The 60948-nt window shown below is 39.9% G+C and overlaps 1 protein-coding gene across 1 annotated transcript; it reads left to right on the forward strand.

The window, feature by feature from the left end:
• The first annotated feature begins 9620 nt into the window (after positions 1-9620).
• Positions 9621-58628, forward strand: COL3A1 (collagen type III alpha 1 chain). Its single transcript, XM_036387075.2, has 51 exons — positions 9621-9780; positions 27357-27562; positions 29113-29151; positions 29721-29837; positions 31412-31483; positions 34650-34715; positions 35321-35374; positions 35592-35645; positions 36382-36435; positions 36593-36646; positions 36985-37038; positions 37512-37556; positions 37730-37783; positions 38728-38772; positions 39500-39553; positions 39845-39943; positions 40059-40103; positions 40225-40323; positions 41089-41142; positions 41274-41381; positions 42531-42584; positions 42703-42801; positions 43882-43935; positions 44284-44382; positions 44547-44600; positions 44712-44765; positions 45281-45334; positions 45600-45653; positions 45861-45905; positions 45994-46092; positions 46179-46286; positions 46795-46848; positions 47786-47839; positions 47946-47999; positions 48607-48660; positions 48878-48985; positions 49149-49202; positions 49686-49739; positions 50356-50517; positions 50643-50750; positions 51581-51688; positions 52053-52106; positions 52281-52388; positions 53009-53062; positions 53169-53276; positions 54442-54495; positions 54713-54820; positions 55440-55722; positions 56205-56392; positions 56562-56804; positions 57471-58628. Exons 1-51 carry the CDS (start codon positions 9702-9704, stop codon positions 57615-57617), a joined length of 4383 nt encoding a protein of 1460 aa, XP_036242968.1. The 5' UTR covers positions 9621-9701; the 3' UTR covers positions 57618-58628.
• The last annotated feature ends 2320 nt before the right edge of the window (positions 58629-60948 follow it).

Raw genomic sequence — 60948 nt, forward strand, 5'->3', positions numbered from 1 at the left:
CCAAAATAGAAAAGCACTGGGTCCAAAGAAAAAGTAGGGCACATTGTTAGGTTGATAACTATAAGTTATTCAAGGTCAAATTCTCTGAATTCTTATGGTTTGAATTATTTTTTACTCTTTGCTTAGAAGAAATTGCAGTCCACCCTTCTTGTGTACTTTCACGGGTATCACATTAAAAGCATCTTATGAATATTTAAGTATTGCTGCTGACAGTTTTGTAGCTTTTCAAAGATACTGATGAGGTGAATTTTCCTGAAGGTCGTTTGTTTGAAAACAGTGTTTCAATAAGGATTTAAAGATGAACTCTGAAAGGACAGCTTATCACAACTTTGAAAAGTTTTTTTAACAAAATTAATAAAAAATACCCCATTCTTACCCCCCCCCCTCCCCATATTAGCACATAGGAAAAGTTTGATTTAAATATATGTTGTTTTTTCACCTATATGACATTTTATTCTCAAGTTAATCAAAGCATAATATGACCAAAATCCATTGCTGAAATTTTGCATGCTCTATGTTCATCTATCTTTATTAGAGATCTAAGGTGAAGTTCACAAATATACTAAAATGATGGTGCCATAAATTTGCCCTGAACACACATATCTTGTACTAATGTTTTCTTTCTATCACAATATCATCTGCACTGAGGGGTAGGGAAACTCAGGCCTTCCCATGACATAATTTGTGAGACTTTATTTTAAATGGAGGTCCTGACACTCAAAACTTTTTTGGTGATATCATCACATGGCACCAATTTTTATTTCATACACTGTAAGTGTTGCAAATTCTCACCAAATATATTGTGCAGCTTTCATTCTCTTGATGTTTCTTGAGGATGTATGTCCTTGCTCTTTGTTTTGTTGAAGAGCATGATACCTGTTCCAGGCAGGTGTGGCAGGAGGGGGTATCTGCTTAAGCAGCAGCTGCTTACACAGAAAGCAGCTCTGACTTTGAGGACAGTGAGATCTATCCCACTCAAAGTTCATCAACCTTTGCATGATCTTCCCCGTCCTTAATTTCAACAGTGGCATACCACACACAGGCTTTTCACCATTTTACAGCAGGAGGTGACTATTAAATATCACAAACTATATCATGTGGCAACCTGTTGCAACATGTGGCAAACTTGGTGATCCTTTTCCCACTAAATTTCAAGATGCTGCTGTGCCTTCCTGCACAGACACAGCAGCCCTGAGTCCCCAGAGCCAGGCACTGCTCAACTCTGCCAGCAAAGGGTGTGTAAGAGGGAGCTTCAGGGCGATTCAAAGGAAAGCATCTTTTATTCTCTTTTGCAATGTGAAACCAAGTAAATACTCCTGTCAGTATGTTTTTCATACTTAACTTACAGGGCCCCTGGTTTGTATCACACCCAGGCTAACATGCATGCACACACCTGCAGAAGGCTACTGTAAAACTTTGCCCTGAGGTTGCCCCAGGTTAAAAAGCACTAGAGCAGACACTGATGGAAAGCATCATGTATCTTCTGGCTTTTTCTGTTGTTTCCCTAGAACAATCTTTGCAAATCAGAAAACGGAAGGAATTGCACTTACTGACAAGAACAGGAATGGGGCAGAAAGCCATTTATCATTTGTATTGATATTTTTCATATCAGTTAATAAAATTGGTAAGTTCATTGATATATTTTGTACTGCAATGCCCAATTTAACTTGGAAGATGAACCTCAACAGCAATGCAGTTCTCTGTAGCTTTTGCACGTGCAAGATTTTAGAAATGTTAACAGTGATTAAATACATCCTCAGAAATTTCTTCTATGCTGTGCCTGTATTTAAGAAATGCCTTTCTTTTCCTTCAGAAGTTCAGCCAAAAGTATAGAAGAGCTGAATCTGGGGATCTGCACTACCTGAACAGTAGCATAGGACTAAAAAATTTGCAGTGTAATACTGCAGAATGTTGTGCTGTTTCATTCCCTGATTTCACAGTTCTGTTTCCAAAAGTACCAAGAATTTGATGGGAATGCCTGTTATATTTCTGAAGAATAATGGTGAGTGTTATCTGGCTGGTGAGTATAGAGTTTGAAGTACCTGACAGTCTCCATAAACAGTAATTCACTAAATGTGGCACTGGATCAGGACCAGTGCTCATGCTTATTCTGCTCATGTATGTATTTTTAGAAAATATTCTCTCATCCTTATGTTGTAGTTTCCTGCTGATTAACATAAGAATAGTACTTGATAAAGTTCTCTGACCTCTATAGATGGTTAATGTGTGAAGTAGTTAGTTATTTGAAATTTCATTACTCTTCCAAAGGAAAATCTTTCCTTTCTGAGTAGTTAAAATGGTCATGGGTGACACCTTGGGAACTGGAAAATTCTTGGAATGCAGTGGTTTAGTCCAAAATGGCAAAACATGGAGACACGCAGGACGGCAGCTTATGGGAAACATAGTACAATAACAACCCTGACCTCCTGGCCTCTAGAAATTAGGAAGTGCAATTCCTAAATCAAAACCAGCACTAGAAGTTCTGGGAATGGAAACAGGCTTAATTCTCTGTAGTGCAAAGAACCTGAGATCTCTGTAGCAACGGGTCAGACATTCAGTGCATGCTCTTGCTTCATGCATTCCCAAGAGCTGTGTGTTCTCCTGGCCTTGGGAAGGAGCAGAAACCAGTGGGCAGATGCAGGGTGGGTGGCAGGGGACTGGCACTCTTTCCATGCTGCTGGGATGCAGAGTTGCCCTGGAGAGGGGGGATTTATATAGTCCTCTCTTCCCACAACCTCTTTGCAATCAAGACTCTGCTTCTCTCCTGTGATGCCAGCTGAACTGGCTGAATATTGCCACTGCTGTAAACATCAGGAAAGAGTCATCCACACCACATCTCTAACCTTGCAATAATTATTCATTGGGCATAGTGGCATCCACCAAGAAATTCTTTCTACTGCTCCTTCTGTTTATTTTCTGCACGTGAGATTTCTTCACTGGTGTGGGTCCTGGAGCTTGAGTGATCTCTAGCAAGAGTTTGGTGGAGTTCCCTTAGAGGACAGGGGTTCAGCTGGTCTGGAAATGTGGGATGGGATGTGTCTTCATTTAAGGCATGCTCTCAATTCTTTGCTCGCTGCAGTATTCTTCCGTAATCACAATGCTGACCTAATAGTGTTGTTTTTCGTTGTAATCATAGCAGCCTATTCACTCTTCTGTCACTTGAAAAAAAAAAGACATTTAATACCACTCAAATAAGGATTTAATTAATTGGAGGAGGCACTTTTCTGAATTTTCCATGTGTGTAGAAAATGATGTGTTGAGAAGAGTACATTCTTATATTAGGAGTAAGAAGATTTCACACCTCAAAGCTGTTTATTGGAAAAAAGTTGTATTGTTCCAATTTAAAAGCATGTTTTTCCTATTATATTTATTTCTATTTTTCATGAGAGACAATTTTTATGAAAGGAGATAGAAAACATTCCTTGTCTTTAAGAAACAAAGAGCAAGTGGATCTTGAATGAGGCATAAAAATTTTCTGATTCACAGAAAAGTTTGAATCCAATTTACATAAGGGTTTCAAGTAAAAATTTAAAAATAATTATGTTATTACCACTCTTCATGGCACAGAGTCTGCAAGGATGAAAATGAACAAATGTTTAGTATTTTCATTTGGTTCTTCAGATGATTCTTCCTAACTATTGAACTTGGTCACCAGAGCCTACCACAACTTGCTTGTTACTACTTTGGGAGCAAGGGTGGTTGTGGGGTTGTGGTATTTTTTACTCTGTGTATCTAAGAAAACTTTCCCCCCCTTTCCTATCATAGCCCAGACAGTTCTACTGACATACAGTTGATCTGTTTGATACAGGGTTTTGAGTTCTGTAATATTTAAATAAAACCTGCAAGCCCATGTAAAGTTTAACCATAAAATCAGTTCAGATCAATACCATAGCTACATACCTATTTATATTTCTTTAATATCTTCTTTATATGCCATTATAATTGATGTTGTTGGTGTAGACTTTGAGACTCTCGAATACCAGGTGGTGATGTAATGTTCTTAGGACAGGATTCATCTTGAAAGGAAATGTGTTTTAAAAGCTGCCTTTGAAAAGCAGAACAGACCAACCCACATATCTAAATTAGGGTCCCAGGTTGTTGCCCCATGCGTGACATGAATTCATAATTGACGCCAGTTTCCAACAGCAGAGGTATAGCAGGCTCTGTGACAGGATACTGGAGTTAACAGCGGAAAGAATGTGAGAAGGTCACAGATCAGAAAAAATCCCATCAAATACACGCTGAGAGAATCCTTGCAGTCAGCCCTCTGGACTGTCCACCCACCAGTGTGAGCAGCAGCAGGGCTGGCCCCAGTGTGGTACGCTTCCCCTCTTTCCAGAAAAGCAGCTGGATGCTGTTTCTCCTTTCTAGGAAATCAGTGTGCACTTTGGGACATGTGGAACACTTACAGTCCAGCAGAGAACGTCATACCTGCCTCATACCATCAAAACTGGGCTGACTCTATTGCTGAAGACTGCTATTTCTTTTCTTTTTTCAAACTGGGATTTCATTTTTAGTGGAAGACTCTTGTATTGCAATGGTCTCTGACCTTCTTGCACATCTCCAGTGGCCTTCATTTAGAAAAGGTTGTGTTTTTTCAAGATTTCCTTTTTTTTTGCCTTGGTAATTTTTTGCTTCCCAATCATTAATATTGAACAGATCAAGAGTTAAAACACTTAATCCTGTGTTCTTCTCTTTTCTGTTTTTTCTAATGGATGAGTCATAGTACGGATGGCCTTTTGTTATTCTTTAGTAAATTCAAACAAGATTATTTATTCCCTCATTAGGAAAACAATAAATCAGCAAACAGAAAAATGTGAAACAATGACTTTAAAAGATATTTGCCATATTTTAAAGTTATTGGTTTGGTTTGGTTTGGTTTGAAGTTAACTTAATTTTTTAAAAAAATTTAATTTAAAAGGGATGACCAAAAAAGAGTGCTCCCAAAATCTTCTGGATTGCTATTGCTGAAGCCAGGAACCTTTTGATGGTGAGGTGCCATAGGAGCCAACAGCTAAAGTACAATAAACCTGGGCACTTCTGGGACCCACATGTGCTGTCTGGAGCAATGATGATTTGAGCAGAGCCAACAAGAAGGAGTGATTTGCATGATGCACGTCCACTTTCTCCACCAGCCCCAAGGTCAAAAGGATATCCTGCTTTTTATGATAATTCATCCTTGGACTGTTCTTCTGAAGAATTTAACACATTTTTTGTTACTTAGAGATATATCAAAATACTATTTCTTTTGTGATTGTATAAAATTAATCATACACACAAATTCAAAACCAAGTTTACTCTTAAATTAATAAATATTTTCTGCCATCCTATATTATCTTGATGTCCAACAATCACTAGCTGCAAAGCAAAAAAGCCTTTATGAGACACTCTCCTGACAGAAAATCTTGTAGCTGTTTCAAGTACTTCCTTACGTGCACAGGACCGTGCTGTTTCTTTAAGAAGTGCAGATCTGGGGTTTTTTCCAGTTGCCAAGTGGAAATCTGGATTAGAGATGAGAAGAAAGGATTCCTTTCAAAATAATTTTGACACCTCGGTGAAAAGGAGGAGCATCCTCACAAAGGCATGGAGCCAAAGTTCTGCATTAATGGATTCCATCCCTGGAGACAGAGGAAGGTGCGTGCTCAGAACGGAGAAACCCCGCCCTGGCCATGGATGTCAAATTCCCCAGCACTCAGTACACCCAGAGGTCATTAAACTGCTTTGGCTTCTGTCCCTCCTGCTGGGAAGAGAAAATGCTGTGGGTGCTGTCTCTGCTTCACCCCTATGCAGTCATAATGTTGGCTCACCCTTAAGAGCCTTCACAGCTGTGCTGTAACACAGTTAGCTCCCAACATGACTCAGATGAAGGATTTTATTTAATCTGCAGAGGACTTTGGAAAAAAAAGAGAATTTTAGTTTGTGGAAACCTTGAGAATGTGCAAAGCTCAAAAAAGAGGACATGAGAACAAGAGGCTGGGTCTCAAACTTGATTTCCCATTGTCTTAGGATAAAATTTCAGTGAAAATGGAAAGATGGGAGAAGAACGAAACCATTTCATTGCTTTGGCTGCCTTCATTCTGTAATAGTCCGTTAGGGCATCAGTCATAGTTTGCATTGCTTCTAGCTCACAAACAGGAAAGGTTGAGAAGTATGCGGCTGTGTTTTGGGGTTTTCTTTTTTTAGATGCAGTTTTTCTTAGGGGTTCTTTGCCCCACTGTGCTTTCTGTCACTATTTGCACTATTCATGGTGCTTTATTTGTGAGAAACTGTACATTCCTTTTCCAGTTTGGAGATTCTTTACTATTATTAAAATCCACATAGAACAAAAAAAAAAAAACAAAAAAAACACCTTTCTTTTTACTGGCATAGGAGTAACTGCAGTGGCAAAATTTGAAGATTCTCAATTCACATGAAGCTCTCAGAAATAAGGAATATTTATCAACTGATTCTACAGGCCAGAACTTCGGGAACTTTTAAAGCAACACTTATATAATTTACTTACATAAGGACTGATCATTTGGCAGGGTGGATAAGAGGTCACTTGATAAATATGTAAAAGCAAATCTCTCGTTTGTCTTTCTTAGGCAGAATGTCACTAACCACAATACTCAAACAGGTACAAGGAATCCCAGATTGCATGAATATTCCAGCATCTGCTGGAGAGGTAGCCAACAGTTTTGATCTACACATCTTTTATGGTATCTAATATAGAGCACAAATGCATTCAATAACTTTTACAAGCAATTGTTTCAGGTTCCTCCATCAAAGCTGCCCCAATTTTGATGCGAGTACCTTTTCCAGTTTAGTCCAGATGCCTAGACATTGCACCCCTAGGAAGATGTATTAAACAAGAGCCACCTACTAAATAATCCAAAATTGCCTGCAAGACTCAAGAACCTGTTTATTAGGGGGCTGTTTCTGTGCAGAGGATGTGCAAAGGAAGATTTTGAACCCAAAGCGTGCAGAGGATGTTCAAGGAATGTTGCTGTGCCACAGCCTCCTCAGGCCATGTAAGTAAAATGGTGATTGCCACTCAAAAGGAATTGACTTGTGACAGTAAGTGGCAATTTCCAGAGTTTTACACTAGAGTTATGAAATCAATTCTACAACCATTATTACATGAAGGTAACACTGATGAGGAGTGTTTATGTAACTGAGCATTGATGTGCATTGTTCCTTGAACCACAGCAAATACACTGCAGCCCCCAAGTAAGGATTATTGTTTTTATGGGATTTAATCATCAAAGATATGGTTTATACTTCTATACAGAAACCCCAGGATTCATTTCTGTTCAAATTCAAGCACAACTTGATTTGTACAGAATACATTGGAGAATCAACACATGTTGATACTCCAATGCCCATGGAAAATAGTAGGTGTTAGGGATAAATTTGGGTTCATAATCTAGCTATAGAATAGCATAATATTTAAGGTGGGCAATCCAGAAAAGTCAAAATTTAAATTTTACTCAGACAAGTGTTGCAGTGTAAAAACTGAAGGCAAGCATTAGTGAAAATAAGGGAGCTACCAAGAATGTTCTTTTTTTAAAAGCTTAGATTTAAGAAACTTAGAGAAATGTTTATTATTGTCAAACAGGCTAAAAAATTTGCAGAACTCAATATGAAAGTGTCTTTAAGTCAAAGACCTTGAATGAATTCTATTTTTTCTTCAAATGTGAACACTTACCAAGTAACAGTCATTAGGCCTCATTAAAATTAAACAATCACTGTGGCAAACATGTAGACATTGCTACAGAAAATTGGCCTGCATGTGATCTTGATAACAGTTAATTCAGTTTCATTCTCTTTCTATAGCTGAGAATGGTTTTTATCCAGGGTTTGATATGTTTGTACATTTCTATTGAAGAGACACAAACAAATCCAGGTTCTTGGAAATTATTTCTTGTACTATTTTATGTTCTAAGCATAACTTCATAACCTTGCATAAAAATGTGAAGCCTGTTGTATTATATTCTAGGATGGCTCAGCAGGAGCTGGTTATCTGTTTGTTGATTGTAGCTACTTGAATGCTATAAACCAAATAACCTAACCTGTTAAGTGATATGATCCTAGATATGAAAACCCAAACCTGCAGGAAATAGTTCTGCCAATGCAACAGAGACAGCATGAAGTATTGGGAGATCCAGGGAAAAAAATGTGGTGTGTAATTCCTTTGGAATGTATCAAGGCATTCATACCTTATATACATTTAAGACACAGAAGAAATGCTCAGGATATGTTAAAAGTGACATATGTTAAAAGTGACAAATTATTCAAGACCTCTTCACACTTGCTTCAACCTGCTCCACCTCAGGTGACCCGAGCAGAAAAGGGTGTTTCAGTTTAAGGGAAAATTTATTTCAGACAAGTAGGTTTTGCAATGAGATCCAGTACCTACTAGATTAAACTTCAGGCTGTTCCTATTTTGTGATGCACACAGAGCTATGGGCCCCTTTTTTGGATGACAGTTCATGGCACTCACAAATTATTGAGGGGAAGGAGGTTCCCTGGGTCACTGTAATCTCAGCAACACTTGAGAACAAATGAATGAGCACTTCTGCAGGACATGACCTTGATCAGATTGATTGACTGAGAGCAGCAATTGGTTTGATCATTGTTTGAGCAGAGATGTCCACTGTGGCAGCTTTCTGCATTCACTTTGGGGTCTTTTAAGGTCATATTCCCAGGAAAACTAGATTGATAACAAAACCTGCTTAAACCATCTGATTTGGAAAACAAGTTTGTATGTTCTGATCTTATTCTCAGTGAAGTTTTGTGTGGAACAAAGAAATAACTAGGTTTAAAAGGCATTAGTAGTTTCAAGATTTCTCCTTTTTTTTTTTTGTCTTCTCTACCTTCTTGTTTGAGGAGCAGACAGACAAAAAAAATGTTCTGCATTCCTTTCAAATGTTGTAATGACAGCATCAAACTGAATTACTTGAAAAGATTTAGTTTGAGAGATTGATACTTGTGATTTGCAATCTTGTTCTCGTCATAATTTTTTTTAATGTTTGCTTTCTCCCCAGGTAACACAAAATCACGTTGTGAGGTGGAAATGTGAGAAAAGTCCTGGAACAGAAGTGCGATTTTCAGAACTTCCTTTCATTAACTCTGATTGCACATTAGCAGAAATGCCCAGGTTTGCTTCTCCACTTCTGGGATTCTTTCAGTCTGTGCAGCTACACCTCCACTTACCTTTTATCTTTGTTAGGGAGCACTAAGAACTAAAAATTCTCTTTGGGTTTTACCCATTGGCTCCTAATTAACACGAAAAAATGCTTTACCCCGGGTGCTTTGGCATGGGGCTTTTTTTCATGTGCATATATGTCACATAGAGTGCACACTAACTGCTCATATACAGTGTCAGCATGCATTTCGTACGCACACAAAAGTTCCAGATGTGCTGTGTATCTTGTTTGGTTGACTTTAGTCTTCTGTAAAGCCAAGAGAAATATTAATCATTCATTTACTGTTAGGGGATGGGTCTTCTTCTCATGTTTCAGTAAAGGGGGTGGAAAAGAAAAGTAAGCCAATTTTTTTCCTATTTAAGGCCAAAGCTGGGGAATGCTTGTGGCTGAGTTCTGTACATGGCCCGGTGCTGGAAGGGCAGGGAACAACCGATGTTGCTATTTTGAACAGATTTTTTTCTTCCCCCCCCATTTTTATTTTTGCACAGAGAGTCTCATGTCTAATATTTAGACATGATGAGCTCTGTGCAAAAAGTAACTTTGCTCATTCTTGCCGTGTTTCAACCCTCAGTTATTTTGGCACAACAAGTCGGTGAGTAATTCAAGCTTCTTATAATTTCATGTTTTTATTTTATTTTTATTTTTACCAATAATTTTTATAGCTTGTCAGAAGTGTGTATGCACGAATCTCACCAGAACACTTTTCCTTCACTAATTCAGCAGTCAGATGTTTAATGGTGAAGCTGAAAGCTGCAGGGATTTGCAGTATGATCCCAAAGGTTTTGCTTTGCTTTGCTTTCTTTAAAGTTAGAAGGATTGTACAGTGCTGTCTGCCTTGGCTGCATTTGTTCTTGTTCTTACTTGTTTTCCTGCTACAGACACCGAGGAGCTTCTAAGCTCTTTCTTTTAACTCTTGGAATAACATTATAACTGTTAGCTCTGTGCTGCCTGAAAGCTCTTTTTCAGAAGGAATAAGTCTTTGCTTCCAGCTATTTTATTTGGAGTTCTCCTTTGTACTTGTTTGTCTTACACTGGCAGCGTGGGGGTTTCTTTCAACACTTTGCATGCAGGAAAAGAGAGCCTTAAAATTCTGAATGGTTTTGTTGAAGGAGTTTTTAAGAGTGATATATGAAAATATGTCAGCTTACAGAATTTTTACTTTGGCATAGAACAGAAGGGTAAATTAATTCCCTCAGCTGCAATAGTTTGAATCAGGCATCTGCAGGCTGTTTCAGCCCTTCACCAGACTGATTAGCAGTTGATGGTATGTGTAAGTCCATGTGAGTGTGTGCGTGCATGTTTACAGAGAGCAAGAACACTAAAAACCAACTGAACATGGAATTCAGAGGGGAGAGAAGTACTTTGTATACAAGAATTCAACCTAGAGTGAAGATAAGTGTGGTATGAGTATTTAAGTTAAACAGATGACATTCCACAAGTACAGCTGACCTTTTTTGGATGTGCTCAGTTCCTGCTTGCCAGATATTGTAAACCAGTCCTTCCTTAAGATAAAACACTTTTCTCTCCTGTAAGTATGAAAGATCAGCAATTTATTTATTCCTACAGAGAGGCGAGGAATAACCTTACAATTAACTCGTTAAGCAGCAGCCAAAGAAACTGTAGTGCTGTAAAGGAAAGCCAAATGCCTTAAAAATCACACCCTTCACTACTCTGTATGACACACATCATGAAAACAATTACTTGAGCCAGTTCATGGCAAACCCATCTGTCTCACCATACCTGGACAGGGACCTCTGCCGAGGGGTGAGTGACTCCACCAGGAGCAGCCTGTTGGCACTGGATCACTTGGAGCTCAGGAGGATCTGTGCATGAGCAAAGCAGGCAACAGCCTCTGCAGCACCAGCCCCCCTCACCTAGCACAGACACAGGCTAAGCCTAAGTGTCTCTTGAAAAAACCCCCAACCAATGCATATATTCTGTAGAGAGTAAACAGAATTTACTGTGAATTGACCCTTTTCTGTTTCTGCTTTGCCGTATACAAACTCTCTCTCCAATAATGAGTAAAGATTATAAAATTCAGTGATTATAAAATTGGAGCAAATGTGTGCTGTGAGTTTTCTCTGCATACAGCAGCAGACAATATATATATTGTTTCTATTTAAAATGCAGTAAGTGTTCTTTTGTATACCTGTGTCTATCTTCAGAAGGATAAGCACTTAGAGCAAATCCAAAATATAGAGAAGGAACATCAGTTTTATTTCTCTCCATAAACAAACCCCTCCTGAGTGCCAGGTCTCCTTCCCTCACTCTAGTCATATCCCTGGACATTTCTGAGGTGCAACATATATTTGACTCAATAAATGGTAAATTTTGGGTAGAAGAACAATACACAAATGAAGTGTGAATGAGTATTCTCTTTTCCCTGCCACATTCCTGTTTCATGGTGTTGTAACATTTCCTTACTGGGCTAACTTCCATACTATTTACAGGGATGAGGTTATACAGAGAGACTGATAAATCACTAGCTATCCCTTAAAAATTGGATGCTCTCCTCACTTTAGAATGTTTCTTTCCACACATTTGAATATGCTTTTCTCACAGAAAATAATAATTGAAGGAGTTGATTATTCATATCACTAATTCATGTGCAGGGCAGGGAATGGACTGGGAAACCAAATTTTCCACAACTGAAAAGAGAATTTCCAGACATGCTGAAATGCTCTCTCTTGTCAAGAAAAACATTTATATGGTTAGTATCAAATGTAAGTGAATATAAAATTTTCCTTAGGAAAGCCTTCCAGGACACAAGACTTGGCAAGATATTAAGGAAACTGCTCGGTATACACTGAGTTTAGGGTAGTCAGATGTACCCCTGGGCTATGCATTTCTTTGTCTTGCTGTAATAGCTTGGAATGGAGATTTGAGTACAGCCTCAGGCTAAACTTCTTCTAGAGCTTGGGATTAAGGTACTGTGCAGCAAGGAATACTCTGTGAACTCAAAAACTGTGTCCTTGTAATCCACCAGGATGTTTTTAGCCTGGAGGAGAAATCACTTTGACACAATCCAGGTTTTCTGATGTGTGTCAGGGCTTTCCAGCCCTGCCCATGTCCAAGATAAGATGCCCCCTGATGGCTGACAGGACATGAAGCCAGGACTTCAGGACATGACAGATGATTCAGAGTCCAGCAATGTACATTGGGTTCCACCCTTTGAAGGCACCTTTGCATCCTGCATATTAAACTACTCAAAAAAGTGTAAGATATTAGAATGCTTCTTTAGGAAAGAAATCCATTCTCCACTCTAGATGTGCAAGCATTTGCTAAGCCTTGCAGCCTGCATTCATCCCATTTGTCTTGAGTTTGTAGAGGCAATCATGACAGTTACTTCCAGAAGACAGAATAAGTTTTAGCTAGCCAGACTGGAGGTATTTGGCAATACCTGCCTACAAAGGAAGCACATCCACAGTGCCCTCACATCAGTGCCAAAAGGGAAGTCAGATGGATTTGGGCCTGTCTCAGCTGCATCCGTGATGCTTAAAGGACACCTCAGTGAGGCAGAGCAGGACACTTCTCGTAGGTACACCCCAGTCCTTGAGGAACTTTGCTGAGGTCATTAGGAAAACTCTACTGCTCTGAAAGCAGTGTGGCAAGCAATGCCAGAAACCCTTCAGTACTAGTCCAAGTAATTTTTTGCTCTAAGGTAATTTAGTGTTTTCCTTGTAATGCAAGTATTATCTTGGATGTTTGGTCAGGAAGCTCATTTCTGAGGTAATGGCTGAATGCTAAAATCTCTCTGACAAGACTTATTGACCTTTCATACTACTTTCAGTTGCAAATTGCAGTTTTAAAATGATATATAACCATTACATGTAGGTTTCAGGAGGCAGCGTGCAAATTACTTTTCATGCTGAGCACCCATTTCTGATCTCAGAGAAAAAAATGATACTTTAAGAAAACTTGTAAACAGCTGATTTGGCCATTTTGCTTTCTTTTCTTATTAACTGGGAAGGATTGGATAGCATGTGAAGTGGATGGGTACTGTACAGATGTAGTTTATTTGTGAGACTGCCAGACTGTCATGTTTAGCAGTTAGCTGTATGGAACACTGCACACATGTGCTCTTTGTTGATAAATTTCCAGTTTAACGGTAATGCTAACAACAGAACTATCTCTCCTCAAAGGTTTTGGTAACTCAGAAAGGTTTCCTCCAGAATTTTGACAGTAAAACCAGATGATGCACATCTGTGTGCCAAGAGATAATTAACCATCGTAAGTAACCTGGACTATGCGAAGTAATGAAATATCTGGGGTCTGCTCCTCTTCTTCCATTTTTCCTAGCTATTTTTTTACCAAGCACACAGCAGACAAGGTTATGCTTAGGAAAATTGAAACATTGCTTTCTGGTCTGGAAAAATCATGCTAAATGAAAGCCTGGGGAATCCACCCCTTCCAGACATTATATATATGTTCTTGGAAATAGGACAAATTTCATAAACACATTTTATATCACACACCCCTGGAACACATTAGCCTTAGGAAAATGAGACTATTATATAACCCTTTCATTATTTTCCAGATTTGTTTTTGACTTGAGACCAAATCACCAAATCTACACAGACTGATTTTTCTGAAAGAGGAGGTGGAGTTGGAAACATCCACTGCTTTATTACAGGGGGAAGAGGCAGAGGTAGAAGGGTGTTGTTGCTGGCACAAACCTCACTGTTGATGCCTGGGTCAGAGTCATTACATTTGCTCTCCTCTTAGTGCTGCAGATTACAAGCAGATCCTGTTTCCTCTTCCAGCTTCTGCCAAAGTGTTGAGGTTTGAAATAAGCAGCCAGGTGTCACTTGCAAACTCTGCTGATGCCAGCCTTTCACAACAGCTGGGGGAGAGTTGTAATTAATGCTGCTCAAAAAAAAAAAAGGAAATTACCATCACTTTTTTGTTCCACAGGCTAGCTGAGAAACCAGACTGACACTGTTCCATTATCCATTGTCCCAGTTACGTGCTAGTGTTGTTCACACCTTGTTTTAATCAGAAATCTGCAGAAAATGGGACATACCTGCCCTCCTAATTGGGACAGCATACTGAGGGTTGGAGATGGAAGCGATGCAGAGCACCATTTAGCTTTTGGGGTTAAAAGCAACCTCTTCAGAGTTGAAAGGTTCAGCCTACCAGGAAGGGCAAACCATAACAAAGTGCACTTTCCCAGGCTAGCGGGCACCTGGAGCACTGTATCACTCTTGATGTTTCTGTGGTAGGTTCCTAGTCTGCTGAAGAGCACAAGCCACAGCTGCTGTAAGAGTTGCAAGATTTAATTTGTTGGTTTGGAGTAATAACTTGTCAAAGCTCACAGAATTAGATATTAGTGCAATGGTCATGCCATTAATGTTCCAGATTATGCTGTCCTTTAGTCATGCTTGTTTTAGAAACTAGGCAAAAGATCTCAGTTAAGGAAAGGAAAATTGTTGGCAATGGCAAAGATATGTTGTTAACAAACAGGGGGTTTTATGGTCTTAAAGTAACTGGATTAGGGTCCTACACCATTGCAGTTTGATATGATTGACACAGTTCAATTTATTATTGGCGGCACCCAACAAAATAAAACAGACTTGAGAAAGGTATAATAAAATCTGTTCTGATTCAACATTGTTACTGTTAGCCCATTCTCCATATTGTAGCCTGGTAAATTGTAGATTGCATGACTTTAACATGGTTTAGAGTTCAGTATCTACCACCAATTGTCTATAATTTTGAGACATTCTGATTTTGGTTTTTGGCAGATGATAAATAGCCTTCAACCTTAAATGGAACACAAATTTCAGTGTCATCATTTACCTGCTGCAATACTTTGCCAGCCTATCCCTGCTTCTACGTATCCATGGTGATACACCTTGTACAGAAGGAGGACTGGGCACAGATGTGATTCCTGCTCCAGGATGGGTGCACAAAGGGTTATTTTACCTCTGTAACTGCAGGTCAGGCTGTTGAGGGCAGCATGGCTGGGTGCAGACCATGCTGCAGCCCTGGCCCTCAGTGTGCTGCCCACATGCATCCCAGGGGATGCCGTGGATTCCTCCTGGAGGGCTGGTTCTCTGGGGCCATGCTTGTCACAGCAGTGGTGTCCCTGTGGCAGAGATGCTGTGTGGTGGCTCACTGCTGGGGGCTTCCCACAGCCTTGGTGACTGCTGCAGGACAGCTGCTTCTCTAGGGATTTTCTTCCACTCAGTCTTTTGATGCACAGGGTTCATGAAGCTTTCCATTCTGTCCTCTCTGTGGCTTCCCTGACAAGAGACATTTTGTCACTGGAAAAGTCTGTAAGGAATTCCCACAGAATTTCCTGATTTTTCTCCATTCAACACAGTGAGACTTTGTTTCAGGGAAATAAGATTTATATGTGGTGGCCATGCTATTAATATTTCTCACATGGCTTTGAGACTGTACTTTAAAAAAAAAAGATTAAATATTAACCCTTGCATTGCTTCTGACTATGGTTAATCAAGAGAGAACCTCCGAGTAAAAAATTACGAATTACTGGAATCAGAAAGTACGAGAGACAGGAGGAGGTCTGCTAACCCAATCTTAGATGCTGGAAGTGTGCTAGGAGGAGTGAGATCCATCATTGGCTGTAGAGCAGTTCATCTTTCACATATAGGTATAGTACATTGTATTTTTCATTTATATTTTTAAGCAGTCATTATTTTTTCTCATCTTCTCTTTTATAGGAAAGGTTCTTTGAATTTTGATTAGAGGAAACTTAACCTACTTCCAGCCACTGCTTCTCTTTATTTATTTTCACTTCAGAGCCAATCTTGTCTCTGAGTTTGCAAAGTGGAAGCCTCTGCCTGTTTCATGTCAACATGACAATGGAAAACATGATATAACCCCCTCCAACAACAACCGCTTGTTGGCTTTAGTTTGGATAAACTTCAGCTCTGGGACTTCTGGCTTTGTTTAGTTTAGCAGAGGAGATTCCTTTCAGATTAGCTCAGAGACTACTTCCATTTCCCCCCATTTATGTCAAACCCTTCATTTAAACATGAACTATCAGAATGAGAATGCAAATGGTACCTCCTTTAACAATGTCTGCACATTTTTGTCTTGCTTTAATTCACACAAGTACTCCATGAAGAGATGTCTGCCAGGAAGGAGAAAGCATGCACAGGACTTTGAACAGGAAGAATGTGAGGGTAATGAAAATATATGTATTTCGAGGCTGAATGTGGCTTTTTTGTTTTGAGAGACTAGGCCTTCTCCTACAGCTAAAAGGGCACCCAAATGACTGTCAAGAAATGAAGGATGTGACTTTTAGATTTAAGACTTTAGCAGAGTTTAGTCTTCAGCAAAATGCAAAGTTATCCACAGCCACTGGAGACATATCCCTTTCTGGTGCTGGATTTCTCTTTCAAGTCACTGTGCATCCCACCCTGGAGGGATGAGAGCAGTCACCTCTGCTCTCCCATCAGGTGAAACCTTTCCTCCTGAGTGCAAACCTTTCTTGGGCTATTTGGGCAGCTTCAGGCACCCCTTTTTTCCCAAGTCCAGTGCTGCAAAGGGCAGCAGAATCACAGGAACAACCCAGGCACGTTTTGCAGCAGTAGATATGAAAGGATGATCTCTGTCTGGAAAATACTTCCCACAGCAATTCAGCTCTGGCAGTTCTTGGAAAACTCCTGGACATAATCAGTTCCCACTGAAGCTCCCCGCAGTTCACGCCCAGTGACCAGTGGGTGCATTAGAAGGCTGTCTGCGGCAAACATCTTTTTTTCTCTCTTCTTTCCCTCTGTGCTGCTTCTTCTCTTCTCCTTCTTTCCATTTTCTTTTAGGAAAATAAGCAAGAACAAAATTGCATCTTTTTTTTTTTCAAAGAGATGAGGCAGAAACAATTGCTCATCCGAACAGAGCTAATGGGAAATATGGGAAGCATCGCTCATTGTTCCTTTGATGTTCACTGTAATTGCCATGCTGAGCATCAAAGGAGAGTAAACTACATCCCCCATGCTTTCCTTCAGCTATAAGCAGCAAAAATAGGATTCATATTTTCTTGGAAAACACTTTTATGTTCATGAGAGCCTCTTTAAAAAAAAAAAAAACCTACAGCTTCTCTGGTTTTGGCTTTTAATCTACTGTATGGTGTTTGCTTGTTTCCCTGCAGAGCAGTAGTCATTCTGTGCCAGCTGTTTAAGAGAGGAATGTCCTAGTGAAAGCAAACAATGGGCTGTGTAGTGGGAATTGCAAATCTTTGAAAAGAGTAATTGAAATCTGCTCAGACATTTTGAAGATTCTTTGCACAATATTCTAAGACTGTTGGTGGCTTAGCTGTTGGCAGGGTGGTCCTCTTTGTAGCTCCCTCTTTTTTGTATGAACAGAATAGCATTAATATGGAGGGGTGGGGGGAAGAAAGAAGAGAGGTTTTCTAGTCCAACTGATTATTTCTGAGCAGCCGAAGAGAGAAAGATTGCTGTAAATGTCTTTCAGTGAAGAATCAAAAAAAGTGAATTGTGCAGATCCTTTTCATTTATCAGGTGTGCTCTGGCTCTCGCTCTTCCACTCATACCTTTTAAGGGCTGCAACAGATAAACTGTGCTGGATCAGGTTGTGTCTGCTGCAGATGTTCCAGCCCTCCTGGGCTATGTGGTGCTGTTTATTCTCACTCTGTGCCAGCTGGGGTTGTTGCTGCACAGAGCAGGAGAGCTAAATGTGTGCCAGGCCTCAGGCAGCCACTTCAGTAGCAAGGCTGCTGACCTCTGATATTAATAAAAAGCCAGATCTCTGCTTGCAGGCTCTTCGCTGCACCAAAAGTGTGAATTTTCACCTCACAAGGGAATTAGTTAGGAAGATCTGTAGGTCTTTGTGCTTGAAAAATGGCCAGACATAGAACTTGATATTTAAAAGTGTCTCCAAAATTAAATTGTCTTTAGTACCCTGAGAAAACCCTCACAATACTTACTTTAGTAGCCCTAGGAGGTTGACAATGAGAGCGTTGTATCCAGGGTACAAATAGCCATTTAATATCCTCTATGAGGCAGATTAAGAAGAATTTCAAATACTGCAATCCATATCCAACAAACTGTCCAAAATGGATGTGGGGTGAATTAGTACAAACTGGAATAAGGAGTGAATGAATACAAACTGTTTTGCAGATAAATCTAGGTTAATGATGCTCTATGCATTTAGAACCCCACCACAACCTTCTGAATTACAAATACCCTTAATTTATTGGCAGCCAAAGATATGATTCTTTTCTTTAGACAGTATGCCAGAGCACTTTAATCCTTCACTGGAATATGAAATGCAAGAACCAAATCCTTCATTTACTTCCAACTTCTGAAATTACAGGGAAACCAATAAAATCGTGCAGGGACTTAAGCCAGCGTAGAATTTGCCCCCCTGCTGCTTTACTCATCTCAGATGTAAATCCATTATGGCTGTGGAGTTATATTGGGGTGACTTTGTCCAAGGTATCTGAAAATATAAATGATATTACCACATGTATTATACTGCCATTGTAACATTTCCCATCTGCTTCAGCCTCAGGAGAGAAGCATTGAATCAGGCTGATCTCTTCCAAGGCAAACCACAGAAACAGCATTGCATAAATCTGTTCACTCTCTCACAGAGCTGAGGGGAAAGAGAGGATCATGTCCCACTTGAAATTTTAATTACCTGCCAAAAATTGTTTTAATTACAAATTTAGACAATGCAAAACAAAAGTCATACATTTTTCCCCACACAGTGTTTAGGTTTTATCATGCTGGAAGCTTAAAGCATCATTAATTAAGGAGTTACAGTTCGGTGTTTTAAATGAGATTCTATGTGGACCAAACTTCGACAATTATCAATTTGCATTTGTTCCCTTTTTCTTATCAGATCAAAAGCTGAACCACTCTCTCATGAGGTTTTGGATCTGTCAGAGTGGTTGTAGAGTCTGGGAAGCCTGTGCACAATGACTTTTCCAGTTTTTTCTTTATTCTTCCCAGGACAGACCTATTCAAGAAATGTGTCAAAGAACCCTCCAATGTTATAAACTCTGCCTGGTCCTAGCTAAAATCAGGAATGCAGAACTATGTCTTTGAGCTACACCTTCGGGCTGACTTTTTTTTTTTAAGTTTGGCAAAATCTCATGCTGTATTTTAATAAATTTTTCCCATTAATTGATCCTAGTAATGTTGAGCTTGAAATATCACTTTTCTTTAGAAATATGTTAGGCCAGCTTCTTATGGAATACAATTGGAAGTGGTCAAGTGTTCAAAACTAACATAACCTTTACACTTGGATTCTGACTCTAGAAGTCTTCATTGACTGCCTAAGCAATGAGCAGAATACATGTTTAAAGAAACTAATAAATCCATTAAATCATCAGAAATCATATTGGACCTTGAATTTATGTCCATTTTTGCTTAGTTGAAGACACAAGTCTTTATGGAAGAATTTGGTATCATTCACTCTAATGATAAGAAGTACCTTAGAATCATATTTCTGCAGAGTAGTATTAGAATTTAGGCTAGCACTACAACTAAATAGCCACAAAAGAAGTTCTTGCAGCCTGTTCCTTATTTTTAGCATAACACCACATGGCACAAAAAGTGATGTGCCAAAAAATATTGTAATGTAAGAACAGAGGGGATGGAAAAATCTCATAGGCATTTTACCATTAACTGAAGAGTAGCTGAAGTATGATGCAATGATCCCTCTAAAAGACTTTGTCTGAATTATGATGAAATGTCTCCTTACTTTGTGCCCTGCTCTAATGCTAATGTTACCCTTAGTAAAAGATTTGATCTTTTAGGCAATGAAGAGCTTCAGTTAACACCAGAATGATTAGAAGCTAACAATTTTTAGGTCTGATTCAAAGCCCAGTAAAATCAAGTGAGGTTCTGATCAGGCAGTGGTCACCCTTAATCAGGGAGGAATTATCTGAATTCTGCAGCTTTGTTGGAAGAAAAGAGGTTGATCTCTACTGAAAAGACAGAAGCATAATTATAATTTAGTCCCATAGTCAGCCTGTTGAGAGGGGACACTGGAGAGGAAATCGCAGAGTAACATCTCAATACAGATGGTCTTCCAGGAATATCTCCCTCCCTTGCAAAAAGCAATTTGACCCATGATGTTGTCAAGGAATAGCTAGGAAAAAAAAAGGTATAACTGTATAACTGTCTCTTGAATGCAGCAGAAGTTTGTCCTCAAAATTACTTTTATGAGTTCAGGACCAGACAGTCAACGTTTCTCTGGGCAGCCCCAAGAAAGAAGCAAGGTGATAGAGCAGTCTGCTCTGTCCTGCCCCTTGTATGACTCAGCTTGAAATGACAGCTCTGCCAAAAAACAACCCTCTCCAACTAAACCAGCAGAGAAACCACCCTGCACTTTGTTTGCTAATTACCAGTTTTGAAACAAGCCAGTTCTTTTGCCATGGTTTGTCGTGCCAGACGCCAGCTGAAGCAGGGAGGCTGTTGTGTAACAACATCTCTGCTGGGATATCTCTGGTCACGATTTCCTTGCAGCACTGCTGTGGCAGGGTGAGCTTTGGAAGTTGTATGAAGAACATCATTCCAGGGTGTCAGCATGTGTGCCCAAGTAGAGCAATTTGTGAAACCTAAACCTCTGAAGATAAAACAGAAAAATTAGAGTTCATTTGAATATTAGAAAAAACCCAGTATATTAGAAAATTATTTTGAAATATAGAAAAAACCAGTAATCTACAGGGGAAATAGAGGAATTTTGTATTTTACTTGGTAACAAACATGCTTAAGATATATTCTAATCCTGATATTTCTTAGTTTCTAAAGGCTGCAGAAAGGTTGTGGCATTTGTAGCATATAAACACAAATGAAGGGAACAAGGAATGAGCCGTTTAAAATGCAAGCACTTGTTTGTACCGGTGCAGGCTTGCTTTTTTCTTATTCATTTTGTAATCTGACATACACACTGGGTGGGTCTCGAAGCAAGGACAGTTTGGCTGTGTGACACAAGGATCCTTCACCTGAGGATCCAGACTCTTCTGTACATTGCCAGTGAAACAGCACATGACTCCATCCTGCAACACCTCTGACAGACAAGTACAGTATTCCGAATGCTTAACCAGCATTCTTTTAAGCAGCTTTCTCTTTCTTACTCTGCATCTGAGAAAACGGCAAAACTGGGACGAGCGCAGCAGCAGAACTGTTCCAATGCCAGCTTTCTTGGCAGACAAGAATCCCTAGAAGTAAGAAAGCTTCAGTTTCATTCTGAAAGCAGGGGATGTAGCTGTCCTTTTTGGTGTGAAACTTGGGAAGTCTGTGAACTATTCATTCGTGCTCCTTTTCCATCCCACTTCCTTCCAGAGCTCCCAGAGCATCAATGGATTTTTATGGTTGACCCACTTTGGGTCAACGTTTTGATGTTTAGGTCTGCATTTAGGAGTTTAATAAATGGAGGTTTCATTACCTTCAATCACATGTGAACAAGCCTTACAAAATATTCCATCATTACTATTAAACCTGAAAAGATCCTAATATGTATGGATACCTAAATTGGCCCTTATGTCCTCATGCATCATGTGAAATGGATTCAATTAATTAGCTGATTAAGACAATTCCAGCTGAGAGAATGTTTGAAGGCTTTGCAGTTAAAAAAAAAAAAACCCAACTGATTAAACGATTTCTTTTCCTTTTTTTCCACATCTTTTCCTGACTGCTGTGACCCAGACAGGGTTTGAGCCCTTTTGAGTACTCAGCACTGACCAGACATGCCAACAGACCAGGCCATCCCTGCTGCTTCAGCCAATTCATTCATTATGAGCCTGCCTGTTTCCATTACTAATGATGGGATGGAATGAGTGTGTTTGGGTTTCTTGTAAACATCATCCTCATACCAGACAGGGAGCCCAAACCATTTGCCTCGAGGTAGATGCTGTGGCATTCTTTTCTGCTCAGGAAATGGAAAGCAGCATTGCTGCACATGCTGGGGTGGATTCCTCCACCTACTCCAGTAGGGGAGAATGATTGTGTTTGTATTGAAAATAGACAACATATCTTCCTTCTACTTTGTGCTTTGCTTAAACAATGTATCAGGCAGTGCTGGGGTATGCAATTAACAGATGTATTTACTACAGATGAAATGTAAAACAATTTTTGAAGTACTCATCCTGCAAAGGAAATGACCAAAACTAGGTCAGGGTGAGGAAGCACAGGTTTTGTACAGTTAAAAGAGTAACACAAATGCTTTTCTTAACTTCATCAGGCTTTGGATTCTGTGAAAGTTAGAGGCAAGGCCTTTTCATCTTGCTGCTTTAGCCTTTACCAGATTCACTTTAAATACAGCAGAAGTTGTTTGTTTGTCTCATTATGTTTGTGATCAGATTCTCACAGACCAAAGCTCCTCAGTTTTGCTTCCCAGGCCATCATCAGGCAGCTGCTGGAGGATCGTGAGTCACCCCTGTGTGGACTATTGCCCTCTCTGAGGCAGAACCAGACAAGTTCAAGATGTTTTTTAATTTCTAACCCTTTAGTCACCTCTCTGTAAATGGGATATGCAAGTCTGCTACTAATGCAATAGCTGGACATTGCCTTTCCAAAGTGGAAAAGCCTGTGGTTTTTGAGGATACTATTAGGAAATTTTTTCCTTTTGCCATAAAATTGTGGTTAAGTGATGATCATGGTACTTGCACAAATGCAAAGCCAAAACCAACTACAGAGCAGGTCAGAGTCTCATATGATAACAAATTCCCCTTTACCTCACTGGGACTGGGATTATGTCCCGTATGACATCTGTCATCTTTCAGGCCATATGACAATGGCCATCTGTGTTTTCCCTTGCACACATTTGGGCTCTTCTATGTACCCCACTTATATGTCCTTTGGAACTAAATTGTGATTTTCCTTTCAGCTTTCAATATTGGTTTGCTTATGGACAGCTGCCAGTCTTCCTAGAATGGGAAATAATTCAAAACCAACATACAACAATTATTGTCTTGCCTTTTTTTTATTTTATTCAGTATTTGGGCTGGCCCAGGGAAGTGCTACACACAGCAAAACCTATAACAACATGAGTGCTTGGTAAACAGCATAATTTCAAATTAATTCAGGCTTTAAAATATTAAACTTTCATAACAGTGCACAAGAGATTGACAGGGCTTCCAACAAAGCATTGCAGTAAGTGCCAGAGAAGTGAAGTGCTGTACAGCTATCATATTTAGGGCTTTGGGAGGAAGAATAAGATTGTGCATTGCCATAGACAAATACTGTTGAGATCTAATGTTTCTTAAATCTCAGGCTAATGGGAATGTTAGGAATCAATAAGAAAAGCTGGCTAAGGCAAGTATGTGGCTGTTATACCACAAGTCTAGAAGCAGACAAGTCAGCTTTTTTATAACCTCATTATTCCTATATGTTACTCACCAGTGCTTTAGCACAAATCAGCTTTCCAAAGGATTTTGGAGCAAACAGTTAATCTTTATGAGCAATGCAAAATGCATTATGTCATAACATGCTGACACACAGATCTACATCTGAGCACAGAGGGGGTGTCTTTAACACCCAGAGTCTTCCCAGATGTAAGTTTCCTTTGGAAATCTGTTTAATACTTTCATTCTGCCAAAGGCCACAGCAGTTTTCATTGCAGCTCTCCTAGCTTATTTCTTAATTCATTTAACAATGTCCAGAAAGTTAGAAGCAAATATGAATATCATTGTATCCATACGTCTTCAAATTTTTGTCGTCTTCCTGTTAAATGATGCCATCTACTGTAGCATAACTGAATGACAAGCTTGTAAAAATGCAGAGAAATCTCCTTTATTTCCTTATTAATGTAAAATTATCAGGCGTTGTGACATATTTTAAATTTCTATGGTTTTTATTGATAATTTGAATAATATATGGCAGCTGAGTATTCGCAGTGTAAAAAATTGGGCACTGAGGAAAGACTGCTTCTGTCTTGGAAAAAGAATCTTTATTAACTAGCAGTGCAAAAACAGGGGAAAGATAGCCTTTTTCTGCTCCTCATTGGAGCTGGCCTCTTTGCTGTAAGGCAGCAAGATCACATCTCTGAAAAAAAAAAAACTAAAACAACAAAACAAATAAATGAAAAAAAGTAAGCATTATGAAAAAATTGATGTAGGAATGCTCAAATCCTTGGATATGAATTTCCTAATAAATAAGGACCTTGTTGTTTTAAACACATAGTTTGAAAGTATGTGGTTTTGAAAGGCTAAGAAAGTCATGAAAAAGCTGAAAATCAATCAAACACATCTGGGTACAGAAAAGTGTGTATGCTATGCATCTCTCTATATGTGTATGCAATTCATATAACTGTACATACAAGTGCAAATAGTAACAGTATTAGGTTCTTTTAAGTCCATACAATGGTATTTTTATTTAACAACTATGACTTGCCCTAGGAAAAAGGAATTTCTCCCCTTCCTTATTATGGTTCCAAATGAAAAGGGCATTTTAAGCTGCAGAGCTGGTAGGTGCTCAAGCAGAGTGACAGCCAAGCAATCCATTGCTCTGGGTGGTGTGGATCTGTGCCCCTCCATGCTCTCCAGGGTGCATCCAACCACTCCTCCAGGATGGCTCACAGGCTCTAACCTCCCCAGCAGCTCTGCTGAGGCTCTGCCTCCCACAGCACACAGCTTTCGAGGGCTCCACATGTGCAATGAGCCACTCTATGATTTGGTTTTTCTCTTGAGTCACTTCAAGATTTCATTCATAATCCTTCACTTCTATGTTTCAGCCTTCCTGTTTGTCAGGAAACGTTTGTCATTAGCCTTGACAAGACTGGGCAGCCTGTTTTTTTCCCTAAGTGCCCACAGCAAGATCCTGGTTTTGAAAAGGAGGAAAATGTTTCTTGCAGGAACAGTCAGCATCTAACTAAGCAGAGAATCAGCTTATTTCCCTGGGCTCCATGGATATGGTTCTGTGGGGTGAGAACTGGGAAGGCAAGCAACATTTTTAGAAAGTAGCTCTAGCCTGGCAGATTAGGAAGGAGGTCTAGACCCTATTCAGAGGGTACACATTGTTAGGTCCTTTGAAGAAGCATCCTCTGATGCCATAACCCTGTGACATGTGGGTGTGGGGAAGAGGCTGTCCTGAAAATGGGCAGCTCTTCTACATCTCTCTTGTGCAGAATGTGAAGTTTCCAGAGAGGCCCAAAAGGGGCAGAAAAGGAAAATCTGAGTTTCTAAGTGATAGAGAATGTCTGAGGGGAATGAGTTTTCATATGCCATTGGAAGGTTTTCCATGTTAAGATTTTTTGTGCGGTCAAAGGAAGGTAAAATACTGGATTCCAGCTTGATATCAAAGCAAATAAAAAAATATTGGCTTGAAAATATCTGGAAAGGGTTTTTGAAGCTTTGTTGTTCTAATCAAGACAGTGGTCAAAATCAACTCTTAACCATAAGGAGTGCCAGCCTTAGCAAGTCAGCAAGTCAACATTTTCCTTTTTCCTTCTTTTACAATTGAAAGTGCAAAAAAAAAAAAAAAACCCCACAAGATGGTGTGCATGGACATGGACCGCCTGTAGTAGGATTGAAACTGGGAATATAAACCCTCCTGTTCCAGGGAGTGCTCTGCCCCAGGATCTGAACTCTGGCTCTCCCCTCAGGGAGCCATGATCGTATTCCCCATTGCCCTTCCAGAGCTCAATGGAGGTAATGAATTCCATGGGTGAAATAGAGGAAAATGTCAGGTCCACGTGACCAAGCAAAACCAGCTGAGTGAGAAAGTGGGAAGGGAGCAGAAGGGGCAAACTAAGCTCAGTTGAGCACCTGGCAATAAAGAAGGGGAACTGCTCAGGTACAAAATGAAAGGATTTGCAGAAGATGAAAAGGGAAGTTATGTGTTATGGGAAAGGTGAAATGCAGAGGAGGCAGGAGAAGAAAGGAAATACATCTACGTGTGCCAAAGAACATTGGTGTGGAATGGGAATACACACCCACAAATACAGAGAGGAAGAAAAAGGAAAAAAGAGACCAGGATGCTAATGCAATGATGGAAAGATTAAAAACAGAGATTAAAAATGCAGGGAGGGAGAAAAACCCATAGGATACAAACTGCAATAAATTTGGGCTCAGTCTCATGCTAGATAATTGTGGCCATTACAATTTGATGATATTCAGAAATTTTTTCCTGGAGCCAGCAGCAATTTTAACGTCAGAGTTTTGAATCACATCTTTTGTCTTTTTTTTTTTCTTTTTGAAGGGTATAGTAGGTAAATTATCCTCATATTAAAGTTTTAGAATGATGTAGGCACAAAAATAGCTCTTTCTCCAGAATGTTGTTTTTATAAAGTGAATTATTTTTAATTATCCATGAAAAAAAAATCTTATTAAATTATTCATGATGTTCAGTGATACTTATGTTTGCAATCTAAGACTTCTAATAACATCTACAAAACTTAAATGAGCTGGTAAAACTCAAATTAGATGCTCTTAGTGTTATTTTACATTGGGTTCTTAAATGACCTGGCTGTCTGGATTGTGTTTTTTTAAGAAAATACCATCCCAAAATTTAATGTGTCAAGGCAGTTTTTGTCAACCTTTTCATATTCATAGTCTATAACAAGTTTGATCAGTAAAACAGCTGTTGGAAGGAATTCACAAAGCCATGAATATTACAGATGAACAATATTTTTTTCTGAAGAAAAGACACTTGTAACATTTGAGCAGGCCAGCTGATACAATAATTGCAAACCATTTGGGCAATTAATGTGAGCATTTTTTCAGATTTGTCACATATGCTGGCTTTCAAAAAACTCTTTGAAGCCCCTTGGTGGCAGCTATTAATGCAAGATGCTGGAGACAGGGGTTGGTGCTGGACAGATGGCTTATCCCACATCCATGTGCAAGTGCTCCTGTTGGCACGTGGGGCCGGTGGCACTCTTGCAGGAGAGCTTAGGCCTGTTTACTCTTTAGCTGCAGCAGAGAATTCGATTGTTAATTAGACAGTAATTCTGTCTGACACTAAAATTACTCAAGACAGAAGATTATCACGTATTTAATTGGGCTTTGGCTCAGCTCCAGGATGTTTTCACTGATGTCTGTTTATAAACTCAGAGCAGACTCTACAATTAATGTAACAGATTCCCCAGTGCCTGAAGAGCAACATTTAGCCTTTTACTTCACATGCATGAACCAGGAAACCAAACAAACTATCCAAAAGCTTTCATGTTACTCATTTGTAATTTGGAAAACACATTTGAAATAATGTCCAACACAACTTTTTCTCTTTTCAGTCACAGGATGTACCCATCTTGGGCAGGCTTATGCTGACAGGGATGTTTGGAAACCAGAGCCATGCCAAATCTGCGTGTGCGACTCGGGATCTGTTCTCTGCGATGACATCATCTGTGATGATCAGGAGCTGGACTGCCCCAACCCAGAGATCCCTTTTGGAGAGTGCTGTCCAGTTTGTCCACAAACAACAACACCACCTCCAAGAGTAAGTTTATTCTCACTGTTGTTTCTTTGGTTTTTCTGCCTACTTGATGCACGTCAACCTCAATTCATTTTGGCTTAGGTCTTCTTAAATGCTTTCTTTTCAATGCCACTTTCTGAATTTAGGCAAATACTTAGGATGGACAATGCAGCTGATAATATTAAGTCTTACAACTCAGTTTTATGTAGATAATGGACACCAAATAGTACCAAAATAGTAGAAAGGGACAGAAGGCAGCAACTCAGTATTACATTTTTCATTTTATGGAAAAGCATAGGAATAATGCAAACACCTTATTTTTGACTTCATACTCAACCCAAATCCATGAAAATAATGTCAACACAGAGTCAAGAAAATTAGAGAACTTTAATAGCATCTCTGAGTCTTCATTTCTTATCAACTCAATTCTACGTCATCACAGAGTGAATTTCCTTTTGCAGTCTTATTGCTGACTTAATGCCCTGTAAAGGAAAGGTGATTATACTGTACATACCTAATTTATCACCATCTTTTTATAGACACCAACATTATACAAACCAAGTCTTTCAGGGAGTGAGCCAGCTATACTGAGCTTTCAGCTTATCTGAACATTTCACCAGTGTTAAAGATCCATGAGGTTCTGTTCAAGTACCTAGGTTGCCACAGACACATTAAAAATCCTTATCTACGAAATAAGAGAGTGAAAGAGATGTGAGGAAGAGAGAGAGAAGATGCATTTCTGCAGCACATCTGTTTACACATGGAATGTCACATGCAGATATGTCACACACAGATATGTCACCTAGTCTTATTTGCACCTCACTTGCAGTACTCCACTGCACCCAGGGTCCCCTGAGCTACTTCACTGAACATATTGAGAGGTGGACATGAGTGGTGTAGACAAGCGTGCTGAAGATTCGAGTATACCTCCCCTTCTTTGTTTAGAGACTCTTCAGTTCTGGAGTTCCTGATAATGAAGAACACGTGAACTCCACCCACAGCCTCTCTCTTTAATGTAGGAGTTTGGTCAGGCCATTGGAGCTGTCCTGATGACCTTGGGTGGTGTATAGGGAAATGCCATCTTGAAAGATACCAGATTGTTTCAGCTGAATATTCTTTGCTACTGAAGGTAGCAGCTGAAGACAAAAATTGAAAATCCAGGTAGTACCATGTAACTGAATTATTAATTGAAAAATAAATAAATTGCAGCAGTAGGTCTGAGAATTTAAAGTTTGCAGTAGATCTGAGAATTTAAAGTTAGCTCATCACACTTCACATGCTGGAGTGAGAACGACACAAGAAAACTATCACAGCATTCCACAGTGGAATTCTGTCCCCATTGCACTCAATGGCAAATCTGTACTGAATTCATTAGTGCCATGTTCTTGCCTCTAGGGGAGGTGTAATTCTATAAATTATCCAAGCAATAGTAGCTTGACTGACCAAAAACCCTACAGCTTTTAAATATCCTGAATAAGCATTAATGGAATTCATGTGAGAAAACTATATCAAATGTTTAAGCATTTTGCTCTTGTTACTGTGTGCAATTTTTTTTTTTTTTTTTTTTTTCATAGACTCCTGGAGTAGTCAGCCGAGGCCCCAAGGGAGATCCTGTAAGTGCAGTTTGTTTGTTTGTTTGTTTTTCCCCAAGGAAACCAACAAAATCAAGACCCCATTCTTCTAGTGGTTTATATCCCATTCAAGCTGCCAAGATACCCTGCTTTCATTGATGTCTGAACTGTCTGCAGCAAGACTGTACCATATAGATATTTTGAAGTGGAGCTTTAGCTTCAACATCACTCTCAAAAATTTAAACTGAAAGAACAGCATTTAATCCAAACTGTATCACGTTTGTTATATTTTTTTATATTTCTTTACAGAAGGAGAAAAAAAATCTTTAAGACTCTACTAGCAGTAATAATTTCAGATTCAGGAACTGAACTGCTAAATATTTCTGATGTGTTTGATTATGTATCAGTTGTAATAAGGTTCCATTACCCAAGTGTTTCCATGTGTGAATTTTGTCTCTCTTCCCTGAATGTTTGGTTGTGGCCTTGTTTAGGAGAGGTTTCCCACCACAGACACACAGCCTTTGTTATGAATGGAAAGGTTTGTCCCTCAATGCCCTTGCAGTTGGAGGCAAGTGACAACATCTGTATCTGCTCTGTTTGTGTCTTTGCAGGGTTCTCCTGGAGTTCCAGGCAGAAATGGTCCCCCTGGCCCACCAGGACAGCCAGGGAGCCCTGGAGCTCCAGGGCCCCCTGGAATCTGCCAGTCATGTCCCAGTATAAGTGGAGGTGTAAGTCATTGTTATGTTCAGCTTCTCCCTTGGTGCTCATAGCCATGCAAAGCAATGCTGTAGGCACCTGTCCCCTGCACCTTCCCAGGTGCTTTGCTTTCAGTGGCATCCATCCCACTTGTGCCTTTGGGAAACAGAGATGGGTGGTACGTGGGGTTTTGCTCTTGTTTTGGGTGTGTGTCCGTAAAATTTCTCTGGAGTGCAATTAAATCTCTGCCTTACCTTATTTTTTTAAACTTTTGGGGCCAGATCTGCTGAAGGACTCAGAAATAATCTGATTGGAAAGAGTGTGATGGAGGATTTCTCCATAAGCTTAATAGTTAGGGAAGTCTCCTACTGTCCTATATTTCATCAATTCATGTTTAATAACAGACATTCCAACAAGACTAGACTGAAGCACTGCTCCTCTGCTGGCAGGGAAGTGCTATGCAAGTACTCTTTGCCATGGTGCCTCTTTATTTCTGGCTCACTGGATGCTGAAGTCACTTCAGAAGAGCTGGGCACACCCAGCAAGAGAGCTGATTGTAACTGAAGTGTATTAGCACTGAGCCCCAGGCAGTGCTTTGTGACAGGGTGACCCTGTCATCCATGCAGGCCACCAAGCCCAGGGTTACAAGATGGGACTTCTGTAGCACAAAGCTGAGAAATATACTGTATGTTAAAATCATTGCTACCTTTGAGTACACTGATTATAACTTCCATATACACTTCCCACTCCCAGGTAAGCCAGAAAGTGAGGAAAGATGTCTCGTTTTTATTTAATCCTGAAAGGGATTGCTTCTGCAGGACTGAGCTGTGGATCAGCTTACCAGTCCCAGTGGGCACTGGTTTGGGGTTTGGAGAGGCAAACACAGGAGAGGAAAACAGGCTGAATTAGCCTCCCATTCCAACCCTGTATCAAAGATGTGCTGTTGGATCCTGACAAGAGCACAGGAGTCCTGCACCTGGTCAGTGCAGGAGCTGGATCCACAGTGCTTTGGGGGAACAGGCAGAGCACTGCATGTGTTCAACCCTTCCTGCTCAACCACCTGTGGGCCAATAATGCATCACTCCACTAATGCCACATCATTTGACTGTCTGCTCATGTGAAATGAGTCATTCATTAGGCACAGCTAAAAGAAATCAGGAAAATGATAATGATAATAATAAACAGCTGTGCTCTTTGGAGCAACAAAAAATATTTCATCAACTTCCTTGAGTGACAACTAAGTCCAACAGAAAAGAGACAGACAGAGAAAATGGGAAAGAAGCTAAGAAGGAGTCAAACCACAGTAAAAGGAGAGAGAAAGGTAATTTTGTGGCTCAGCTAAGGACCAGCTGTCAAGAAGAAAAATGGATGTGCCCAGCCTAGAGCTAATGTCACCATGACCTCAGAAAGAAGACACTGTCTGGGATTCTCTTATGTAAATATATGGCAGCTATAGGTCAAGCTAGTACTACTCAGCAGATACAAATGAGTTATTTCTATGCATTTGTTATACCAATGTAAAAAAATACTTGGTATGTAGCAATCACTTTTTTTTTTCTTTTTCTTTTTTTTTTTCTCTTTCTTTTTTTCTCTATTTCTTTTACAGAGTTTTTCTCCACAGTATGACTCCTATGATGTGAAGGCTGGTGGAGCTGGTATCGGGTACCCGCAACCCATTGTAAGATGATAAAGCCTTTTTTTCTGTCCTTTCTTCTTTTTAAAGAATATATTTTCTGCTCATAGATTATACCTTGGATGTGTATGTATCCTGATTTTAATCTAACAATATAAGTTTTCATTTAATTATTGCCTGGAAGTTGAATGTGATGTAAGGCACCAGTTTGTTCAGCAACACTGTTCTAGAAAGTAGCTATAGATGATCTGGATTTTTTATTTTCTACTTTCTTTCTTCAGTTTCTTACCTTCCTTTTCCAGATCTCTGTCTGTGATTCGCCTTCTTACGCTACCTGAATATTTTTCCTTTTCTGTCTCATGTACATTCTTCATTTATCTACTTGATATTCTTCCACTTATTTCTTCCTTTCCTTCCAACAATTTTCACCTCTTCCACTGCCTTTAATCTTCCTTCACCCACTCAGTATCATTTGTTTTTACTGAGTATGATATTCCACACTTGCTAACTTTTCCACAATTCAAACTTGCCTGATAACGAGTAAACCCTTCTTATAAACTTTATTCATTCCAAAACTCAAACTATTTTCACTTTTTCTTTTTACAATTACCATTTTTTTTACCCACAGCTACTCAGACTGTGTACTAAGGATGCTGTATCTGCCTGCTAGACCTGGTCCAAGATTTTCAGGTTTTTAAGTGAGAAAAAGCATGGACTGCCTCAAAGAGTTGTACCTGAGCTATGTTTCATGCGTAATATAAATCTGAATGTTGCACCTCATTATTCTCCTTTTAGGCACTGGGATTTAGAGATATTCAACATGAAGTGTTCTTGATTCAGGCAATCTGCTACAGAGAGGGTGTGGTGAATTGCTGCAACTGGAAATTGGCTGTGCTTCATTGAGCATAATCACTATTTTCAGCCCAATTCTGCATAACATAGTCTGGGTATCACATGTTGTAGCACAGTAAGGCAGTTCCAAGAAAATGGAGGGAGGAGAGGAGAGGAATTCCATTTGATCATCTTGTGAAATAAGGTTTACTAATCACAACAGCTCTTTTTCCTGAAATATAATCATTATTTTCTCACATTCATTTTAATCTATTTCTACCTCCTTCATTTGCTAATATGATCATCCATGCATTTTTCTTCAACCATCCATTTTTGTCCTTGTTTATTCTTTGATTCATATTCACTCCTCACAGTTTTCACCCACAGTTGTCATGCCATCTGCATTCTGCTACTTGGTGTCTTGATATGGGATGTGCTGAAGCAGGCAGATAACAGAGGCACGTTCAGCTAACAACTGTGGTTAACTCCTCTCTGTTTTGGCTTTTTCCCTGGAAGTGATTAGTGATTTCTTGTGCTCTGACTCCTGGACTCAGGTTAAAAAAACACACCAAACTACTTTATTGAGCACCCTAGAACATCTTCAGGGTTGTCTGTATATTTTCAGGTCACAAGGGCTTTTATATTGCATCATAGCATACATGACCTCAAAGTACCAGCAGTTACAGGCAGATGTGGCTGAAATCACTAGAGCTAAATAATGTTTATAATTTTCATTACATAGACTAATTTCTTTATTATTTTATAAATTTATCAATTTTAATTTAAATGCTCCTAATGAATAAATATCCAAACTGAAATAATTTGGAATACTAGCAAATCAATAAGATATAGTAGCTGCATTGACTGTGTGTGGTTACCATGCCTGGTATTTCCTCAGTCACACATCTCTCCATTGCTGCATTCATTCCCATGGTTTTACACCACTTGTAGACTGGTTTTGTGCTTTACATCTCAGTTTCTCTTCACTTGCCCATGTAACCTCCACATATTGTCTTTGTCTCTTTCCACCAGTGCACATTCTCTAACTGGAGGATGCTCATCTGTTCAAAGTCTGGAGATTCTAGCAGCAAGCACACCCCTAACTATCAGTTTATCTCCTCAGTGTGTAACTTGAAAAAGATTACATCTCGTTTGTTTATAGCTATATGTGTAATTGATTGATTGCTGTTGATGGCTTTAATTCTGGTTGGATCTATAGCTACTTTATACCAAATGAGTTCTAATAATTAACAGGGACTGCTCGTTGTATTTACATCAGAGGCAACCCCATTTCCCAAACCCTCACAGCTCTGCCTCTTGCTGTACTTGTCTCCTAGAAAATAGCAAATATTAACGTGACACATTTTTTCGACAAAAGACAACTGCAAACTATTTTTTTTTTGTAGTATAGTAAGGTACTGTCCTACATATGCCAGTATAGTACAGCAATACTGATAATGTTGTATTATGAAAATTAGGTTCATGAAATTGTAATACATGACCTTTTCTGACACAATATGACACTATTTTGTGAAACAAATTCTGTGCAATATTAACTATGGAATATTCTGCCAGTACTGCAGCACACATTGATCCTCGTATCATCCATATATGTGATTCTTTTGGCTGTAGGAAACACATTAAGAGTTTAACAAAAGCTTTTTTTTTTAAAGAACCCCTTATAGCTGCAGTAAACCACTGTGCTAACTTATAAATGTTTTCTGTTTTGCAGTATCAAATGCTTTTGTCATTGTTGCTACAAGAAGCACAAATATTGAGGTTTGATTAGTTCAGACCTCATTTCTTTCTTATGGCTTCATACTGTTAAAGCTCAGAAAATATTTCACTGATGAAAATGTTTGCCTTACTGACTACAACAAAAGTATGGCCTTAATTCAGTGTATCTCTAGGTCATGAGGAGTCTCTAGTGTTGGGCTAATTAAGCTCAGTTACATGGCAGAGAAGCTGAGACTCATTTTCTCTGTCTAACAGAAATTCAGTTCTACTTTCCATTCTTCCCCTTCAGGCAGCTGAAAAGCAGAGTTCTGAGCATCCCTCTGGGGTCTAGAGAAGGGCAGTAGTGACTCAAAAATGAAAAGCTGCAGCTCTGAAAATACCTTGGGAGTATATTAGCCAAGCCTGCAAGGAGCAACCCAGTGAAGCCTTTTCTGAAGGGACAACTAGAAAATGTATTTCTTCAGCACTGTGTGAATATACTGCTGTTTCCTTTTTACTGCACCAAGTGCAAGTCACTGAGGACTTTTCTCTGAACTAATTATGTAAAAGTTTATTTCACAGTTATTGATGGCTATTGCAACTATATTAAGCTTCATAGCTATATTACATTAATGTAACTACTGTTTTTTAATCTATACTGTAGAGTGGCTTTCCAGGACCCCCTGGCCCCAGTGGCCCCCCTGGCCCACCTGGACATGCAGGTCCCCCTGTAAGTAACATTAATCTTTTCATAATCATCTTGTATTCTTTTACATGAGCTCCTCCTTTTCTCTGTCATAAACATTAAGCACCTTTTCAACTGATAAATCTGGATACTATGCTGAAGAATTTTATGCATAAATGTCATTTTGGGCTGTACCATCGCCAGGACTCAAGAGCTGAGGTCAATGTACTGTCCTGGCTTAAATCCTTGTGTACCCCTTGAGATCTCTGCAAGTCCAAGGGGTGTCAGTTAACATTATTTGAAGATATGCCACTGCCTGACATCCTGCTGACATTCCCAATGTCTATCCATGCAAAATATTAACAGAAGGTAAAGGAAAGTGGGATACACTTTCAGTGAACACACCAAGGGGCTGAGTTTTTCAACATCCATCTCCTTTTAGAAGAGCAGATTAATTCTCTTTTCTTGGAGGCATGTTCTACCTGTTTCTGGTAATTTCACCTTCAGTCATTTGTTGACTGATCTGACTACAGTTTTCCTTACAATTATGGGAAATTATATAAAATATATAATTATATCAAATATAACTGCACCATGGAATGGTGCATGTAGCTGTTCACATCTTGACTGAGTTTTTTGCTGCATTCCAGGGCTCTGCTGGATACCAGGGCTCCCCTGGAGAACCAGGACAACCTGGCCCTCCCGTATGTACCCGTTCAGTATCTCTGCGCATGTTAGAGACATGACCTTAAAAGTGTGAATCTGTGTCACCTCTGCAGTGGATGGAAATTTTGCAGTTTATCCTAGTTGTTTATTATGATGCATGTAAAATGTAAAAGTATTTATGATGGCTAATGCATTTGTAGCTTGAAGACTTAATATTTGTTATTATTGTAGTTAATATTAATTACTTTTCTACAGGGACCTCCAGGCCCTGTTGGAATGATAGGCCCAGTTGGTCCACCAGGAAAAGATGTAAGTTCACTATTATTCATCCCATTATTAATAAATAGGAATAAAAAAGTTCATTAAGTTGCAAGACAACAGAGGACATTGATTTTATTGCATTTGAGAATTTTTAGCATCTCCCTATTTCTCTATTTGACAACATGTCTTCAAGAAAATAAATTTGGCTTACATGAGGTCTAATTGTCTATTCCATAAAAGATTCAATTTTAGCAGACAATTTGATTGATTAAAAAACATACATAAGCATGAAACAAGCAATTTATTTGGTGCAAAATAAATTAGCAGTTATAAAGAAAATCAAACAGTAGTGGTAGCTTTCTGCTCCCTTAAAATCTTACTATGGGACTTACAGCCATTGACACCATTGTGTGTGTCACAGCTGGGAGTCCTGAACAGATGGAGTACCAGCCAAGGTACAAACATCTACAGCTTGTGTCCATTTTGAGTGTTTTACTGAGAAAAATAAGTTTTCTGGGATCATCTCTTGCTAAAGATTGTCTTGAAGCAGCTTAGAAATTAACTAGAATCTTGTTAAAGGCTGAGTTTATAAATTCTGGCAGTTGTTTTCCAGAAGGCAGTGACAGAGTGAACTGTCACCCTGAGAGGAATTGCACGACCACCACTGTCTTTGGTGGAAGTTTCACCTGTTTGCTCCAACTCACCTTGTTCTACCACAACTGGTGCTTTGCCAGTAAGTCAAGCAATAACAAAACACTAAAAAAAAATTATTTTCTTTCAACAGGGAGAACCAGGAAGACCAGGCAGGAATGGAGACCGCGGAATCCCTGGATTACCGGTATGGAAAATCTCCCATTAACAATTGTCTTCTAATCATAGGTTTTGTTTTCCCACATCAAGTTAGTCAGATGAACATGACACACAGGGAACGTTGGTTTGTGTTCTTCATACAATAAGTACATTATTTATTAATATTTCTATATTTATGTGTTTAGGGTCACAAAGGACACCCTGGGATGCCTGGGATGCCTGGGATGAAAGGCCAACGAGTAAGTATTGAGTATGTTGATTATAGCTGACTCTGTTACTCTCCTTGAATGATGGTGTTGCACAGTTGTGATCTTTCAGCCATTTCCAGGACTGAATCATATAACTAAAGTTAATTTCTGCACTATGTAATCTGAACTTCCATAACAAAGATTCAAGTTTTTTCTGGTTACCTCAGTTGTAGAACTCCATCCCTAATGCTGAAAAGGGTTCCAACAGCTGATAGCACTCATTATTGAAAATATGCCTCTTTTGGGGCTTAATATTTTGCCAAGAGGAATCAAGTTTTCCAGAATGCAGGAGGAATACAATTCACAGATATGGTTTTACTTTCCTACAGGGTTTTGATGGAAAAGATGGAGCCAAAGGTGACAGTGGTGCTCCTGGTCCAAAGGTAAAAATCTAGAGTGTCATCTTTCTAAGTAGGTAGAGTAATGAGCCCATTATTTGTTGTATAGCTGTGCTTTGCATCTTAAACAATTAGAAAAATACAATAGTCATTAAAGAAAGCCATTTAATGCTTCCATGAAAAGAATATTAATCATTCTGAAGTAGTTAGACATTCAGAACCACATCATGTCCCAATTTTCCAGCCATAATAAACATGAGATACCAAAATGAAGGGACAAGTCTTGGTCATCTGACTTTCCTGCATAGTATTTTGAAAGCTGAGTCTTTGATTTTTATTTCCTGTTTAGTTTTTGATTTGACACTTGTTTACACTTCTCAGAAATCAGTTCATGCTGAGGACACCCAGCACCCCATAGAAAGGGATAACAAGTTGGGCTTTTTCAGTGTCTCTTCCCCTTGAATAAACCCAAAATGTTCTCACCAACCAAAGTTCATTTTCTTTTCTCTCTGTAACAGGGTGAAACTGGTCTTCCTGGAGTAAATGGAGCACCAGGCCAACCGGTAAATATGTGCATCCTGGAGTGTTTAAATGTTAGCTGAGTTGTTCCTCATCCTTTTAACTTTACCACATGCAGTGGACTATAGTGAGTTACACAAATAAGAGCAATGTCTCTTTGCTCAGCCATCTGATTTTAGAGGCCATTTAACAGATTCATTTTTACTATGTTTTCTAGGGACCAAGAGGTCCAGCTGGAGAAAGAGGAAGACCTGGGAATCCCGGTGGCCCTGTAAGTAATTGCAGACATTGCTCTTATCTAGAGGCAGCACATATGTGGATTCAATATGTTGAGAATTCCCTACTTCCTTAAAGCAGTTGTAATGTAAAGGAGTAAAAAACTACATAGCATGAAAAAATCTCACATGAAACCTTTTCAGTCCCCAATTAAAGATGTAACACTTCTAACCCACAACACGTTCACTACCTTATTTCCTGTTTTGCTTTTTGAAATGAAAAGATTACACATTGAGGGAGAGTTCAGTGTTTCAGCATAAGCTCAGGTTTGGCAAAGAGAAGCAGGGGGGAGGAGTAAAAGCAGAGAGTGGCAGGGGACGGTAGAGAGAGAGAAAAAATGCAATCTCAGAAGTAACTTGTGGGAAACTATAAAATTCCCCTTTCACAGGCTAGAGGGTACATCCCTCTCTCTGAAGGAACTCTTATTTCATAGCATTCAACACAATCAACAAAGCAGTTTACAGCCAGCCCCTTGTTTGTGCAGACACTGCATAACCTGAGCAGAGGGTCTGGACTAATATGGCTACAAGACAGGCAACAGGGTTTAAGTCATCAGTGTTCATCAGGTTTTTGGAGTGAAATTTAGTCTTTTATGTGAATCAGAAGTGACTGTTATTTTGAAGTACACATCTGTTGCAATCTTACTCATTCACATAGACAACGTGAATGTAGCTGTTATTTCCTTAAGAAATTTAATAGGAATGTATTTTTACATCTTCCTGTCACAGTGCAAGTCACGTAAAGTGTGGGATATTCCTTCACAAAATATTCAGTTAATAATTACTTTGGAATTTCTCATTTAAGGAATCCTTGGGTCTTAGTTAACTAAGTGGGAAAGAACAGACACAAAAATATGGTCCCTGAGTCATGGACATGAAAGGATGTGGGTTCTGTGTCCAGGGTAGTGTTCTGCACCTAATACCTCTCCTCTTTCTGTAGGGTGCCCATGGCAAAGATGGATCTCCAGGAGCAGCAGGCCCACCTGTAAGGCAGCTTTGACTTTCAGTATTTGTGTTGCTTTAATCCAATTACTTCTAGCAGATGTTCTGCAGTGCCAGCAAACCCAAAATTGGGGTGCACTTGTTCAAGAATGAGCATTATATTTATTTGTGTTTCAATTGTGTATATTTCATTGTGTTGGTTAATGTACTTAAAGGACACAGGGTGATAGGAGAGCTTCAACACTGTAAATCAGAAAATGCAAAAATCCAAACCCAGATTATTCTCAGAGAACATATAGATGGATGGAATCGCTGCACTACATGAAGATCAAATTTTGAATGATTTTATCAAATAAATTATTCTGCTGTCTGGAGTTGGCAAATATTTTTCTTTTCCATCTGCCTAGAAACCTGAGCATGTCCACTTGGGTGTATAACAGCTGCATTGGTTTTTTCTCCTTCTTTTTTTATAATTAGAACAAATTTTGAAAGTTTTTTATAACTTAATCTGCCTAATGATAGATTTCATGTTTTTAAATTTAAAACACAGAAATTCAGCTGAACATCTGAAAGTCAGGGTAACTAAGATGTAGGTGTGATATTTTAGGACTAGCCAAATCTCATCTTTTACAGCATGATTTATATTTGCTAGTTTCCAGGTGTTTCCTTACTCAGAGAAAAATCTCATAATCAGACTCCCTTTTTTAACTTAAGATTAATTCCATATGGCTTTTACCTTTTGCATTAATAGTATTTCTTTCACTTTAAAGGGTCCCCCAGGTCCCCCTGGAACCGCAGGATTTCCAGGCTCTCCAGGTTTTAAGGTATTCAACTAAAGACATATAAGTACATGGGATTTGGTCCTTTCTCTAGTTACACAGCTGATGTCACTCTACATCATTATTTTATGGGCCCTCCTTTTCCTGGCTGCTATTACACTGTTTGCAAGCCTAGAACAGATGTGCTACATGCAGCATGAGACAAACCCAATCCTCATCATCTTTGTGAATGCCCACAACAAAACCATTGGTAGAAACCATTAATTTAAAGCTGATTGCCATGGAGATGACTAAAATGCCTTCATTTTCTCATTTTACTGGGGTTTTTTTCCACAGGGTGAAGCTGGTCCTCCTGGTCCTGCTGGTGTTAGTGGTAGTCCTGGAGAGAGGGGAGAACCTGGTCCTCAGGGAAATGCTGGGCCACCTGGGCCTCAGGTACATGAATAGCACTTGGGACCTGAGAGGTGCTGTGCCACCTGCTCTTCACAGAGCCCTTTGCTCTGGTTCTGGGTTAGCAGCATTGGTTACTCTGTTATATTTATTTTTCCAGGGCCCTCCTGGAAGAGCTGGAAGCCCTGGCAACAAGGGTGAAATGGTGGGTACTTTCCACATCTCTGCCATTGCTGCACTCTGTTGGTGAGGGTCACTGTTTCGACTGGGTAGAGTCCACCAATGCCACTCTCTCTTCATCTCTGTCTGTTGTTCTCTCTCTGCAGGGACCTTCTGGTATTCCTGGTGCTCCTGGTCTGCCAGGAGGCCGTGGTCTTCCAGGTCCTCCAGGTGCAAGTGGAAACCCTGGGGCAAAAGGCAGTCCGGTGAGTTATTGATGGTAATTACACTGGTTGTACCAACAAATATGGTGGAAGTAAGCCTGGTACCGTTAAAAAACCCCATTGATCTTCTCCTATTTACTTGAAATAGTGTAATAAATTCTTTTATTATGAAAATAGAAATCATTTTTATCAATATATAACATATTTTGTTTCATATATATAGGTATTGCTATATATAAAGATTATACATAAATGTGATGATAATACCTAATTGCTTTCCTAAATTATCTACGAATTCAGATACAACAAAGATACTGCTTTTGTAAAATGGCTACATCAAACAAAATCTGTTTTACAATCTTATTTTCACCTGTTTTAATTCCCAAGGGCTGAGTCCACAGTCCACTAAACCCCATGAGTTGTATCTGGTCTTTCACTGTCACTTACCCCAGCAGGCCCTTTTCTTACAGCCTTACACCACATGTAGCTCTTTGTCAGAGAAAATACTCAGGGACTTTCAAAAGACTCAATGATGTCTGAAATAGCTCAGGAACAGACATAAAATTTTACTCAATGGTGTTTAAGATTGTATCACTTCTTTCCTTTACTGCATTTTTAAGGAGTCTCATGGCTTCCACTTACAGGTTCGGCCAGCGCATGCTGATTCCTGTGCAGAATAATAAATGAAAAAAATGAGTCAATAATTTGAAATATCATGTCTACTTCCTAGTATTTCAGTATGTCTAGTAGCTCTAGAAAGATGCCCAGCTGCAACCCATAATTTTAATCAGATTTTCTGCTTTTTAGGGAGACCCTGGTAAGGATGGTGCAAAAGGAGATCCAGGCCCAAAAGGCGAGCGCGTAAGTGATTTCAAGATGTGTCCAGAGACTTCTTTCAGGGAAGCCTGAACCCTTAATCTTTCCCCATACAAAATCTGTGGAGCTTTTGAGACTTCCAACTCACTGATTGGCTTGGTTTCTGCTGTTGCCAGGGTGAAAATGGCACCCCAGGTGCTCCTGGGCCTCCTGGTGAGGAAGGGAAGAGAGGTGCAAATGGAGAACCTGGGCAGAACGGAGTACCTGGTACCCCTGGAGAAAGGGTGAGCTGTGGTACATGACCCTTTGAGCCAAGACAGAGGCAGAAAATTCTGAAATTCAAAACACTTGCAGGAGATGTTTGGCTCCATGTATCTTCTCAGAAAATTCCACATGTGAACTGGGTTACAAAACTGGGGAGAATTCTTATCTAGTTTCTCCTCTGAATTGCAGCTCTTGGATCTCAGTTGGAAAAAAATTAATTTCTTTCAGTTTCTGATATAGAAGAAGCAGTGATCTTACATATCTGGAAGTTTTACCAAACGATTTTTGCTGAGAAGCAATCATAAACTATGAGAACTACAAGGGGAATGAATAATCAAAATTTCAAAATTAATTCTCAGTTAACAAAAATAAACAATCAAAAGAATTTCTGCTCTGGAAAGTGAAATTAATGTAAATTCTTCTACATTCAAGATATGTCTTTATATCAACATCTCTATTGCTAATACATCTTCAATATCAGTAACAACAGTATTGTCAGGATGTTGTCTATGTTATAATATTTCAACTGCAAACAGGTTTATTGGCTAGTATATTAAATAATTTTCCAAAAATTTAATAATTATCTCAGAGAAATCCACTAATTGTTTCATTCAAAATAAATAGCAACATCATTACAAATTTTAGATTTCTGTTCCCATCAGAAACAAAGGAAACTGTGCTGATCTATTTGAAAGTGCTAACTTAATAATTGGTTGCAATATTTGCCGAAGCTATGAGGAAACCAAAGATGCATAATGAACTAATTAATTATACTAAACATATAAAGGGGGCTGCAAAATTAAATTTATAATTCAAATTTCTTTTATAAAGATAGTAGCAAATATAAATATTAAAACAATACAACAAAGCTCTTCTCAGTATTGAATTAGAGGAAAATAATTGTCAATACTGATCTGATTTTTGTTTTTTATAGTACTTTAGAAAACTCATAAATAATGATACAGGGCCAGCTAAAAATAAAGGAGGACAGGGTATAATTTCACCAGGAACACTAAAATCTTCTTACTACACTGAAATGCCACTTTCATTTTTTTTCCCCATTAATTTTCATAATGCTAAGTCTAATGGTAAATAGTTTAGAAGACAACCCAGTTGCTATTACCTGTGTCATCCTGCCTGTGATCCATAATTTGTTTTTTATCTGGCAGGGCTCCCCTGGCTTCCGTGGCTTACCCGGTAGTAATGGGCTTCCAGGCGAAAAGGTATAAACCTTCCTCCAAAGGAGTCCTCCAAACTTTTGGAGAATCCATGTGAATTTGGATGGACAATTTCAGATTCAATGCTGATTCCCTTGCTGTGAATCTCCACATCTCTTTCCAGGGTCCTGCAGGTGAGCGTGGCAGCCCAGGTCCCCCTGGCCCCAGTGGACCTGCAGGAGAGCGCGGACAAGACGGAGGCCCAGGTCTTCCTGGAATGAGAGTAAGACAGGACATCTCTGAGAAAAGGGGATAAACTCTGCTAGAGATGACTCATCTGAGCTGATATGGTAGAGGAGTCCAACCAGAGATCCTTTCTATGAGTTCCTTTAGGCAGTAGTAGCATCCATTCATGGTGGGACAGGTAATGGAGCAGAGTCACAGGGCATTCCCAGGACACTGGCACAACAGAGTCAAGAGGCTTTGGGAGGCTCCCAGAGCATGCCAGGCTCTGCCATGAGAAATGACTCTAATATGAGTCAGCACTGGGTGATTTTCTGCATTAGCTCTTTGCATTTCAGCAAATTCTAACATTAGGTATTATGGGGTTTTATTGAAATATGTTTCTATATATATGTTTCAGTTATTATGTAAATAGACTTAAGTAATTAAATTAGAAATTAAGTATTTCAATATACATGAGTATTATATTTTTGGCACATTTGTAATTAGAGCAAATAAGCTGTTGGTCAGTTTTTTACAGTACATATCAGTAAGATTTCAGAGATGGCCTATTGTGTAGACAGCATCTAATTGTACATGGAACAACATTCTGGGAGCTGTACTAAGAATTAACAACTCCTAACAACAAATATATTGACATTCAAAAGCCCAGCTGCAGGCCTCTAGGAGCTAAAGATTTTATTGGCAAGGAAACTGAACTATTTAAAATACAACAAAAATAATATTTAGAAATTTAAAGAAGTTAATGAAAAAAGTGTTGCACATTGTGTTGCTTTTAGGTAGAGTAGGTGTGTAGTCAGAATTGTTTAATTTCTTTTTTTTTCCACCTAAATATGGTTTTCTTGCACATAATGAAAGGAAATTTTTTGTGCTAATTGATTAATATCTAGTGTCTTGCTGATATACAACTCTCAGAAAAAAAAACAGTAAACCCATAATGGCAGAATTTGTTTGCTTTCTCCAATTTTCACCTTCATGAGCTGAGGGAAATGGAAAGATCTTTATTAAAGAGGATGATAACAAGCAACAGTTTTTATATATTTATATTCATTAATTGAAACTTCATAATGTGCACTTTAAACTGAAGTATAACACTTTTTTTTTTCCCTTCAATTTGCAGGGCTTGCCCGGAATTCCAGGAAGCCCTGGAAGCGATGGGAAGCCTGGCCCTCCCGTATGTACATTGTGCAAATATTTTACCCCAGTCCTCCTGCTGACCCAACCCGACTCTAATCCCACAGCATGCACATGACAGGTTGTTATCACAGCCAGATTTATTCCCTCCTCTCTGTTTGCTTTAACTACCAGAGCCCTTTTTATGCTGCATCATTGTAAGAGCAGCCTGCAAACTCTGTCATTTGGTACCATGTAAAATGCAGAGCAGAGGGGCCACAGTTGCAGAACAGAACACATAATGAGTTTTGAACAGTGTCTCCCCCTCACTCAATGTTGAATGAGTCCTGGGAATTGCTTTATTTCACCTCACAGATGCCACATCTTCCTTTCTTTGTGCTTATCCCAGGGCAATCAGGGTGAATCTGGACGCTCTGGCCCACCTGGCCCTCCAGGCCCCCGTGGCCAGCCTGGTGTGATGGGTTTCCCTGGTCCTAAGGGCAATGAGGTGAGTGGGATTTCTCCTCTTCTGTGAAATTTGACTCACCTTGTTTGGTGAGTCAAATGTTAAACTAAATTACTCCGTAGTGGGGCTATCTCATACTGCAGCTTTAGACAATTGTCCACTGACCATAAACAAGTATTTCAAATGTAGTCTTTCTTTTTTGTAAGGGTGCACCAGGCAAGAACGGAGAAAGAGGCCCTGGTGGACCACCTGGACCACCTGTAAGTTTTGCTAATATTTTGTTTATAATGACACAGTATTAATAATAACTTGATGAGTCTTACAAAAGTGGTATCACTCTCTAACCATAGCCTAATTTTGTCTTTGAATAGGGTCTTGCTGGGAAGAATGGTGATGTTGGCCTTCCAGGTCCTCCAGGACCTACTGTAAGTGTGGTGGTCCCATCTGAGGCAATGATCAGGGGTCTGGCAGCTACAGATAGACACTGGGAATTTAGCAGAAGGAAAATATTCTTAATGATACAAAGCAATCTACTTTTATGAAGACAAATAAAAGAGCTCTCTTTGCCATTGTTTTAATGAACAAATATTACAAACTTTGGTGGGAGAAAGATGAGTCAGGTATACTCGGTGTAGATTGAAATGAAAAGTCAATTTAGAGCTCTTGGTCTTTTCAAGCAGAAATGTACTGTTTCTCCCTTTGATGTTTATGGCATTTCAGACTTCTATCAAGTTAAAATGTGTCTGCTGAATCACATCTAAGAGTTGGAGCGAAAAGAGCAGCTACCACAACACCAACATACACTGGTTTTTGAGCTTGTGCAATGTCATCATCAGGTCACAATAAGGAGGTGTAGATTAGAGGTGGTGAGGAGTTGTTTATATATTGAAGTGTTCTCAGGCAAGTTCATGGATTTTCTTCCTCATTTGTTTGATTCTAGGGTGCTTCTGGAGAGAGAGGAGAACCAGGACCAGCAGGCCCACCTGGCCTCCAGGTGCTGTGTGTTTATTGTTTTCTGATTCTTTTTAATAGACTAACACAAACACACAAAATTTAAAAAAAAAAAGGTATCTGAACATTTATATTGGAGTGCCAGATATCATCATATTTTGAATATAATAGAATACAACAGATTAACCACTTGACAAATGTTACAAGGAATGAGTTGGCCACACTTCTTTGAGTCAAAAGCAAAAATCTGAAGATGTAAAATGCATAACTTATCTTTGTAACACGGATAATGCTGTTCTTTCATATAGGGATTGCCTGGTGGACCAGGACCAGCTGGAGAGAATGGAAAGCCTGGAGAACCAGTAAGTAGTGAATTGCCTTTTTTTTTAACAAAAACTAATGAAAAGTTCTTCTTCAATTATTTTTCCAAATTGAGACAGCTCTTAGCTCTCCTCAAAGTAGCAAAGTCTGATTTGGGGAATCATAGGGGAGAGAAACAGGATGCCAATCACAATGCAGATGTACTAAGTAAAGTTCTAACTAACTTACATTTATTTTCTCATAACCAGGGGCCAAAAGGTGATATTGGAGGACCTGGATTCCCAGGCCCTAAGGTAAATAATAAAGAAAATTTTGTAATGGCATAAATTAATTAACAAAATATGAGCCTGAAAACAAAGAATAACACATTTCTTATCACAGGGTGAAAATGGTATCCCAGGAGAACGTGGTGCACAGGGTCCTCCAGGACCTCCTGGAACAAGAGGTGGACCAGGTCCTGCTGGCACAGAAGGTGCCAAGGTACCCACAGAATGTCTTCCTTTTCTGCTATTCTGCTACCATTTGGGTTAATTTTTTTTTTCTAATTATTTTTTGTTACTCCTTAGGGTCCTCCTGGCCCACCTGGTCCCCCTGGAGGCACAGGACTGCCTGGCTTACAGGGAATGCCAGGAGAAAGAGGAGCTTCTGGAAGCCCTGGACCAAAAGGGGAGAGGGTAACACACAACACACACTTTTGATTTTATGCTGATTTAATGTTAGTGTCCCACAAGGCACTGGGTTTGTCCACGTCTTCACTTTGGCCTGATTTCAGAGGTGCAGATTGTGTAGCAGCACTGTTGGTTTAGCAATGGGATGTGGGTCCTAGGTATTGAAAAATATGGGGTTTTCCCTCAGTTTAATACATGCTAGATACTTTGGTGCAATGGGTCTCTTGGGGGATGGGTACAGCAAAACAGTTCTAATGAATCTAATTAATGATGAGCATAGTTCATACCATGGGAAGACAATTTGGCCTGGACTTCCTTTTGAATCAATTTGGGTTCTTTTCCTCATCAAAGGATGTAGTATCTGACGCTGAATACTGGGCAAAATATCATCCCCAATTTCATTAAGGAAACCTGGCTATTGAGAGACCCCTCAGTATGAGATCCTCCCCCCCATTTAGGCTCATCTCCTCATGCTTCCTTTTTGCTCATGGTTTTTATGTCTTAAACTTCCCAGGGAGAACCTGGTGGTAAAGGTGCTGACGGCCTTCCTGGTGCAAGAGGAGAGAGAGTGAGTATTTAAACATCCAACAGTTTATCCATCAGCTGTATGCAGCCAGCTCTTAGAACAGGAGTAACCTCACACTGAATAACCTACAACAGCAACAGTTGCAATCTCATTGTGTTTCATTCCAGCAGTGCAAAACTGGGTTTGTAAACTAAATTAGGCCTAATACAGGTTTTTGTGATTACCACTCCTTGGGTCAATGTAATGGAATTTTTTGGAGAAAGATTGGGACAATGTTTTAGAAGGAAAGAAATCATATGAAAGAGAAAATCTACCTGACTGATGTTATAATGAATCACAAAAAGACATTGGTAGTAAATATTCTCATACAGAATATTCCTACAGGTTACTAAATATGATGTATTTATACATCTATATAGCAAATACACATAAAATAGGCACTTGAAATACATACATCTATCAAATCACTACCTGCAGGCAGTATATACATGAAAGTAATGAGGGATGATAAATATACAAATGCAGCTTGGTTGAGTTGGAGGAAATATAAAAAATTTATTTCACGTCATAAGGTACAGATTGAATTTTCAAGAAAGAAATAAGTCAGGGAGCTAGTCAGGAGATGCTGAAGAAATGTGGATCAACTATCTAACTGAAAATTGGAGCAACAGGTCACTTTTATTGCATACCAGTGAAAGACACCTATTCATTTCAGGTGGTTTTGGATGAGGTTTGGATGGTTGGGGAAAAAAAAAAGGGAACCACTCAGTTGGAGATCTCTCACACTGAAAAATGGTGTGATTTCAGAGCATCACTCCAAAACATGGTGTGCAAATGCACTTTGGCACTGTAATTTGCTTCATTTATCATTGGCAACCTGTTTACACTGAAACACAAACACTATTGATCAAAGCATAAGAGTTAACATTGTCATATTTTGATACAAGATACATAATTTTCTCATTTTCCAATTTTTCAGGGCAATGTAGGTCCCATTGGCCCTCCTGGTCCTGCTGGCCCACCTGGAGATAAGGTAAAGCATCCTCACAAAGGGGTTTGGACTGTAAGGAGTCCCAGGGGTGGCTGTCTCAGGGGAAGCAGACAAACACCCCGTGACCATCCTTGTTTGTTCCCTGCAGGGAGAGACTGGCCCAGCAGGTGCCCCTGGCCCAATGGGTTCCCGTGGAGGTCCTGTAAGTGACAGAACCTTTCTTTTCTTCCTGTATAACCTCACCATAGCTCCTCTTGCCTGCTGTAGGTATCAGTGCTGCACCAAACCTATCAGTAATACATGTGCCTTGGGCTGTAAATAAACCAAGCGCATTCAGCTCCTGTTGACTCTTGGGATTTATAGGTACTAAAGGCTTCAGAAAATCAGGGCTTTTAACATTGCAAAGGGTTCAGAGGGCTGTGATGACAGGGCAAGGCAGGAGTTGAGCAACAGTCATGTCCATCTTGATTTAAAGTTAAGTAAACGTTCGAAAAGACTCCTTTTTTTGTATTTATATTTTTTATATTTACACTCCGGGATCTCAGTTGAACACCATGGATTGTGGTCAGGGTTCATACAGGTGTAGCTGAGTTAAGTTTACCCCATTTTAGAGAATTATCAGTTAATTCCTGAACAGCTGTGTTTAGTTCTTTGGAGGAAAAGTTGTTTTGGATCAGATGTGTGGGGTTTTTCTCCAAAGGCTGGTAAGACAAAGAAACTTCAGCAGCCTTAACAGCAGTATTCTCTAACTTTTAAAGTGAAGTTTATCTTTCTAACATCTTCCATTGCTGACATGTGGTTTTCTACAGGGTGAACGAGGAGAACAAGGTCTTCCTGGGCCCGCTGGCTTCCCTGGAGCCCCAGTAAGTGTCTGCACTGCTCTTCCTGCACTACTCAGGCACACATAGGGCAACATGGCTTTGTCCTTCCTCTCCTGCACTGGTAGGGCAGTAGAGTTTGACTGCATTCACACTTCATTTAATATTTAAGTTCCCTTCAGACAAGTACCTCGATAGCATTTCTTGTCACAATATCATCTGCTTTTTTGAGTGGTAATATAACACTATAATTTTTCTACAGGGCCAAAATGGGGAACCTGGTGGCAAAGGAGAAAGAGGCCCCCCTGGTCTGAGAGGAGAGGCCGGACCCCCTGGAGCAGCTGGTCCACAGGGCGGCCCTGGTGCTCCAGTAAGTGTTTGCTGTTCCTTGTTGCTATGGAGAGGTTTCTTCAGCCCTCCCTCAGCCTCAGTGGGCCCAAGTGCAAGGAGATGAACTGCCTGAAACTTATTGACACTTCCTATCATTTTAATCTTTATCAAATCCTTTGCTTTATCTACTTCCTTCCATGTAGGGTCCACCTGGTCCCCAAGGAATAAAAGGAGACCGTGGATCTCCTGGCGGGCCTGTGAGTATCTCTCCAACTTAGTCACTGCTAAATGCCTCTATTTATTTCAATAAATGTGACCTAAATGAAAAATAAGAACTTCAATGACTATAGTATTAACAGTTGAAAAATATTTAAAGTGTTCTAGAAGGAGTAATTAAAGAAGAAGTCTTTAGTGATCTGGATTACCTTGATTTTAATATAAGGTGCCAAAATAGCTTTTGACACAATGACCCAAAGCTCTACAATGGCTTATCTCAACAGTTATTAAATTTACTTGCCATCTTTGCCAACTATCTCAAATCCCACTAACTCAAGTTTGAGGAGGATATATGACCTCCTCTTACAAAAGAAAAATAATAATTTGACTTTCTGTTCCCTATCAGGACATATAATTTAGATTTCAAACAAAACATGACTATAATTTAAACACAGATGTATGTAAAAATCAATTTATTCCCGTTTCCCAGTTTTCAGAAAATAAAAAATATTGATCTCTTCTAGGGTGCTGCTGGTTTCCCTGGTGCTCGTGGTCTACCTGGTCCCCCTGGTAACAATGTAAGTTGGTTTATCCCCCTTTTCTTTTAGTCTTACTTTGTGGATACATTTAGACGTGTATTAATATATAATGCAAAAACATTCTGAACATGATGGTTGTACTTCAGGAAAAAAAATCTGCAAAAAAGAGTTTATCATCCTTACAGTATGGAATAGAAAGTAGGATTTTAATTAAGGTACCATTAGAGTCAATGCAATTCTTTCCATTCATTGGCTCAGCTAAGACTATAATGAAAGCCACTTCATTCTGAACATGTCCAAGACACCATATTAAAGGCATATGGCAGGAGTGATTCAAGAAAGCAGAAGGGCCTGTGGCCTATTTCCAGTTTCTGTGGTAGAGCCATGAGTAAGGAATGTGTACCCTGTGTTGGATGCATTACAGGCACTGGGCATCCAAAATGTGCAGGTGTAGGTCCAGACAGCAGGGATAAAAAATGCCAGCTGTGAAAGGGATACATGAAAGGATTCTCTTACAACACAAGATCAGACTTGGGTGCACAGGGCTGGACCCCAAATCTGCCTTCAGGCAATGACTCAGGTCTGGCTGGCTTTCATGAGACCAATGCCAGTGCATGTGTGCAGCTCACACTTTCCTTCTTAAAACTCTTTCCAGGGTAGTCCAGGTCCCCCTGGTAACGCAGGCCCTGCAGGCAAGGATGGGCCTCCTGGACCCCCTGGCAGTTCTGGTGCTCCTGGAGGTCCAGGACCTGCTGGAATCAGAGGTGAGCCCGGCGCACCAGGAGAAAAAGGGCCCCCAGGAGCCCGAGGAGAAAGGGTAAGTGTCCCTTCAGCCAGGGACTGTTCCAGCAGGAGACAGGGATTATGTCTGTCCAGAACAAGCAGCCACCTCTGGAATGTTGAAGGTGCTCCCACTGACTGCAGTGACCTATTCTCAAACAGGGGGCTCCAGGTGAGCCAGGTCCTCAAGGCATCGTTGGCGGCCGGGGGAACACGGGTCTGCCAGGCCTGCGTGGCCCCAGCGGCCCACCCGGGATGGCAGGGGCCAAGGTGAGAGCCCTTCACTGCAGCCACAGCCTCAACCCTAACAGAACCCCAACCCTGCTGCTAAAATTAGCCTAGAGAGGCAAAAAGTGATAAAAACAGCTTAGAGACACAAAAAGTAATGAAGGTATTGGGGGGTTTAATGCTTTCTAGTCCAGAGATGAGAGAATTTACAGTTATTTGTGTTTACATAGCATGCATAAGATCAGGCTTTTAAATGGCTGGTATCCAGCTGCTGTAGGATGTGAGGTTGTATTTCAGATTATATTATATATATTATATATCTAGGAGTATATTACCCACTTCACACACTTTGGGAGGGTCGTGAGGAGGAGGAAGCTGTAACCTCTTCTGGGTACAAGATCCAAGTCATAGTATCACCTACCACTTGTTGTTTACCCTTGCTTAGTTCTCAATATGTTTCTTGCTTAAATATTATGACCCAAACAGAAAAGTACCCTCACATCCCTTCAGAAAAGATGAAGTGAGGCTTGGTTTGTATTTTATCACTAATATAGTGATAGACCAGCATTTTTTGGTTAACAGCTTTGGCCACTGTTTTCAGGCACATAAGAGATATATCTGTTTATTATTTCTTAGTTGTCAGTTAATGAGGAACATTCAATGGCCTTGCATCAATATTACCAGCAATGAAAAGAAACCAGTTTGGCCAAGTTTTTATCTCTTGTTTTGTGTATTCACAACCAGGAAAGCCACGTTGGCCCATCACTTCATTAGGTCTCCTTTGAAATCCCTGCACAGTTAATAAGATGCAAAATGTACTGGTATCTCCTAAGAACATTATCTGCAATGGAATCCTTTCTCTTTTTGTTCAGGGTGAAGATGGTAAACCAGGCACCAATGGTATCCCAGGAGAACGTGGTGCTCCGGGTCCCCAAGGTCCTATTGGACAAAGAGGCTTACCTGGAGAGCCTGGCAGAGATGTGAGTGGATGGGATTTCCCTGCTACCTTGTGAATTACAAATGGGAGCTTCTGGGGGCAAATATGCTTTAAGGTTCACAAGGCAGGGGCCTGTGATTCTGCCCTCCTGTAAGGTGTGGCCTCCTGTCCCTGCTATCCCATTCCCTGCCTGCAAACATCATCTGTCGCTCTTGGAACTGCTCTGCCTACAAAATAATGCAGGTCTTACAGGTCTTTTAGGAGCCACTCCACCTCCCTCTTGAAACCACTCCAACTCTTCCCTCTTGAAAACTCTTTCTTTGATGAGCATTGTTCAAGCTTAGTGGGAAACAAGCTGTCTACTGGTAATGCAGTTCATGAACAAACTGTGCCACTCTGTTTTGCAGGGTAACCCTGGCTCCGATGGCTTGCCTGGACGTGACGGATCCCCAGGAGGCAAAGTAAGAAATCACCAATATCCTTAGACTGCCCAACAAATAGGACATGAACTACATGGCAAATATGCAATCTATATGCTATGTAATTTGTTCTTTGAACCTCTTGTGCTCCACTCAATATACTCCTCATACTGAGTTCTATAAAACATGATGTTTATTACTCCTTACTATCTGCAGGGTGACCGTGGTGACAATGGCTCTCCTGGCCCTCCAGGACCCCCTGGCCATCCTGGACCTGCAGGTAATGCTGGTGCACCTGGAAAATCTGGTGAAAGAGGATTTCAGGTAAGACCAAAGTAAATGGGTTACTGCTTACTTACATATCCTTCCTAGGCAAAGTCTATTTCATGCAGGAATAGAGAGGAAGTTTTAAAGAGTTTGTTATTGTCAGTTTCTTGATATCAAGGACTGGTTCTACAAGAATATCCAGAGGAAAGACATCTCAGAGTTTATGTTCTGACAACTTGAAGAAATTAAGCCCAAAATTAATGTACTCCATAGGATGCCAAAAAGCACATCATCCCACCAGGCCCTGTCCTAATTTCCATCCCATCTGGTGCTGATGCAGCACAAGCAATGTGTTATTTATTTAAACTAAGGGAGTAACTTTGGAAGCCTTCAAGTTATTTCTCAGGAGTGCTGACACCAGCACACTGAGCACCTCACTGAGAGAGGGAAGAAAGGCTGTAGTGCCTGTGTACAGATCAGTGCCTGCAGGCAGCTGAGAAAGGCTGACATTGGTACAAAAATGGCCTGGCCAGGATTCTTGCTGATTCTAGTGTGTGTGGAGCTTCCCCTTGTTTCCCAACGCCTGCTGGCTGTGAACATACAGCTTATCTGGAAATAAAGAGGTGGGCTAGGTAGTTCCAAGTGATCCACACCTTCTCATTCTTACCATGTCACAGGGTCCACCTGGCCCTCCTGGCTCTACTGGTCCTGCTGGTGCTCGTGGTCCTGCTGTAAGTCATATTTAAAGTATTTGCGATGTCAACCATTCACTATTTCCTGTCATATGGGCAATGCTCTTATCTCCTTCTTCCTTCTATTACAAATCTACCCTTACAGGGTCCTCAAGGTCCTCGTGGTGATAAAGGTGAACCTGGTGAACGAGGGAGCAATGGCATAAAGGGTCACAGAGGGTTTCCTGGTACCCCTGGTCTCCCTGGTCCTCCTGTGAGTATTTTGCATTGGATTGGGAATTACAGCTGACCTTAGCTTCTGTGTTTAGGCCCCAGGTACCTAATCAACCTTAGCTAATTTGATGGGAATCTATGTAAATTTGATTGTCAGATGTTTCAAAATCCAGATTCCCTGAATCAACCTGACATAAGCATAATTAAAGAACTGGAAGAAGCTGGTAGGAAGTAAAGATGGGTTTACTACAACCCTTTCAGTAAAAAATTCTTATATATTTATTTATAATAAAATCAGGCTATTCCTGATTTAATTAGGAAAGAAAGAGGTAGGGGTTGAAATGCCTATGTCTGTTAGAAATCTATCCTAGAAGGACAACTAAAGCTACTCAGAGTCCAAATACCTCTCCTCTGCCATGTATCTTTTATACTGGGGCAAAATGGGCAAGAAATTGTAAACTACTGAATTTCATACTCTTTCTATCCCTTTCTTACCCTAAAACATGAATTACCATTTGAACATAGCTAAGAGAACTGAAGGTCAAGAATAGACAGGCATGCCATAGATATTTATGACCAGTAAAGGTTTAAGAAGGGATTTATTCTAAAAAAATCTACAAATCCCCTCATGATACAAGTGAGATTCAAGAAACCAAAGCTCACACAATTAACATACCAAAGATGGCACCAGTACCAATCTATTCAACAAGACAATAGAACCTGGGGTCTAACATATCACATGAGGGAAAAAAAAAGATAAATTCTCGTTTGAGTAAAGGTTACTTTTAAACAAATGGTTTAGTTCTTTGCAGTGCACGCAAGAAACAAATCTGTAAATGTATTTGAAATCATGAATGTTTGTCAAATTATTTAAATAACATTACTGGTAATATTAAAACTGCAGCACTTTGGCTATAGCTACGTATTTTTATGAATATTAGGGTTCATCCAAAGCTCATTGGTGTCAGTTGGCTTTCTTGCATTTTGGATAGCACATCTCTATATGAAAACATGTAAGAGAACATTCAATATTTTTTTCTGATTAAAGAATGGCCACCATTCTCTCATGTCTGGCATAGCCTTTTTATAAGGATATGTTTTGTATAATCTTGAAGACATTTCATGTCTTTATTGAAGGCATGTGCTGGTAGTTGCAAGATATTACTAGGAGGTGTATGACTAACTTTTCCGTTTTTTTTTTTTAGGGTCCCCTGGGTCCACAAGGTGCAATTGGAGGTCCAGGAGCTTCAGGTGCAAGGGTAAGAAAAACTGCTTACTCAGCCTAACTGCAAGGAAAATTCAGACTGTTCAGTTAATATAGACATAGATATAGACACAAATTTTAATTGGCCATCTTAACAGACAGCAGCTGAAGAAAGAAAAAACGCCTGAGAAATCATACAGAAATATTTGAAATACCTCACAGTGTATTTCTGAATTATCTGATAAACTATTCTGTGTTCTTCATTGTTCTAGGGTCCCCCAGGCCCAGCTGGGCCACCTGGAAAAGATGGTACCAGTGGCTACCCAGGTCCAATTGGTCCTCCCGGCCCTCGTGGTACCAGAGGTGAAAGCGGCCCTGCCGTAAGTAAATGGTGCAAACTCACACCAGCAAATCTTTGGGAATATTCATGAAACAGAGGATGCTCAACTCTAAATAGCTCCCTCAGGAACTCTCGATTTCATGGACAAAATTTGTGGCAGGGTTATCTAGCTGCCAAGGCTAAATCCAAAGCCATGCAGCTCGTTTGCAGTTTGGTGTAACTATTGATGCACTGGGTGCTGTGTTGGTCTCAGCTGATCATTGACTTTTCTGCAAACAATGGAATCTCCTCCTCTCAGTTTCCCTTTGGGTCTGAGAAGCCATGGAATGAGGTTCCTAGACTGCTCTAGAGAGGCCAGAGCTGCAAAGGTGTCACTATCACAGTCACCTGCTAAAGCCAAGAAATGGTCATTCTCTGGATTTTAGTGGAAAGGGTTCCTTCTCAAAGCCCACACATAAAGATGGTCAAACTTGACAAAATGAAGGGAAAAAAAATACAATTTTAAGAAAATAAAGGCCTGGAAAATCTATTAAACAGATGTTTATACATCTGTTTAATTAATGAATAAGTAAACTACATATTTGTGTAAGAATTTTCATTTTTTTTAAGACTAGGGCCCACACAGACTTTTAGTTTTAACCTGTTCACTAATGTTTTAGGGTCCACCAGGGCAGCCTGGTCTTCCTGGTCCTGCTGGACCTCCTGGCCCATGTTGTGGTGGTGGTGCAGCTGCCCTGGGTGCTGGTGAGAAAGGTCCAGTTTCCTATGGGTATGAATACCGAGATGAGCCCAAGGAGAACGATATCAATCTGGGTGACATCGTCTCTTCAATGAAATCCATTAACAACCAGATTGAAAACATCATTAGTCCTGACGGGTCACGGAAGAATCCAGCTCGTAACTGCCGAGACCTGAAGTTCTGCCATCCCGAGCTCAAGAGTGGTATGTTTAGGTTTTAGTTTCACCAATGGTAGCAGGTCTTGGGCACTGTTTTGGTTTTTCTAACTTGAGAATTTAAATGTGGATATCTTCCATAAAAATTTGACTTTTTCAAGCAAATGTGATGAAAAAGATGATAAATGTAAAACCAACTTGAAACATAATTAACTATGCATTTACACAGAATATATATTTGACTTCAACTCCACTAATTGTGTCCTTAGAAGTGAACATATGTTTAAATCATTTTAGGGGAAAAAGAAAAATATTACAAGTTCTAAATTTATTCCAAATTACATTCCCTTTACAGAATTCACATGAACTGAGTATCTTTTTATATCATCTTATGTTCTGTGGCATCTCTTCTGTCAAAATTAGTACATTTCCTGATTTGGCTCAGAAATCTCTCATAGAAATAAGGCCATCATGCAGTCAGGTTCTTCTCCATATATATTAAACCCCTTAACATTTTCCCTTACCTCTAGGAGAGTACTGGGTTGATCCTAACCAAGGCTGCAAGATGGATGCTATTAAAGTCTACTGCAACATGGAAACTGGTGAGACCTGCCTCAATGCTAACCCCAGGACTGTGCCAAGGAAAAACTGGTGGACCAGTGGAAACAGTGGAAAGAAACACGTTTGGTTTGGAGAGTCTATGAATGGAGGCTTCCAGGTGAGAAATGAGCACAGTTAACAGCCCAGATTGTACATAGTAAAACATACACAACACACTAAAAAATAATTCTGATTAAACTGAATAAGACAGTATGTGAAAAAATCCCGATGTGGACTAAGCCTAGACATGACTGAACAAACACTGTGCCTATGTTGGTACTCTGCAGTTCAGCTATGGAGATCCTGAGCTCCCAGAGGATGTCTCTGAAGTTCAGCTGGCCTTCCTGCGCATCCTCTCCAGCCGTGCCTCCCAGAACATCACCTACCACTGCAAGAACAGCATTGCCTACATGGACCACGACAGTGGGAATGTTAAAAAAGCTCTGAAACTCATGAGCTCTACAGAAAGTGAGATCAAGGCTGAAGGAAACAGCAAATTCACATATGCTGTTCTGGAAGATGGCTGCACTGTAAGTAAACAGGAATTTAGTGCTGTAGTTAACAAATAATTCCCTCTAGATGACTAGACCCATGATAAAGGAAGAGAGCTTTGCATGGCCTGGGTAAGGAAAGGACACAGCTACAGCTAGTAGGGGGAACCTAGATTCTGTGCACCAGAAGTGCAATTCCTGTAGCAACTGTAGGAAGTGAGGTGCGCTTCCACTTAAATCTGTGCTCTACAGCTATCTCCTTGCTTTAGAGTCAATGTCAGAGAAGTCACAGCCACCCAGTTTTCATCCATCCCCTGTCAACTCTAAAACTAGTCATACCAAACCATGGCTATATGGTTGAAGCCATGGGCTGTGGTTATGGGAAGGGGCAAACACAGTCATTTTGCAGATCCAGCATTGCTTCCCTGCAGCAGATTGTCCTGGAGGGGAGCAGGAACATCCCTGGGCATGCTGGTCTGACAGCACCTGCAGCCTTTTCAGTAACAAATGGACAACTCTAACACTGTCCATGAGTTCTCCCTCCTGGGGTCATTTCCACAGAGATGGCAACCAGCCTTCAACAGGGTGAGAGGGTTTGTTATTGCAGAAATAGGAAATTGGAAATCCGATAAGCTGTGGGATGACTGCCATGTAGGCCAGCACTTGTGTCTCTAACAATTTTTTCTTTTCTCTTCAACTTCACAGAAGCACACTGGTGAGTGGGGTAAAACAGTTTTCGAATACAGGACGCGCAAGACTGTGAGGTTGCCGGTGGTTGATATTGCACCATTAGATATTGGTGGTCCTGATCAGGAATTTGGCGTGGACATTGGCCCAGTCTGCTTCTTATAAATCAAAGATCCTGCTTTTTCTGAAACCCCAGCAAACAGATTCACACTCCAACTGTGCTCCTTTGTTTCAGCCTTGTCAGCTAGTACAGGTGCCCATCTGTATCCCAGTTATTTATTAACAAAATTTCTGGGGGAAAAATCAATTTGATATCAAGGGTTGGTTTGGTTTTTTTTTGCTATTACACAAAATACAGTAAAAATGCTTTTTTTGCTCTATTTTTTTTACTGAATTCCATCTTCAAAACATGTCTCCGTGGTGCTATAATGAAACTTCAACACTTAATAAAACAACACTGTGTTCTATTAGTTGAATGTTAGCCAATTTACAAAGCACTGATTGCTCCCAGTACCAAAGTTTACCCTTTTTCCAAGATGCAGTCCATAAAGCTAGAACGACCTCCCTGTTTCAACTACCTCAACACGGACAGAAACTGGGATGTGTCTGATGAGTCAAACCAAAAATCAATCAATTCAATCAAAATGCATTGGACCCAGTGGTCAATTCTAGGGATTCATTTGATACAAAATTGTTATTTCTGTACTGATTAGCTGTGAAAGGTACAGTTTATCTTAAGAGTTTAATTCCTTAATGTCAGTAGTCACCATAATTTTATTGTTGGATTGTATTCTGTTGTCAAAGGTGCTTCTCTACTTTCCTGTCATTGCTGGTCAAGACCACTAAAATTAGGGAAGTGTAAAAGACTAATATGATGGTGCTAATGTATTTTTCACTCCTAACTCTGCAAGTCAGGGTTATTGACTTGCTCAAAAAAGCAAAAAATTAAAGGATTTAAAGCAATTGTAAATGTCTCCTGTCAAAGATCGTCATTGACATGTCATAGTTGAGAATTTTCTCCCTTCACTCTGTAAAAGTCAAAAAAGATGCAAAATTGTGAATTTCTTCTGTCACGTTAACACATTTATAGTGTTGAAGGTTAACCATCTTTGTAAGCTTTTATATGGTTGTTGGTCTATTCCTTACAGAGACACATAATAAAATATCTTAATAAAATTTCTTGTTGTTTCATAAAACTGACTTTCTTTTTTAATTTTACCTTTTGTGTCTTTGATCAAACAAATGAACAAGGCAGGTCACAGCTGTGGTACCACTATGATTTTTCAAAGATCAGTTCCTCTGTTTGAAGGAAACTTGGTAATCCTAAGGGATGCAGTTTATGACATTTTCTCTTTCTTGCTTTTTCTACTCCTCTGTATCCAGTAACTCACATTTGCAAGCACAGGCAGCTTCTCTGTCAGCAGGGACTCAGCATCACCCAGAGCAGGGCCCATGCACCAAGGCAGGTCATTTTAGAGGAAATAGAAGATCTTAACCTCCCCTAATCCAAGAAACCTGCCTCAGTCTGAATAACCAGGCAGTCACAGGCTACCAGCCTGTCAGGGGGCAGCTTAGATAAAGGTTTTAAGGCTCCCACAGGGCAGGCCAGAAGCACCAGCAGTTTGACAAAGCTTTTTATGGCCAATGGAGCTATACAACTCAGTCATGCCCAGATCCTAGCAAATTTAAGGAGCAACAGTAGTTTGGCAGTGCCTGAGCTTGAGGCCAGAAGAAGGAACTAAACAGCACCATGGAGCCCAGGCCAGGAACGCTCTCCCACAGTCAAATGTTGAAAATGCCACTCAGCCTTTCCCATGGAGCAAGGGCAGAGCCTGTCCCTACATCATTATTGCACAGCCCAGGACCATTAAAGATATTCTACAACAAGATCAGATAACAAAAACTAGGGACTAAAAAATCCAATTCTTAAAAATTCTCTTTGACAATATGGATTATGCATCCTCAGAGAATACTTTCTGATTCACTCAAGGAGGAAAAAATAAATGAACAAAGAAATGCTGTTTTTTTTTAAGATATCCCACCAGATTTGAGACTGAGCCAAGACACTGCCCTGCTTTGGCACTGTAAATTTGGACATTGCTCATACAGAAGGAAAACAGTGAGGCTCTGGGGAGGCCCTTACAGCACAAATGCAGCATCACCACAGACTTGACTGTACTTAATGCAATATATAACAGCAATGCCAACAATTCCAAAAAAGTACTGGCTCTTGCAGGAAACCTCCTCATTTGATGGTGAAAATAAACTACTGTTTATGGAAAATGCAAATTGCATGTACTAAATAATATTAATCTGACATCAATTACATGGTAGGAAGCCTTGGATTGGAGTTTTATAAAAGCAGCTGGTAAGAATGCTGGCTGTGGAAAAATGCATTGGAAACACCTGTTCTTAACTGCCAGGACAGAATAGAAGAAAATAGCCTTTGCAATACCCAGTGCTACTGGGGCTGGGAACAATGGCTCAGCACTAAAACTCAAGCTTTGGGGGCTGCTTTCTAAAGCACACACACTCATCAAGTCTTCCATTAATGATGTCTACTAATGAAAGTTGGTTTTCTGGAACATTTGTAGAAAAAAGAAACAACTAACACAACAACCAACAACCACAAAATATTTACTTGATATAAAAACCTTCATTTTTTTTCAGAGCCACTAATTAGGCTACCATGGCTGTCACATATCTGTACTTTTATATCACCACATTACTATTTTGGGAAAACAAGAAAAAACTCAACCATAACAAGCACAAAATGCAAAACCAAAAAAACAACACTTAGAAAAAAAAGCCCCCAAAAGAACCCCAGCAAAAAATCAACCTACCAAACCCTCCCTAAACTAAACCCTGCCACAAAAAGTTGCCTGAATCGTACCAGGAGTGCAAAGTATGACTGATATACGTTTCAATATTGCCTTGAAACTTCAACTTTCCAATTACTTACAGGTCATCACCATTTGCAGGACAGCAGAGCTTTTCTTCTGTTGGAGTCCATGGCATGAGGACTATTTCAACATCTCCTTTCTGAACTTTTTTAATTAAGATTATTTTAAAACACTCCAAAACACAGCAGAAATCCAGCAAACCCTTGCCAACAGAAGGGCTTTGTTATCTAATTAGACCTTACTTGTTAACAAATGATAAACACCTGTGACTCATTCCTCACCCAGTGTCCTCTTCATTGGCTTGTGGAAAAAGCAGATTTTTTTTTGCTGTTCCTAAAGATGCTGTCCAATTCCTCCCAGGACTGACAACAGCTTCACAAGAAAGCTGGTCTGTTGTTTGAGGTGTTCCCTTTGTGCACACAATTTCTCCTTTGGGGCAGGGTTTAACACAGGTGATTCTCAGCTGTAATTCAGCACAGTCTTCATGTTTCTTTCATATTTATTTCATACATTAAGAAGCATTACCTCTGATTTTAACACAGGCTGAATGTCTGAATAGCATGACAGCAGGTAAAATAGGCAGGCTAAAAACA

Source organism: Molothrus ater, chromosome 7 (genome assembly GCF_012460135.2).
Source record: "Molothrus ater isolate BHLD 08-10-18 breed brown headed cowbird chromosome 7, BPBGC_Mater_1.1, whole genome shotgun sequence".
NCBI lineage: Eukaryota > Metazoa > Chordata > Aves > Passeriformes > Icteridae > Molothrus > Molothrus ater.

Excerpts from the sequence above, each read along its gene's own strand:
- COL3A1 (XM_036387075.2), top strand. The coding sequence starts at position 9,702 with ATGATGAGCTCTGTGCAAAAAGTAACTTTGCTCATTCTTGCCGTGTTT. Across the intron at positions 41,143-41,273 it reads CAGGCCCAAAAGGCGAGCGC|GGTGAAAATGGCACCCCAGG; the intron begins GTAAGTGATTTC and ends TGCTGTTGCCAG. Across the intron at positions 49,203-49,685 it reads GTGGATCTCCTGGCGGGCCT|GGTGCTGCTGGTTTCCCTGG; the intron begins GTGAGTATCTCT and ends GATCTCTTCTAG.